At 36.4% G+C, this 72,089-nt stretch overlaps 2 protein-coding genes across 10 annotated transcripts; one reads left to right on the top strand and one right to left on the bottom strand.

The window, feature by feature from the left end:
- The first annotated feature begins 15,452 nt into the window (after positions 1-15,452).
- CCC1 (cation-chloride co-transporter 1) lies at positions 15,453-48,927 on the top strand. 8 transcript variants are annotated; one of them, XR_016048844.1, is made up of 14 exons: positions 15,453-15,722; positions 19,081-19,230; positions 19,363-19,433; positions 20,510-20,601; positions 21,474-21,588; positions 28,632-28,732; positions 29,455-29,516; positions 32,182-32,421; positions 32,563-32,677; positions 43,172-43,366; positions 44,762-45,158; positions 45,937-46,098; positions 46,795-47,390; positions 48,101-48,927. XR_016048844.1 is itself a non-coding variant. In XM_088857398.1 (14 exons), the coding sequence occupies exons 2-14, from the start codon at positions 19,119-19,121 to the stop codon at positions 48,566-48,568; spliced, it is 2,730 nt and encodes a 909-aa protein (XP_088713524.1). In that variant the 5' UTR covers positions 15,453-15,722; positions 19,081-19,118; the 3' UTR covers positions 48,569-48,927. The 8 variants fall into 8 exon arrangements, 6 of the variants coding, with proteins under 6 accessions (XP_088713524.1, XP_006836309.1, XP_020518622.1 ...); XR_016048843.1 differs by having other exon boundaries at positions 19,355-19,433; XM_088857398.1 differs by having other exon boundaries at positions 44,762-45,162.
- Positions 48,928-50,443: 1,516 nt separating this feature from the next.
- On the bottom strand, positions 50,444-65,874 carry LOC18427193 (ALG6, ALG8 glycosyltransferase family). Of its 2 annotated transcripts, none has more exons than XM_088857403.1 (4): positions 65,122-65,874; positions 52,907-53,126; positions 52,517-52,754; positions 50,444-51,130 (listed from the first exon to the last, which is right to left on the bottom strand). In XM_088857403.1, the coding sequence occupies exons 1-4, from the start codon at positions 65,127-65,129 to the stop codon at positions 50,757-50,759; spliced, it is 840 nt and encodes a 279-aa protein (XP_088713529.1). In that variant the 5' UTR covers positions 65,130-65,874; the 3' UTR covers positions 50,444-50,756. The 2 variants fall into 2 exon arrangements, with proteins under 2 accessions (XP_088713529.1, XP_006836310.1); XM_006836247.4 differs by having other exon boundaries at positions 52,907-53,113.
- Between the last annotated feature and the right edge of the window lie 6,215 nt (positions 65,875-72,089).

Here is a 72,089-nt window from a genome sequence, read left to right as displayed (position 1 = left end):
GGTGAATTGTCAATTTGGATAAGTGAATAAAGATTTGGATCCGCGATACGAAGTAAACATAATCGATAAAGACAATGGATGGTAGGTCAATACTGGTGTTACCATTCATGTATCTAACAATCGAGACATTTTTAAAACTTTCGAATCAGCAGGTGACAGCAACTCAGTTCAACTTGGAACCCAAGCTATAGCAAATATGCTTGGAAAGGGCACGGTGGATCTAAAGGTGAGTTTGGGCAAGGTACTCACCTTATAAAATGTATACTACGTACCTGACATGAGAAGCAACCTTGTTTCACGATATATCTTGAACAAGAAGGGCCTTAAATGGTCATTGGGTCTAACAAACTCATCTTGATTAAAAATGGTATATTTGTTGGTAAGGGATACTCATGTGATGGGGAAAAACAAGAACAATCTCAATTACGTGGAAACCATCACGCTTGTATTATGTTGTGAATGCGTGATTGAGGTACCACCAAAGTTCCTCATAAATTATGCAGATTCCAATACGATGAGTTCAAGGTAATCTCTTAACAATAAGAGTTTAGAGTTCTTTGGTTCATTCTTTCTTAATTCGTAAATTTTTTATTAGATTAGACTATTTAGTATCCCGTTGCATGTTTGGAATTTGATATTTTTCAAAAGCTTGAGAATTTATGTGGGGAGCTTGTCAATCAAAGAACTCTTAGCGCAAAAGAGTAGCCACTGCTATGCCTATGCTATTTGATTTCCTATAGAGCTTGGGCCCACACGCACGCTCCTGTCGCAAAGCTAGTAGCCTTTTGCTTTCTATAGCTTCAAAGCCGCCTCCCTACCCTTTTGGTAACGAAGAGGAAGTAATAGCAACGGGTACTACAACTTATAGAGCTTTTTTTAGCCCTATGCTAAAAAATCCCTATCCCTATCCTGGCTATGCCTATGTCTCAAGTAAATAAGTTAATAGCAACTGCGCGTTGTAGCAGCCTATAATTGAAAGGTAGCTGTAACTGCTTTTGATTGAAAGGTAGATGTAGCTTCAAAGCCAAAGAGGAATGAAGATGGGAAGGTTTCCGCTGTAACAGCCAAAGAAGAAGACCCGTATTAGCCTCTTTTTTAGCTATTGAATTAGCCATTCATTTGTAGGCTACTGACGATCGCAAGCCTTTGGTATATTAGTGAAGAACAATTGCACTATTCTTACTTCGGCTACCTTAACCTTAGCCCATAAATTATGCAACCACCTCTTTGGTTTGAAGGAATTTGTTTGGTACATTATTAAAAAACAGCCGGTATTCCATTGAAGATTGGAAGAGGGGTTGTTCGCCCTTGGTACTTCAGTAGGGTTTCGTTTCAGTTGTAGCAGCAAAGAAGAAGGCAATTTCTACTGCTAAGCTAAAAAAAAAAAGGTAAAAAAAAGCTACAGCTATAGAAGTGCTTCACCATAGAAGGCTATAGAATAGAAGTGTTACTCTCAATAGGGGATTGGGATTCAAGCTAGAAGGGGAACCTTCGGTTTACTCTATTATATTGACTAGACGGGTCTGAACAATGGGGATATGGATTATGTTTGGATAAGAATTATGAGGAATACATTTTCTCCTAATATCAAAGCCATTACATGATATGTTCAAGGAGATGAATTTTTAATTCGAGTTTAGATTGAAGGTCTTAGAAATGGTATCAAATAGGATGAGAAAGTGAAACTGAGAGTGATTGATAATGACTCTAGGGATGATATGGTACCAGAGTGGAAAACTATACGTAGGAGAGGTCAGAAAGAGGGAGAAGGTAAGGCCTTTGGGAAACAGGGTTCTGGAGGTGTTGCAGAGAACAATGGCAACCAAGCTGCAAAGGTGGAATAGCTATACACATGGTGGATGGAATAACGGTAATTTGAAAAGGAATGTGGCATATGATGCGGCGCCCAAGTCTTAACAGATTTGGGTTCCAAAAAACATGCTGGTCAAAGTGGGTGATGGTTATGTAAATTCAAAAAAAGATGACCAAGTAGCCCGTCAAAGACATGTTGTGGATCCATTAGCCAAAAAAGAGGTGCTGGAAGTGCTAACTAAGGCGATATAGACATTCAAGAGACAATTAAGGGGGATATGGGGAAAGTAAATCCTATTCCTAAGGGTGGAGGGGTGATCACCTTTGGGGACATAGTTGTCCCTATCAACCAAGTATCATGTGGGGTTAACATTTATACATTTCTTGAATTGTGGGGCTTGGTTTGCATTGGTAGTTTAACTTCTAGTGTGAGGGAGGTCTCTCGGTGTATCAAAGGAAAGGAACCTGCTATTGGAAAACATGCCTTTGGAGGTAGAAAGAAAGAGAGGACATTCTCTCTAAAGGAAGTAGTGGTTGTTTTGTTCTTTCTACTCAAACTCCACAAGATTATTGCCACATTGCTTGCGGCTGCCTGGTGGAGGAGCATAGAAAGGTTATTGCCTTTTAGAAGGGTTGGTTGAAGGAGGCTGATACGAGGTCCGAGGGTTACAACCGAAGACCAAGGCATGCCGATTGTGGTCATCGAAGAAGGGGTGGGGGATGATATTGTACCAATCCAAATGCTTTCGGCCGTTGAGTCCTTTACCTTCTCTTCAAGGGTGGAGGACGGTGACTCAGAAGGCGAGGTTGAGCTTTCGCCGCCTCCAATGCCTTTGGGGCAGAGCAATCACAAGCTTTTGCCTCCATTGCTGTGGGGGGCAGTTGTAGAGAACGATCAAGAAGATGAACGTATGCTTCCTATTGTGGATGGCGATCGGGCAAGCGGCGAAGTTGTTGGTGAGAGAGTTGTTGGTGATGATTTGATAGAGGTGCAACCACTGTTAGTTGACGAGGTAGATGAAGATAGGCAAGATGGGGAGATCGTAGAGGGTGGAAACTTAGAGGGTGCAATTGACGTTGAAGTAGTTAATGGGTAGGGTGTTCCAATTGGGGTACTTGATGATAATTTGGAAGAAATATCTGCAATGTGGGATGATATTGGACTGGGGTCCAATGTCCCAATTGCCCAGTGGTCGGTGCCTGAGTCGGATTGGATTGGACCCCCTCTCTAACAACCGCGTGACCTTGTACGTGTCACTTGCGTGGCTCGAGCGTCACTCTTGCAAATAGGTATGTCCAACTATGAGAGGATTTTAAAAGTGCCGAAGAGATGAACTGAAGCACCTACCTTGCTGCGGTTTGAGTTCGTGAGATAAGCTCGGGCTAATGCCCTCTTAGATCAACGCACGAAAGCCATCCGGCTATCCAGCAGCTCAGTTTGGACATGGCCCCCTCTCGAAAACTCAACACTTCACCTAGGGATTTCACTTCAAGAAACTGCCAATGGAGTTCATATAGAGTGGGCTGTTCTTTAATGCACATTTTTTATGAATGAGTGGCTCAACTTTGTGTGTTAAAGGGGTTTAGATAAAAGAGTGAAAGAAAAGAGAGAATGAAGCACTTCACAACCCTAGCACTGTGCGACATGGTGATTATAGTTGCGAGAGGGTCAAGATTCTAAGAAAGCTGGCCTAGGACGACCCCAACCTGAGTAACTGGGTGCAAGAGGAGCAATGCCTCTTATGACCCGAGGTCATTGTACGAGAATGTGCTTAGAGTAGCAGCCCCTAAGACATTACCTCATGACAACCCCGAGTCGAGTGTTTAGGCAATGAGGGAAGCAACCAATGAAGAAAACGGGATAAGAAGATGACAAAATAAAAGTGAAATGAAATAAATGGATGATTAAAAGAATATGTTTAGAGAAGAGAGAATAGAAATTGTACGTGCAAGTGTAGGGACTAAAGGGGTAGTTAGAGGTGACGAGAGATGAAGGGTGGATAGAGGTTAACATGGGCTAGGGATGTGCGCGGAATTAGTTTGGATGAGGGGTGGATGAAGCCAGGATGAGTAGAGCATGGGCAAGAGCTGAGATGTACTAAAGGCATGCACAAATTGATGTGCATGAGTGTGGGAGCGAGTGAATGATAAGTGCGGGCAAGAGTGTAGCGATATGAGAACGTAAGGGTGTGAGGGAGGTGCGCTGAGTGATGGTGCAGATGGTGAGTGTTGGATGATAACATGAGCAGGGGTGTAGGTATGATAGCATGGGCAGGGATGTGATTGTGATAGTGCGGGTAGAGATGAGTTAATGGGCGCGGGTAGGAGTGCAAGTGAATAGGCGCGCGCAGGGAGAGGTGAGCGAATTGGCATGGGTAGAGGTGAGTTAATGGGCGCCGGTAGGTGTGCAAGTGAATAGGCGCGGGCAAGGAGATGTGAGTGGATAGGCATCGACAGGTATGAGAGTAGATAGGCGCGGGCAGGGAGGTGCAAGTGGATAAGCGCGGGTAGGTGTGAGAATGGATAGGCGCAGGTGGAGGATTGCGGAGTTAGGTGTGGGTGAAAGGGAGTGAAGGTGTAGAGGAGTGATGGGCGCGGGCACAAGAGGAAATGAAAAACCAGGAGGTGAATGAAGATGAAGATCGAGAGGATTAAGGTATGGAAGTCGGGCCCGCCCTAAGCACAGGTCCATGACTTCAAACAAAAAATAGCAAGGGAAGGAGAAGAGGAGGAAAGAGAAGAGAAGGGAGGGGCTCAGGCCAGCCCCGAGCTCGAGCAAGGAAGACAGAGAATAATAGAAGGGAAAGAAGAGAGAGAAATAATAGTAGAAAAGAAGAAAAAGGAGAGAGAAAGAAGGGAGGTAGAGGAGAGAGAGTAGACTTAGGATGGGCTTGAGCCTAGGTACACATCCATGGACCTTCTTTGCATGCACATTAGAGAGAGGTTTGGGCTTTGTGGGTTACGGTTAGGGTCTAGGTGCGGTTCATGGAACTCTAACGTGTATGTTGTGCAATGAGGTGTATGGAATGGGCTGTGTATGGGGTCTAGGGGTGGTGTAGGGTAAGGTGTATGGTGGTCTAGGGGCATTTTCTCTCTACCAAAAATGTTTCTCTCCCCTCTCCTTTTGGTCTTGAATTTGAAAACAAAGCACAAGCACAAGCAAGAATTTGATAACAAATGACGTAACTTTCAAGAAACATCCAGATACCTTATTACAAGTGACTTGGATTTCCTTATATAGAAAAACCACTAAACAAGGGTGGAATATTCAAAAAAATCCAAAATTGTCAAAAAAAACACATTTAATGAATTAAAATAATCATCATATATTTTGACCAAATGACCATAATACTCCTATGCACTTTTCAACAAATGATAAAACCATCGCTCCACGAGGGGCCACTTGCCATTGCTAGTCTTCGAGAGCTTTTTAAGACATCTATGATGATAATTCGAGCAATCAATCATCGTAAAATCGATGCTTGAACTTTTGTAGACGTTTTGATGCCCTTTGATCGTCTTAAAACATATTTTTTAGGAAGAACCCAAAATCTGGCCAAGTCCATAAATTTTGCAATTCTTCAACCATTAATGTAGCATAATTTATGATGTCCCAAGTATTCATTTTCATCACAAATCAAAGACGACACTGTCACAATCATTTTTTACTAAATTTCATCTGTTTTGGTATCTGTTTAAGCATATTCCAAATTTGGGAAGTCGTCGAAAAATAGGATTTCGACAATTGGAAAAATGTGTCATTTTTTACCTCATAATTCATGTCATCCGGCCTCCGATCATACGTAAAACTGTACCAAACTCTTCAAAGCACGGTCACAACAAATGCGTACTTGCGACGATCCAAAACCGGGATCTTGAGCTATGACCTCTTCAAGAATCAGATGTTCTATTGTATAATATCTGAATTTTCATGTTTCTGAGCCCATCTTTTTTCTTGAAATTCTCTTGTTTTGGATCATGCCACAGTGTGTGCTTTATGTAAAAATGATCGGGTCGTCAAGATCTAGCTCGTGTCAAATTTGAGCTCAATTGGACTTAAAACTAGCATGTTATGATCCTAAAATATGATATCACAGCTTCCATAAATGGAAATTGGTTCACTAAGGCTGCACTGCAATAGTGTAAAACCCACCCTTTATGGTAAGTTAGGCCCAGAATGGTCTTGGAAGGTCTGATTGAGCCCAAATTTGGTCATTAGGGTTCTTTAACGTCTCGAATCTGATGGCGGTGGTCTGGTATTGTTTTGAAACCTATAAAATAGGGTTGTAGTTGTAGGGTCCATTTTTAGTACGAGAGGAACTGGTTTTGAAAACTAAGTTTCGTCCTGATCATATCAAAACTTATCAGACCATGACGAAATTTATAGGCATCCTTAGGGTATCCTATAATACCCTCTCTTGCTATTTGAGGCTATTCTGACACTTTTTTTAGAGGTCACCCAATTTTAGGCTTATTGTTGTAGTGTTCCTGTGGTCTAGCGATGTCTTGGATATCAGCGGTATCAGGTTACTACTAGCTCTCTCTTTATTTGCCTTAGGGATACAAGTATGTCAAAAATGACGTATAATACCCAGATTTTATAAGTGATTAAAGAGAGGGTTAAAAAGGCTAAGGAGAGTCGTAATCAGAAAGCTGAGATGGGTGTGGGCTAATGTGGGGGAAGTCTCATCTGGTGGTGGATGGACTGTTACAACTTCAACTAGGTTCTCGCTTCGGTTGGTGGCTAGGCGTGAGCCTTAACCAAAGAAGCTTGCTATTGCTGATAATGAGAGAGGCAAAGATGCAAATGGGTGGTTGAGTCCAGCTCTTCTTCAACTAGCTCTCGTGGTGGTCTTGATCTGGTCAGGATAGGTTCCTCATCACGTTTTAATGAAGATTTGTAGTTTGAATATTAGAGGTCTTGGTAGTGTGAGGAGAAATGTGAAATCCTGCTTTTGGTCAGGTCCTTAAAGCCTGACGTTTTGTTATTGCAGGAAACTAAATTGCCAATACCGATAATTATTAAATTTAGGGAGATATGGGGTGTAGGTCCTGTGGCCTTTGTAGGGTTTGAGTCTGGGGGTTTATGGTTCATGTGGGACCCCACTTGCTTGAAATCTGTTGATTCCCTCTTGACTGAAAGGTTTGTTATGATGATTTTGGAAGGGATAGTGAATGAGTTTGTCTGGATGTATTGCAATGTTTATAGACCAAATGCGAATGAATTAAAAGAAGATTTTTTATATATCTTATCAAATCTGATTGTTGATGTGAATTTTCCATTTTGTATTGGTGGTAATTTTAACATGATTAGATGGCCAACTGAAATTTCGTTTTCTACTTCTCTTAATCTATGTATGAGGCTATTTAATTAGTTCATATTGCGGCATTTGCTTATTGACTTACCTATTAATGGGGCATATTATACTTCGTCGAATAATAACATCGACAATCTTTTTCAAAGTAAGATTGATCACTTTCTTATCTCTAATGAATGGAAGCAACATTTTTCGTTGGCTCGTGTTGTAGCTTTCCCAAGCTGTCTTCGAATTATATCCCATTATATTTTCATACTGAAAACTATCATTTTGATCCTAAGCCATTTAGGTTAGACCTTGTTTGGTTTTATGAAAAGGAGGTTGTTGAAATTATTAAGCATACGTGGCAAAATTCTATTATTCTGAGGTGGTATGGTTTTTCGTGCATAAGAAGTTAATTAATATCAAGCATAAGTTAATTCAATTGAAGAAAGAGACGAAGTTCTTAATTAAAGAAATGATTCAGAATATCATGTTAGATTTGGAGGGGATAGAAGCTCAGATCCAAAATGAGTGTAATTTAACAATTAGTCTTCGAGAGGAGAAGGAAGGTCTCCTAAGTTCTCTTCATGAGACGCTGAGATCAGAAGAAATATATTGGTGGCAAAGATCTAGGGTGAAATGGTTGAGAGAAGATGATTGGAACACACAATATTTTCATGCAATTGCGAACTCCAAGAGAAGACAAAATAATATTTCGGGAGTTTGATTTGAAGGAGTTGTTGATGGGGATAGAGACACATGGGAGATGAAATTTGTCAGCCATTTTCAGCATTTATTTACCAAGGATATGGCTTTTACTCCTATATTGCATGGGTTAAATTTTCAAAGGTTGTCCTTGGAGGAGGCTACATCGTTGGAAGGATGTGCATTTGAGAAGGAGGTGAAACGAGTTATTTTTGCTTTGCCGGGAGATAAGGCTCCAGGACCTGATGGTTCCCTCTTAGGTTTTTCAAATGTTCTGGGATGTTATGAAAATGGACTTGATGATGATGGTAAATGAATTTTTAGAAAGGGGTTTTCTCAATAAAGCAATAAATTGAACATATATAGCGCTCATTCCAAAAAGTGGCTCTATCTCAGGGATATCAAATATTTGCCCTATCAACATGTTAACAAGCATGTATAAAATTATTGCTAAGGTAGGCTGAAAGATTGAAGAAGGTGTTGAATAGAGTTGTGGTTGGTCCACAATCAACGTTCATTCAAATGAGAGTTATTACTGATAGGGTTCTCATTAGGAATGTATTCGATCAAGGAATTTGTTGGGAGAACCTTGTGTTTTGTTAAAGTTGGATTTGAAGAAAACATATGATAGGGTCGACTGGTATGTGTTTTCAGAAGTAATGAGATGCATAGGTTTTGGGGAAAAGTGGTGTAGATGGATAAAGGGTTGTTTAATGAACACCCATTTTTCGATTCTGGTGGAAGGAAACCCGAAATGCTTTTTTAAAGCCCTGAGGGGGTTGAGACAAGGTAACCTATTGTCCCCTTTTTTTTTTTTACTATAATGGGGGAGGCTTTTAGCCGTAGCATTGGAAATGTGGTAAATAGGGGCTGGTTTAAGGGGTTCAAGGTCACAGCTAATAGTCGACAGATTTTGCACCTTCAATATGCTGATGATATGCTTATCTTTTGTGATGCATCTATGAAACAAATTATGAACATTAGAAGAATGTTTTTGTGATGTTAAGTGGGGTTAAGCCTCAATGTGAATTTTGAGAAGTCTTCTATTATTGGTGTGGTATGCGAGAATGAGATCGCGAACCAATTAGCTAATATTTTGGTGTATAAGGTGGAGGCATTTTCTATTAGGTACTTGGGGTTGCCAATCTCAAACTGTCAGTTACCAAGGTTGGTTTGGGATCCCATAATTGAAAGGATGCATGCCAAATTGGATTTCTCTCTCTTGGTGGCATGATGATTATTATTAAGGCTTCACTTTCTAATTTATGTTTCAGATGTCTTTGCTAATGATGCCAACTTCTGTCTCAAAGGTCATTGAAAGACTAATGAGAAATTTCATTTGGGGATCAAGTGAGTTTGAGAAGAAGTACCACTTGGTAAGTTGGGATAGAGTGTATACACCATTCTTTGAAGGCGGCCTTGGAGTTAGGAGAGTAAAGTATGCTAATTATGCTTTGTTAGTAAGGTGGAGGTTGACATCTACGGATGGTGAGGAGGCTCTATAGAAAGTGATTATTAAGGATAGGTATGAAGAGGATAGAGATAACTTGTGGTTGGGGAATAATAGGAGTTCGAGGTTGCAGTCAAGGGTTTGGAAAAGTGTTATGCAAAATAGAAGGTTGTGATGAGTTGTTCGACATGGGAGGTGGAGGGTGATCTTAGGACTCCATTCGAGCACGGGAATTGGAATGGGGAGACTCTGTTAAGGTATTATTTTTCTCTGATCTATAATGCATCATCTAACCCTAGGGGTAAAGTATGTGAGGTATACTGCAGTGAGAGGGGAATCTGGGATATAAAGTGTGCGTATAATAGGGTTAGTGATGAATTTATTTTGTAGATGGAATAGTAACTTAGACTGCTGGAAAATATGAAGTTACATCAAGACTTTCCTTATGACTTGGTATGTGAGGATGAAAGTGATGGGGTCTTTTATATGAAATTAGCATATAATCTTCTATTCCATGATAGGATAAGGTGGAATAGGGACTTATTGCGCAAAATATAGTCTTGGAGGATTCCATAAAAAGTGCATGTGTTTCTTTGGGTGCTATTTCAAGGGAAGTGCTTAGACAGTTGATAAGTTTATGAAGAGAGGGAGGATAATGACAAATATTTATATGCTATACAAAGAGTGTGATGAAAGTGGTGATCACTTATTCTTACAGTGCCCTTTTACTTATGATATATAGTGCTGGTTTCTTTACATGATGGGAATTACAGGACCATTGCCCCAAAGCCACATCAATATTATTGAATATACATATTTTGATAGACTGCCAAAGGTTGGAAATTGGATCTTCATGATTGGAAGGGCAACAGTCCTTAGGGAGATCTAGTAGGAAAGGAATAGAATGGTGTTTGAGGGGTTGATAATGGAAAGGGACTTGCTAAAGAAGAGAATTCAACATACAATTTGGAACTGGTTCTCTATTGTGAATGAATGTTTTGGGGTCTCGAAGGTAGGCATGGAAGTGAATGTGAGGAATTCAATGATGTAAAATGTGATGAAGGTGAGGCACAAGGGAAGATGGATTGCTCATGGATTAGGAAGTATAAAACTGAATTGTGATGGGAGCTCCTTAGGGAATTCGAGGCCAGCAGGCTTTTGAGGTGTGGTAAGGAATCACCTTAGACAATGTATTTTCTGCTTTGCAGGTCCGTGTATAAAAAACAACCAATGAAGCATAACTGATTTGTGATGCTAAAGGGGCTCAAACTTTTTTAAAATAGAGGCATACATGAAGGATGTATGATAGAATGTGATTCTCTAAATGTGGTTAATTTGTATGATTGTGTCTCTAAACCTCCTTGGAAGATGAGCTTGGAATGGATGGAAGTAATTGAGTTGAGCTGCGAATCGAGCCGGTCGTGAGGGTTAGATGATGCATTATAGAAAAACTTAAATATTTTTCAACACAAAAACAATATTTTTTAACACAAAAAACAATATTTTTATAAAAAAAAAAAAAAAAACTTAGATTAAGTATACAATATCATATTACATACATTTATCTTATAAAAATGTTTGAAACAACTTTTTATATAATTTAATATTTGAATATTATGGAGATATGCAAGACAATTTATAATTTCACATAAATTCAATTGATGAAATTACAAAGTCCAACTAACAATGGATGATGAAACAATATATGCTTCTATATTGTTTTAATGTCGATGTTGAAAAAAGTTGTTTTAATATTGAAAAACCCTTTAATGCGGTTTAGAATTGGGTTTGAGAGCGTATTTTTTGTAGCATGATGTTCCCAGTTTTTTTGAAGGGTTGTAAGTCAAGGTAGTAAGAGAGAGCACAACATTTACTCGGTAACTTGGTTATCAAATGAAGGGTGTGGGTCAATGTGTTAAGTGCCACTTCCAATGGCCAAATCACGTATTTTAAAAAAATATAGCCAGGTCGATTGTCAAATGTCCAAATTGATTTTGAAATGGCTAAACCTCATTTACTCAGCAACCTTTTGTGTTCGGTTTTAACATGAAAAAAAAGAAAAGAATATATATATATATATATATATATATATATATATATATATATATATATATATATACGATGGCAACTTTAAAATGTAGAATCAAGATGCATATTTTTTAAAAAAAAAAAACAAGTTAATTTTTTATCCATTTCAGCATGTGGAAACATGAGAGATGAGTAAAACACTTTTTAGTTTCTACCTCTTTTTTTTTCATAAAGGCTAATAAATAGATTTAAGGAGTATGAAGTTGCAACAAATGATAGATAGCTTGTAACAAATAAAAAAACAAATTAGAAGAAAATGTCACAACTAAACAAGAAGTTGTGAACATGACAATAATAACATACACCAAAAATAACCTTAAAAACAAATAATTCTTTTCTTCTCATATTCAACACAAAAACAATATTTTTATAAAAAAAATATATCACATAAAAGACAATCCAACAAGCTCACCACAAATATATAACATTAAAAAGAAATAAATATTTGCTTTTCTCATATTCATCACAAAAAAACATGTTTTTGTAAAAAAAAATATATATAACATAAAAAATAATCCAACAAGTTTCCAAAAATATATAAAATTTTTAAAAAAATCTTTTTTTATCATATTCATCACAAATAACATATTTTTAAAAAACAAAACGTAATTTACTAAAAAAACAATTTCTTTTTAAGAACCCTAAAATCGAGCCAAAGAACACATAAATTTTAGAGTCAAAATCAACCCCAAATCTTTCATTTTTTGAACAAATTGACATGGGGATATGATAGATACTTCAATTAAAATTCAAATGCCCCAAATTTCATGAAGATTAGTTGACTAGTGAGATCTTTATTAAAAAAATTACGGATTTTTCACTTTAAGAAAATTTCAGGAAAAAAGTGCGGCAACAAAAAATTGTTATAAAAAGCATTTAATCAATAGTAAATCAAAGTAACTATTTTATTTGATAGATGATGCCTTTATGATCAAACTTCAGTGATCAATTTGATAAAACCGTTCAATTTATCGATCAAAAATCAATTTGTTTGGATAAAAACAGTTCTTCGAGCCGCAGTACTTGGGGCCCAAAAAAACCCCAAATCTTCATTTGTTTGGAAAATTTTAAATTTGTAAACATTGAATCATTCAACAATCCCCAAATTGAAATGGAGGAAATTTCTAATTTTCAAAAATCCCCATTTCAATCCGCCAAGAACTCTTTGTTTTTCGATTTTTTATTCAATAATCTATGATTTATAGAAAATTTTAGGTGTATAACATCAATATTTGACTGAAAAACAAAAAAAACTGGAAAATGGAATAAAAATTAAGCTGCAAAATATTGTTAAGTGAAAAATAACGGGCTTGTGTCAAATAACGGTCGTTATTTGATGTGTTGAAAAGACGTTATATTAGTGTTAAAACGGTAAATCGGACCGGTTAAAAAAACCGGCCAGTTTGACCTAAATACCACCGGTTCGACCTCGAAACGGCCGGTTTTGGCCCTGATTTTTTTGGGATAGTTCTGTCATATATGGTGTGTCATAAAACCGGCCCTAACTGGACTCGTCATCCCATCGGTAGAGATCTGACCGGCCGGTTCCGGTTCTAACCAGCTGGTTTTGCGAACACCGACTAGGATATGACTGTGACTGTGAGCTTCCAACATGTTTATAGAGATGGAAATGAAATCGATGATACTTTAGCCAAGAGAGGAGTTTCAATGCAAGATTTGGTTGTTTCAGATGTTTTGATTACTTGATTGCATTGTAATCTCTTTTGATTAATAAAATTATGGAATATTATATAAAAAAACAAAGATACTCATGTGATGAAATGTTCAAATTTGACCTTGTTAATTAAATGAATATGTCTTCTGCGTACATTGTTACTCCTTGTAATGTATGACATGGTAGGTTAGGAAATGTTAATTATGCATTTGGTTAAATTAGGATTAATTTCTTATTATGATGAATTAATTAAAATAATGTGAAGTATGTGTACAAGCTAAAATTACTAAAAAAATCATTGCCTTCAATTGAAATAAATAGTTAATTGCTAGAACTTATACATAATGATGTATGTGTTTTAAATAATGTTCTTACTAGAAGTGGTAAAAGCTTTAGATATAAAGATGAGGATTTTGAAAAATTTAAAGATTTCGAAGCAGAAGTTGAAAATCAACTTTGTAAGAAAATCAAAATTGTTAAAAGTGATAGAGGAGGAGAATATTTATCAAATGACTTTAATGAATTTTGTGAAAATAATGACATTATTCATCAAGTGATTACTCTGTATACCCCTCAACAAAATGGACCAGTGGAAAGGAAAAATAGAACATTAGTAGATATGGTGAATGCAATGCTTAATTTTTCTTCTTTACCATTCAATTTGTAGGGTGAAGCTTTATTATCTGCATGCTTTTTTTAATACAATTTCATATAAAAGTGTGATAAGACCCCTTATGAGTTTGGTTTGATAAAAAACCTTCTTTGAATTTTTTCAAATTATAGGGTTGTCTTGCATATGTTAGATTTCCAAATCATAAAAGCAATAAATTGGGTCCTAGAACATCTAAATGTGTTCTTGTGAGACATTCTCATAAGGAAATTGTTTCATGCGGGCTAGACCGCATTTTAACATATGCGGTCCAAAAAGTGTAAAGCATCCATCTTAAAGATGGATTGCAAGTACGTGTTCCATCTAGAAACAATAGAAACTAATTGTTCAAATATTTTCTTACTAGAATTATTATTTTTAGTTCTTTAAAATTTATTTATTTTTCATATTCTTGATCTCCATGTTAGAGATTACATGTCCTTAAAAATTAAGTCTTAGAATCCATCTAAAAAATAGAGTTACTAAGAGACCCGCATTTCTACATATGTAGGCTTGGATGCATAGAAAGTGGGTCCTTTTCATAATAGTAAAGCTTATAAATATTTGGATCTAATTTCTAACACAATTTTAAACTATAGAGATGCTGAATTTTTTGAAAATCTCGCATGTAAAAGTGAAGTGAATAAATCTATTAACATGCAAAACGAAAGTGATCATATTGTTGATGAAGAACACATAGAAAATAAATGATGATGAAATAATAGAAGCAAGAAGAAGTAAAAGAATCAGAGGCAATCCATCTTGCAACTTTGGATTAAATTTTTATATTTATCTTATTAAGGCTAATCAAAATAAAAATTTGAATTCATTGCCTATAGTCTCAAATGTAGAGGAAACCCTTCATCTCTAAATGAAGCTTTGGCATCTTAAGATGCCAAATTTTTTGAAAAAAGCTGTTAATAATGAAATTGATTCTATTATCGCTAATAAAACTTGAAATTAGTAGATCTTCCACCAAGTTCTAAACCCATTGATTGTAAATAGTTTTTTAAAAGAACAATGAATTATAATGGTTCTATTGATAAATATAAAGCAAGATTAGTAGCAAAAGTTTTAAACAAAAAGAAAGCATCGATTATTTTGACACATCCCGAAAGCCTATTCAACAACAGAAACCTCTATGATGGCTCTAAACTCAATTTCCAACACCGACAATAAAATTTGAAAGTAAAAAAATGGTGCAAATATTGTGGATCTATGAACGCTTAATTTTAGAGTAAAATGAGCGGTCTAGATAATTTATTATAATATACACTATTTTTAAAACTTGATATCCTAATTTATTTAGACGACTATAATGTTTAAGTAAGGATGATCTGAAAAGTTTTCTTATACTTGAATTGCTAATTTTTGGATGAGTTATGAGACGAGGCTTTATTTTGATAGGGCTGCAGCCCTATGAAACTATTCTCCCGCTAGGACATTTCCGTAATAAAGTTTACAAAACCGTGGTCGTACCTCGTTTATAATTTTCGCTCTCCCTATCTATACGCGCGCACTCTTTCCTTCTCTTTATTTTTTTAACGTTGCTCTCTCACTTTCTCTCTCTTATTTTATTTTATTTTATGGATCTGAGTGTTGCAGTTTCGGAGAAAGCAACCCCCGTGCCGTAAATTGAATTGCCGCCTCCACTTGAAAACCTACGTTTCTCCGAAACCCCTGCATATTCTCAGGATTCACACGCACCACAACCTTTTGTTTCTCTCTCTTTCTCCACCTTCTTATTCTCTCCTCGAACCACAGTGGTGATGCGATCTGTTGTTGTGCCCCTTCCAGATCTGATCGTGAATCCTTTTCTCTCCCTCTGCATTTTCTCTCACTTGATCTAGAACGAGAGAGGGAGAAATACAGAGAGAGAAAGACAATGGAGAATGGGGAAATTGAGAGCTCGGATGAGGGCTCGGCTTCCCAGACTAGGCGCCAGTACAGGCCCGTTGTTTCCCATGATAGTGCGGTTATCGAAATGTCATCGATACCTCCTGGTTTTTCACCTGCTCCGCCTAATGATGAGGTTTCATTGAAGTAAGCTCTCTCTCCCTCTTCTTTATTGAAATGTTTTTCTTTCTCTCTATCTATATGTCTTTATCTCTCTGTTTATTGAAGAATTTGTGTTCTGGTCTCTGAAATTTCCAATTAGTGCTATCTTTCTATCTGTTTTTGGACTTCTGTTTGATGGTTCAACAGTTGGTGTAACTCATAGTTCTAGAGATTTCTCTATTGAAATTTCCATTTCAGGTTCTCTTTCTCCCTCTCTCTGTTAATTTGGTAAGTTTAAAGTGTTGGTTTATCTCATAGTATGGGATTTTATCACCTCAAATGTCGAAATCTGGTTATCTTTTATTTCTCTTTTTGTTTTACTTTGATAAGTCTCTGGGTTTCTCTATTTGTTTACTGACTTTTTTCTTTCTTGTTAACAAATTGTTGTAACTCATAGTTATTGAAATTTTGAATTCTGTTTCTCTATTTCTCCCCGTATTGAAATTTTATTTCAGTTAAAGAATGAATTTGACTCATAGTTCTTGGATTCCGCTCTACTGAAATATTGAATGGAATTGAAAGTTACATGGAGTTTTCTCTTGCTTTGAATATCCATTTCTGGCTGAGTTGGCGTTATTCATTGTTCTCAGGGTTCTATCTTCTTGAAGTTTCCACTTACAGCTTAAATTGGATTGATTCATGTTGGTGGTTTCAGAATTTCCATTTATGATTAAAATGCGTGTTTACCGGCTTTGGTAATTTCTATACTGTGTAAGTTTGTTTCCGGTTAAAGAAATGGCATGTTTCAGGGTTTCAATTTTTTGAAAATTCCATTTTGGTCATAGCGTTATTGCTGTTTCGAAATTTTTTGTGGAGCGATTTAGTGGTCCTAGGGTTTTGTCTGTTTTTATTGTCCTGTAAAAGAATGTGTTGATATATATATATATATATATATATATATAGGGTGAGCCCACTAGCTCACAGGAAAAAAATGAGCCCTACGGCCCAGATTGAATTTGAACCGATCTGACGATCACGAATATCCGGTGGTGTTTAAATTTTAATTTTTTTTCTACAAATCCAAATAATTTGAAATTTGGAGCGTGTATACATAAAAATAGGTGAATCTTTGAAAAATATATAAAAAATATTTTACATGAAATAAATTAACCAAAATACCCCCGAAAAGTTTTAGGGTATTTTGGTCAATTTATTTTTCGCGAATTATTATTATTTTTAGGTGCGGCTTGATGAGAAAAACACACGCTTAAAATTTCAAGTGATTTGGATTTGTAGAAAAAAAAAATTAAAATTCAAACACTACCAGACATTCGTGTTCGTCAGATTAGTCCAGATTCAATCTGGGCTGTTAGACTTATACTATTCTATGAGCTAGTGGGCTCACCCAAGCTTTTTCCATATATATATATATATATATATATATATATATATATGGGAAAAGATCCTGTCAGCCCACGGGCTGATAGTTACAGTGTCAGCCAATAGCCCAGATTGAATCTAGGCTAATTGGACGGTCACAATCTCATTTCGTGTTTGAATTTTCATTTTTTTTCTACAAATCCAAATCACTTGAAATTTTGAGTGTCTATTCTTAAAAAATATAAGAATATAATAAAAATATAAAAATATTAATTCGTAAAATACAAATTGATCAAAATACCCCTGAAACATTTTGAGGGTATTTTGGTCAATTTATATTTTACGAATTCTTTTTTTTTTTTAATTAGGTGCGCCTTGATGAAAAGAATGAACGCCTAAAATTTCAAAGTGATTTGTATTTGTTGGAAAAAAAAAATATAAATTCAAATATGAAATGAGATTGTAACTGTCAGATTAGCCCAGATTGAATCTGGGCCATTGACTGATACTGTAGCAGCCAGCCCGTGGGTTGATAGAATCCACTCCCTATATGTATATATATATTCTAGACCATCAATTTTCAAGATTTTCATGTGTTCATAGATTTGTTCAATCTACACTATTTTTTAATCTTTAAATTTTATACTTAGAGATAAAAATAAATATTTTAGGCCATCACAAAGATTTTTGATATTGAAACAACATGTTTTGGCACTATTTAGAGGTGCGCCTTGTTTTGATTGGTTAGGGCCTCAGCCTTATACAAACCACACCCATATATATATATATATATATATAAATGGAAATTCAAAGATATATATATATATATATATATATATATATATATATATAAGTTTGAGTATTTGAATTTCCACTTGTGGATGAATTTCATGTTTTGGAGGCTTTTTTTTTATTTTTTTATATTTTCAGATATGAGTATTTTATTGACTTGTTGGATCAAATTTGGAAGATTGTCTAACAATTGCGTGGTTCATGGTTTAATGAGCTTCCTCAAAAATCTGGTTGTCTGTCTCCCTCCCACAAGTGCCATTAGAGTTGTGAGAAGCATAGGATTATGTATGTCACCTTATCACAGGTGAATGAAATTTAAGCACACCATAGAAACTAAACATAAGCTAATTATGATATTATGTATTTTCATCCTCCTGATATAAGACACGCATTGGATGACCCTTATACTGGAGAGTTTAAACAGTGGTCTTTTCCTTATTTCCAATTATAAGAATATAGAGACCCTAAAAAGGAGCCTTTTTTACCCAACCCACTACAATGGAAAGTTTCATTTGCCATTTTCCTCACAGATTTCTGTGTACGTTTTGGCCAATAATTACTCCAGTGCCTCTAAATCCGATGCGATTCTCTCCTTTCTTATTCTCTACATAAACTTAGTAAGTGATACTACAAGGTTCCATTCTTCTTGCTTCTTGCATTTATCCTCCACAGAGGTTCCTTTGAAGGTCTAAGATCCAACTTATATTCTGCGTCCCTTCGAACTAGTATTCTCTTGCTTTACATTCTGAATTTAATGATTCTTAATGGCTACTTTAGAAGTTCATGATTTCTTGTTGTCATTAGTTTGGTGTCTCATAATTCATTAGTTGCTCAAAGAGCAATTGAAATTACTTTTGACATTAGTCATGGAACACTACAGATGGCATGGGAAACTCGATCGTGCCATTCATAACTTGAAACTTCACAGAATAGTGTTCCCTATAAAAATTGGACTGCGTTGTGGTATTTTTGGTCGAACTCTGTTGTTATGAAATCTAATGGGATCTCTTCGTTTCAAGTTCTAAATTGTCTGATTTTTGACTGATGGAAATCTTCGGTTCTTGAGTAGACGTGAAAATGAACTTCATCATCATCATCATGATCCAAGCCTTATTCTGAATGCTTTGTTTATCGTGACAGGAAAATTGAAGTGAATATAGTTCTGATTGGCTTCTTTTCTTTATCTTCTGTTTTCATCATTTAACTCCAAATGCTTTTTTTATCGTGACAGGAAAATTAAAGTGAATACGCCGACAAGTGCAGGGTCAAATGCTAGAGATGGAACTTCTTCTCCTGGCCATTCCATGTTTAGCAGATCCCGGGATTCAAAACTGGAATTGTTCGGTTTTGACTCTCTTGTCAATATACTGGGCCTACGGAGGTAACTGAGATTATATTGAAATATTTCCCAATTTCTGCCTTTTCTTGCATGCAAGAAGTACAATTGCTTCTGTTTGTTGTGTTAAAATAGCATGATTGGTGTTTTGATTGAACATATGCATCAGTATGGCAGGGGAACAAATTCCAGCACCCTCTAGTCCCAGGGATGGCGAGGATGTTGCTATCACTCTTGGACGTCCCAAGGTATGTTAGCTTTTAATGTGATGCTTATCATTCCTGCCAAAGGGACGCTCTGCTTTTGCTCCTTGGAGTTTATTGTTTGGGTCCTTAGCAATGAACTTTGTGATAACTGTTCCGAACTTGTAAATGGAATATTTTTTTGCTTTCGCATAAATATTCTGTATCAACATATATGCATGTATAAGTTCTAAACCTTTCACAATGACTTTTGGACCTTTCTGGATACCATCATGTTGACGTACTAGTCCCATAACCTAATGCCCACCATCTATTAAAATCATTTTGTTGACATGACGGATTTGTATGATGATGTTTTTTGTACAACATGTGGTTATGAGGCAAAGTATTGGAACTGATTATCATCTATGGATTAAAGAAAAAAAATCATTGCTTTTCCTTTCGCCATCCTTTGTAGGTAATTTTGCATGGAGCTCCAGATCTTTATCAATACACAAATTAGATGAATGGTATAAAATAACTGGTGAACCTTAACCAAAATAATGAAAGCGTTGACTTATCATGAAAAACTAAAAAAAAAACAGTAAACAATGATCTTACAGAAGTTGGGGTATTCCTATGAGAGAAGAGTTGGAGCAAAATACACTATTATCTTGCAGTCCCTAAATTGTATTTGAACTTGGGGATCCCAAGCTTCTCAATGTTACGAATTTGGTTGATACAATGTGGGGCTAAAGTTGTCAAAATACTCATAGCATTAACATATCCAACTTTTAGACATTTGGTTTGCTCCATTAATATTTCTTTTTAAGCACCAAACTGACTAAACATAAAAGTTAATGGTATTGAAACCTGCACATCATTTTTTTTGTGGATTAACAGAATCTTCATGTCTTCTGAACATTTGTTCACATCGAAGAGATGAGCGAAATACCTTCTAAGGAGAAACCCAATGATTGGCCAGCTCTTCTTGAATAGAATGTGATGCACAAGTTATGAAAGATTCGGCATGCATATTATGCTAAATGAAATCTAGTATTCTTGCTTTAGAGAGTGATTTAACTTGTGTTGTTTGTTTGATTGAAGTTAATATATTTAAGTGGATTTGATATGCCTTGCAGACAACAGATATTAAACTTGGGACGTTAATGGGCGTGTTTGTCCCATGTTTGCAAAACATATTGGGAATCATCTACTATATTCGTTTCTCATGGTAACTCACTCCCCTAGTAGTTGAATTTTCTAAATTTTCATATGCTTATTTGCGCTATTGATTACTTTGTATCTGTAGTATGTTATCTGATCTCCACAAAGAAATAGATGATGTCTAACTTATGAAGTATACTTATGCTTTTCCTCTTCATGGACATCTAGGTTTGGTACAACATTTTTGCAATAGGGATAAATATTAGGGGGTTAGGGGAGAAGAAAATGGTTAAATTTCTCAAGACAATCTTGCATGATTTACTGGATATTAAAATTTGCTTGGGGCTTAAACAAAATATGGAATTAGATTTGTAGGTGGATGCTATAACAAATGAGCATCAGGTTGCAAATTTTGCTTTGTAAAATTGTTTCTAGGTCTCCAGCTGCATTAAGCATTTACACACACATGAAAACATGCAAGAAACTGGTTCCACGAATATGAGGCTTTATCTGAAATAATCCCAAGGATGCCTAGAGTTTCCTTTGGAAAAGAATAAATATGCAAAAGGAGCAAGAGGACTTCTGATCAATGATTTTTTACTTAAAAAAAGTGAAGAATTAATAATTGTTTACTTTATTACTAATGCTGGATGAGTTGTTTTGCAGTCAATGCGTATGCAACTTTTTTTATTCAGATTTTTGTTATTGTTATAAGAAAAAAGGGATTGATAAGGGCGGCATCAAATTATTTCTTCTGATGCAACATTGTTTGACATTATTTCCTTGTCCCAAATTATTTCTTCTGGTGCAACATTGTTTGACATTATTTCCTTGTCCCATCTTTGTCTCTTCTGTTCTTTTACCTCCTTTTGCTATCTTCTGATGCATTATTGTTCAGTTTTACACAAGTTGGACATGTGATGGATCATGTTTTTGCAGGATTGTTGGCATGGCAGGCATAAGCGAGTCCCTTGTGTTGGTTGCAATGTGTGGCTTGTGTACGTTTTTGACCAGCATTTCACTAAGTGCCATTGCAACTAATGGTGCCATGAAGGTTTGCCTGGAAACATATAGATCATGAGTAGTTAAGATAATAATGTATCTTTGTGCTCTTACCAGTATTTTCTTTTTAAACAACTTACAGGATCATGAGTAACTCTTGCATCTCTATCAATGTACCACATTTCTTCTTAAGTGGCAATTTATCCCCCTAATATTTAATGGATCAGAGGATTGATTCCATTACAACTTGCAGCTATAAGAATTTGGAATTGTTTTCAGACATTTAGAACCACTAGAGAGAAGCGGACATGCATGTCGGCATGTGTCTGCTCTGGCTCGCTAACATCCTTCCAAATATTTTTCGTGGTAAACTGGTAATAATGTGACCAAAGTCATCCATCACAAAAAGTAAAATTTTGAATGAAGTCAGGGGCAAGCCTCAGGCTATGTGCAGTTTTTTATTGGCATAGTACACACTTTTAGGCTGCTTCTTTGGGGAAGTCTCATCCTCAACATATCCTTAGGTACTTGGGTAGGCACGTAGGGGTCGTCATTAGGTGTGACGGTAAAAGGCTAGGGTACTCAGCACATGAGTACGGGTTCAAGTCCTGAGAGCAGCCACTTTGTGCATAACTGTGTATCAAAAAGCGCTAAGCGGGTCCTATGCGGCCTGGGGGGTCCAGGCCGCCCAGCGCTTAGGCGGGCGCCTAGGAGGGCACCGAGAACCTTGGCAGTTGCCAGTTGAAATTTGAAAAAAAGTAAAAACTATACCAAATTATTTCCAATATAATACCATATTCCAAGTTGAAAAAAAAAGAAGATAGACGTTGAGAAGAGAATTTGATAATCCATATTGTTGTAACAGTAAATTGTAAAACTATACAAGTGTAGGTAGGATATAAAAGTCAACACTCAACACAACATAAATTTAGAAAATATACAGGATAACAAAAGTCAACACTCATGACTCAAAACAACAGTCAATAGACTCAACACTCAGCACCAAGAGGCAAGAGTCTTCAGTCATCATCATCATCATCAAAAGGAATATCAATAGGGCAAACCTCATCATATGCATCAGAGTGGAGGCCATCATCATCAGAGTTCTCTCCCTCTTCAATATAACGCTCGTCCTCATCTGTTTCTTCTGAATCTGCCTCTTCCTCCTCCTCTTCTTCTACCTTCCTCTTACTAGTCTGTGCAGATGAGGCCCTAAGAGTCTTGACCGCTCTACCCTTTTCTTTGTGCTTCTCTGGACTCAAATATTGTATAATTTCCTCCTTAGTAGCCTCATGAACATTTTTACAAAGGGCAACATGCCCCTTAATACCGATAAGGTGTTTTTTAAATCGGTAATGCCCCCATTAGTATCCTTTCCACAATAATTACATTTAATATTATTTTTATCACTTGGAATCGGGTTATAACCATACTTCCAACCCGGATCACCACTCCGTCTAGAACCTGGATAAGATACTTTCATAGAACAAGGTTTATTTTCATCATTTTTTGGTTCTCCAAAATTCAGAAGATGTCGGATCTGATCCCGAACTGCTTCAGGAACCTTTGTACAAGAAGCAACATTACCTCTAACACCAGCAAGGTGTTTTTTGAATCGGCTAATACCCCCATTGGTATCTTTTTTACAAAAATTACACCTTATACAATTTTTATCATTTGGATTTGGGGTTGTACCCATACTTCCAACACGGATCGCTTTCTCTAGGAGTAGCAGAAATAGATCTATGACAAGGATTTTATTCTTGTTTTTGTTTTACATAACTTATAAATTGCTTAATCTCCTCTCTGATAGCTTCAGGAACATTTTTACAACGGACAACATCCTTTTTAATACCGGTAAGTTGTTTCTTAAACCGGTTTATACCTCCTTTTGTATCTTTTTCACAAAAATTACATCTGACGCAATTTTTGTCATTTGGATTCGGGTTGTATCCATATTTCCAACCCGGATCTCCACTTCGACTAACTCCTGAAGAAGACATCTCAAAATAAGACAAGCAATCTAAAAGTTACACTTACTTTGGTTGCTCGAACTCCAAACTTCGAGAAACACTTCAATGATTCGATCCAATGAAATGTAGTTTTTTGGAGGTTTCTTTCTCTCTAAAAGAGTTTCTTGGGGGTTTAGGTTTCAAATGAACCTAAAACCCGTATTTCTAAACTTTTATATCTTGAAAAAAACGAAAAAAAAAAAAAAAAAATTTTCGGCCTCTAGGCAGGGCGCAAGCCCGGGGCGGCCGCCTAGGCGGTACGGTAGCGCCTAGGCAGCCGCCGGAGGACCACCGCCCAGTTTGGCCGCCTAGGCCTGGGCGATGCGCCCAAGCCTTTTGGACCGCTTAGGCGCTAGGTGGTCCGCTTTTTTGAACAATTATGGGTTCAAGTCCTGCGAGCGGCCACTTTGTGCATAAGCCAAATGTTAGGACTGTTTCAAGCCCAACACTCCCGGGACCCTGCTTAGGCGGGACCAGCACCGGGTTACGGCCCTACTTGGGTAGGCACGTATGACGGCGACCTTACATCTAGATGCTTTTCTCTTGCCTGAGACAAGTGCCTGTGTCGCGTTGAATCAATTTCTCATGTCATGGGGGTTCAACAATATTGCTTTTATTTATTTGCTGCCTGCCCTTTTTTGTCCTCCAAAAACCTCGTCTAGGGTTGACATGATACTCTAAAAGGTTCCATGAGGGAGAGCTGGAGTGGGAGATGAAGAAGTTCAACTTGTTTCTTTTTCCTGAGATGGAGATCCAACGTATTTCCTTGAATAAGATCTGAATTCACCATTTTGTTTACTCGTTGATTGATTTATGACATTGTATATCCCATGATGCGATATTCATTGTGATTTACTTTGTTGCAAAGAGGTAGATGGTGTAGCAGTGGTACTGTAACTTGGCCTGTATGACAGAAAGGAGATCCATGTCACTATTTTCATGATGGGGAAAATGTGAAAGCTCCCAAGCTTGTAAGATAGTTATTATGACCATTCATATTCTGCAGTTGGACGTTTGTTTAATGCCTGCTCTGGAATTAAAATTCACTATTTAGTTTCACTATGTGACTTTTGGAGGCATTGGATTAGAGTAAGAACCATTATTTCTAACACTTCCATCATCGAACTTATAGGCCAAACTTAACATATTCAGAGTAAGAACCATTCTTTCTAACACTTGCATCCTAGGACTTATAGGCCAAACTTAACACATGCACTGACCAAGGGATTTTAGGCGGTCCTTACTTGATCCCCTTTGGCCTCAAAGCTGAGAGCATTATCTGTTCCCTTTTCATTAACTCTGGGTTTTGGGGCTCCTATCCAAGGATGCATTGACTCTCTTAGCTTCTAGCAACCCATGACCTATGTCCAGTGAATTAAATGCTGCAACCACAGAGCATAGCTGTTGATGTGTGTAAAATATGTTCATTATGGGAATCTGGAAGATGGTAAAGCAGTTTCAACCAACTGAATTACAGAACTAGCCAACAAGTATGAAACAAGGAGTTGAAGTAGTCTGAAATGCAATATTCTTGGCTGAAACAGATTGTGGTTACCATTGGTTTTCTTGCGAGGGACAACTGGAGATGGGACTTGGAGGTCTCTATGTTTTATCGTTTATTAGTAATATTCGCTATGTTATTTGGAGGACATTTATGGGTTTGCTTGAACCAAGATACGATTTCATCTTCTCTTGGTTTTTGGGATTCAACCTGCAACTTAGACGATGATTATATATAAAGTGATGATTGAACTCTAGGCTTGGTGATTAGGGCCCTGAGTGCCACTGAAGAATGTCCAAGTCCCAAATCGTAGCTGACCTATCCTTACCTACATCTGCTAAAAAGTTTAAGGATAAACTGTACCACCAGACAGCCCGGAAAAAGCCACTATATCTAGTTTAGATTAGATGTATATCCAAAGCTTAACTTGTGTCCTGTTTGTGATTCACATCCTGTAGGAGATGACTTATGTTCAAAGTATGCAAATGCTCTGTCTGATGCTTTGTAGTTGTTAAAGGTTCCACAGTATATGTGGTCTTCTGTCTGATGCATTGTAGTTGTTAAAGGTTCCACAGTGTATGTGGTCTTCTGTTTGTGGTTGAAGAGCTAAACTCGTTGGAAGATGATGTTGGTGGAAAAACTTAATCTTCTGCAAGGATACCTTCAGGAAACTTATCATTGAATTAAATCACCATTCTGACACTGCAGACCCCTCTATTGCTCCTCAATCTATTCAAAATCTTCGCATGTTTCTCCTCAAACTCTGGGTTTGTGATACCATGCCCTATAAACCACAGCAACTCTTTCTTTAGCATCTTTTTATAGTTGCATGATAATCATTTGGACTGGCAGAACCCTTGGATGAAACACAAGTCAGGCCATGATAAGTATGTGGCTATGTTAGTTTTTAAGTGCCTAATGCATTGCTGTAAGGATCATTGTGCTTTCCATCCCTGTTACTAGGCTTGTGGACTTCCTTTTGGTATGCTAATTACTTTTTGGGAATATTACACCACCCTATCTTGAGACCTTCTGCCACAAGAGTACCATACCTATAGACCCACATATCATAGGCCTCTCGCTCCATGCTCTCTCTGCCCGTGAAACTTACAAAACCTATCTCTCTCTCTATCTCTAGTTCTTGGAATTGATGTCCTGGACACCTCTCTCTTTCTCTTACTTTGAATTAATGTATAGAACGATAGATTGTCATCCCTTTCAATTTCTTTCATGTTTCATGATCCCATCATCACTGCTCATATCCTTTCTTATACGAAGCATGCACGCCTTTATTTAATTTTTGTCCTGTTGATTTTTCTATTTTTTGTTTCAATTTTTTGTTTATTATCACCATCAAGGATTTATACAGATTTCAGTGTTGTTATGGTAATTTTTTTTCTTTTCCTGAGAATTTTCTATGGGCAATATTTATTATTGCGTATGGATATGCTCTGTTTGCTCTGCCTTTTTTTCTTTAGAAACTCTGTTTACCCTTTTGTATATTTTTATACAGCACTGAGTTATTTGGCTTATATCTTGACTCAATGCCTATTCTTATACTGTTTTTTCCTCTATTAATTACTTTTTATTTTTTGATATTCAAAATTGCGCTCTTTCTTGGGGAAATCTATACTTACTGATTTCAAATTTGGAATCCCTTGGAAATTTCACGAATAGCTGCAGGGAATTCGGATCCTGTGATATCTTCAAAAGGTTATTGGCAGGAGGCAAAAAAAAAAAAAAGAAGGTTATTTAGCACCTACTAGGAACAAGCTTTATCTCATAAATTTTACTAACAAAGTTCCTCCTAAATGTTGCTGCTCATTCCGGGAAACCACAAGCTATCTCTTTAACGACAGTTTGGACCTTGTTTTGTTTGATAGAGTGAGGAAAGGGGAAGGAAAGTAGTAGTAGAGAAGGGGCATTTTTGTCTATAATATAATGACTTACTCACATGGGGCGGTGGGGGGTTGTATGAGAAAAGAATTAGCACTTGGTTTTTCGTTGATACCGTGCAATGAGTCGGGGATTTGATGTGGAAAAACATTATTATGGGGGGATAATGTCATTTTCCCTTTCTTTTAACTAAAAAATGTGTCATGTTATCTTATGTTGAAAGTTTTCATTTGCAAATTTTGTATTGTTGTCTGCATTTATCCTGATGTAAGTCCTTCTAAATCTGCATGAATTGCACGTTATATAGAGATTTATTAACTGCTTTTGAAAGTATGTATATCTGGTAATAGTGATTGGAATCATCCTTTTAATATTTTAGAGCTTCACATCATTCAGGGTGGGGAGTTGTATGAGAAAAGAATTAGCACTTGGTTTTTCGTTGATATCGTGCAATGAGTCGGGGATTTGATGTGGAAAAACATTATTATGGGGGGATAATGTCATTTTCCCTTTCTTTTAACTAAAAAATGTGTCATGTTATCTTATGTTGAAAGTTTTCATTTGCAAATTTTTTATTGTTGTCTGCATTTATCCTGATGAAAGTCCTTCTAAATCTGCATGAATTGCATGTTATATAGTGATTTATTAACTGCTTTTGAAAGTATGTATATCTGGTAATAGTGATTGGAATCATCCTTTTAATATTTAGAGCTTCACATCATTCAGGGTGGGGGGTTGTATGAGAAAAGAATTAGCACTTGGTTTTTTGTTGATACCGTGCAATGAGTCGGGGATTTGATGTGGAAAAACATTATTATGGGGGGATAATGTCATTTTCCCTTTCTTTTAACTAAAAAATGTGTCATGTTATCTTATGTTGAAAGTTTTCATTTGCAAATTTTTTATTGTTGTCTGCATTTATCCTGATGAAAGTCCTTCTAAATCTGCATGAATTGCATGTTATATAGTGATTTATTAACTGCTTTTGAAAGTATGTATATCTGGTAATAGTGATTGGAGTCATCCTTTTAATATTTTAGAGCTTCACATCATTCAGGGTGGGGGGTTGTATGAGAAAAGAATTAGCACTTGGTTTTTTGTTGATACCGTGCAATGAGTCGGGGATTTGATGTGCAAAAACATTATTATGGGGGGATAATGTCATTTTCCCTTTCTTTTAACTAAAAAATGTGTCATGTTATCTTATGTTGAAAGTTTTCATTTGCAAATTTTTTATTGTTGTCTGCATGAATTGCATGTTATATAGTGATTTATTAACTGCTTTTGAAAGTATGTATATCTGGTACTAGTGATTGGAATCATCCTTTTAATATTTTAGAGCTTCACATCATTCAGGGTGGGGGGTTGTATGAGAAAAGAATTAGCACTTGGTTTTTCGTTGATACCGTGCAATGAGTCGGGGATTTGATGTGGAAAAACATTATTATGGGGGGATAATGTCATTTTCCCTTTCTTTTAACTAAAAATGTGTCATGTTATCTTATGTTGAAAGTTTTCATTTGCAAATTTTTTATTGTTGTCTGCATTTATCCTGATGAAAGTTCTTCTAAATCTGCATGAATTGCATGTTATATACTGATTTATTAACTGCTTTTGAAAGTATGTATATCTGGTAATAGTGATTGGAATCATCCTTTTAATATTTTAGAGCTGCACATCATTCAGGGTGGTGGACCATACTATCTCATTGGCCGTGCCCTAGGTCCTGAAGTTGGTGTTAGCATTGGCTTGTGCTTCTTCCTTGGCAATGCAGTTGCTGGTTCTATGTAAGGATTTGGTACCCTGCAATGCTGGATCTGAATAGTTCCTATTGTAGATTATCTATTTGAATTTAATTTACTTTTATTTGTGGGATGAAGTTTATGATATCTTATATTTGGACTTACAATGTGCTGTAATTCTTGCTATGCATGACTTTACTTTGCTCTTTGGTTTTGCACACGTGGTTAATGATGACGATTTAAATGATTGCTGCGAGATTGTCATTAATGAGAATAAGTAGTTTTGCTCTTTGGTTTTGCACACTTGGTTAATGATGACAATTTCAATGATTTCTGCGAGATTTGTCATTAATGAGAATAAGTAGTTTTGCCATGTCTCTAAATCTGTTGACAAGCTCATGTTTTGGTTGAATACTTTACAGCCTGGTTAGTTTCTAAACGTCAAATTGGTCATGCATTCTATCCTAAATTTTTTTTTCCCTCTCTTTGTGAATCTATTGGAGTCGCACCTTCCAATATCTAGATTGATTAGTCTATCAGAAACAAAAGGAAAAAAATGAAGAAAAAAAGTTGACATCTAAATTTGATTGTATAGTTTATTGTTTTGTGTGGCACAATCTATTGCTATGTCTAGTTAATTGAAATAAAAATTAAACTTATCAGAAGTATTATACTTTCATCTGAGCTCTTTAAGATTTATTGCGAAATTGTTTTGCTTCAAAGTTTCTTCCATGTTTCTGTCTTTCATTTTTATTTTTTCTTTCTAGGTATGTTTTGGGAGCTGTGGAGACTTTTCTAGATGCTGTGCCAGGTGCTGGAATTTTTAAAGGTAAGTATGAAAGCCGCATCAGTTGCACTTCTTGTGCCTTTATCTGTATGCATATGTTTGTTTAATTTGCTCAAAGGTGTAGAGTCCAATGCAGAAGCCCATTCTTGGATGTGTTCAAATGAGGCACAGGCGAGAGCCCTCGTCTTAGGTCTCAAGTTTCCAGAGTCGAAATGGAAAAACCTTATTGTTGAGGTGGACTATGCTAATGTGATTTTGGGGGAGTTGAAAGAAAGATAGTTCATGGAGGCTGCACCATGTGTTTGCACAAATATTTTGAACTAACCAGTAACTTAGAGGTCTCCTTTCTCCAGTCATGGAGGGAGGCAAATGAGGTACCTGATGCTCTTGCCAAAGAGGGAGTACAAAGACTTCCTCTGGAATGAGTTATCTAGATACTCAGCAAGATATACACAACGTGAGTTCTTATATTGTATTCAATTTTGTACAGGGTGTATACTTGTAAATCTATTTTGATCAATAAGGTTATTCATATAAAGAAAAGGTGTAGTGTCTAGTGTCTAAGTGTTGTGAGTTCCCTTATGTTTTCTTATTTGTTGTTGCTTCTTTATTTGGTCAGTAGTTGCTAGACTAGAACCTTGCACTTACTAGCTGTCCATCCCCAAAACTCATGGTCCTTGGTAGAGGTTCCCAGATGAATTGTCTTGAAAAAATCGCTTTCCATTCTCATAGATGTTCCCTAGGATAATCTGGTACAAATGTCAGTCTGTAGTATGAATATTTCAGAAATGAGTTTGTTAGTAGATCTAGATTTTGTAGCTGCCTTTTTATAGCTTAATTTTGATGGTTGCTCCCTTGGCAACCCAGGACCTTCAGGAATAGGGAGTCTTTTTCGATTGAGTGATGGATTTATGTTGATATCATACTCGAATCCTATTGGAGAAGCAGATTCCACTCTTGCTAAGGCCCTTGCCCTCTTGGAGGGCCTTCGCAAGTTTGACCACAACTGGAGTCACGACCTGGTGGTCAAAGAGACGCCAAGAATATCATCGTTTGAGCGTCTATTCGCTCATCATGGCCTTGGCGTCTTGACAACATTTTTGATGAGCTCTGACATTTAATCCATAGCTACATAATTTCTTGGTGCCACATCTATAGAGAAGCCAACTTAGATGCGGATCGATTGGCTAAGGAGGAGGCCTGTTCCAACTCCCCTTTGGGGGGCTTTTGTGTCCATACTTATCTTTCCCGTTTCCCAGAGTTGCTTTTCTCATTGTATTACCTTTTGGACCCTATCGGGCTTGTCTAGAGGGACCCTTTTGGGTCACCTTACTTTTTGTACAATCTACTATTCAATAATGCAATTATAGTGAATTTCTCTCAAAAAAAAAAATCTGTGAAATATTATGGATAGTTGAAAGCATAGTTATTTGTTATTGATCACTTAATCACTACCTTGTTCGAGTGGATCTTGGATATTGCGGTTGCAAACGTTGATTGGATTGATGCTTGGACCACACATTGGATTGGATTGGCCTTTTGGAATATTTTACCTGAACCATATCAATTCAGATAATCTAAAGCTGATGAGTTATTATTTAGATAAATTCAATTGGAATTGTTGAATTGGCTAATTTTCCAGTACAGATTGGAAAGGACATAAACTGTCTCTTGTTGATGTGATGCCTGCAATACTAGCAATAACTTCATTTCTGCTATAAAGCAGGTATAAGTAACCCATGTCATGATCCATATATTTCTCACAAAGAATTAGGTGCTTGAAGATGAAGTTCCATTTGGATCAAGGGATTGCTACATTCATCTTCAAGCTTCCTACACAGAACCTTTAGATATTAGAATGTCTGTTCTTTTTAAGTGTTTGATTTTGAATATACTGATGCCTTTGGTTTTCTTTAAAGAATGAGTTGTTTCTTTGAAGGATGGTTAAGTTAATTAAGAATGCAATAAACTGAGATTTCAAGGTTTCTTCTTTCCCCTTTGTGAGTTATTTCCCATCACTTATTCCTATTCAAATTCTGTTGCTCAATATTTGTATTTTACTTTTATTTTGCCATTTCCACTCGTGGATTTCTAAACAATAAAAATGAACTCAATTAGATTTTCTTGAATTTTTATTTCCATGAGATTTATATATATATATATATATATATATATATATATATATATATATATATATATATATATATTTATTGAAATATGAATCAGCCGTATGTGCATGGTCTGGCAAAGCCAATTCATGTGGTCAGATTCAAGTCGCCTTTATTTTATTCATTGCCATTGTCATGATTGTAATTACTAGTTTCAGACTCTTTTTTCTGTTCTTTATTCTCAGTTAAAGATAATTTATTAAGGGAAAATGACAAACTTCCCCATGAAAAGCTTCAGATAAATATTTCCTTGAAATTCTATTACATTCAATAGTAATTTGTTCTTTATTAAATCAGATCAAAATGTAAGTTACTAGTACTTTTGAATATGTCCTGTTGGCTCTATACTTAAACAGGTCTTCAGTCCAACATAAGAAATGATTAATGCTATAAGCATTAAAAAAAGAAGGAATTTCACGTCCGGTTTTCACTTCTGAATACTTGTTATTGGTGACTATTGCCCATTAGAAACTGATTATAAGTCTTTTCAAGTAGTTATTCATTGCCCTCTTAACCTCTTTCTTCTACTCTTAATGCAGAAAGTGCAACGAGTATTAATGCCACTTCACCAGCAGGGAGAATTGAAGAAACTATACTCAGTCCCAGTTTGCATGATCTGCAAGTATATGGTGTTGTAGTGACCATTCTTTTGTGTTTTATTGTATTTGGTGGTGTGAAAATCATCAATAGGGTTGCACCTGCTTTTCTTATCCCTGTTCTATTTTCACTATTCTGCATCTTTATTGGAATCTTTGCTGCTCCAAGGCATGGTGCTACACGTGAGTGATTTGTTTTTGTTCATCTTGTCATTTTCTTGTTTAATTGTTTTCCTCTTTTATTTTGTGTTTTTTAATCATTAATTGCATGCATTCTCGGGGTTTGGTTTTCTAAGTATTTGTAGGTTGTGTGCCTTACTGCAGCTGATATCACAGGGTTAAGTTTCAGTACATTTAAGGATAACTGGAGTCCTGGCTACAATCGCACTAATGCAGCGGGTATACCTGATCCAAATGGGAAAAATGATTGGAACTTTAAGTAAGTTAGTTGTATTGGAATTTTTTAGTCATTGTTCAAGAGCTCAGATATTACTTATATATCTAGTCTTCTTTTGATAATTTATTTGCTTTATTACTTATTCTTCTTTCTATAGAAATGAAGTTTTATAATTGTGATATTTATTTTGATGAAAAATGCAGCTTTCATTATCTAGTGGCTATAAATTTGACAGAATTCTTATTGTATGGATGAAAAAAGCAATTAATTATAGATACATTCGTAGGATTATGATATTGGAAGTGAAAGAAGTTTTGAAGAAGATGAAGATAGGAAATACTTTAAGACTAGTATCCCAATAGAGGTTTGGAAGTGCATGGGGGAGATTAGCATTGACTGACTGACCAAGTTGTTCAACAAGTTGTTGAAAACAAAAAAAATGGCAGACGAATGGAGGAAAAGTGCTGTAGTACCTATTTACAAGAACAAAGGAGATACAAAATTGTGTGAACTATTGAGGGATTAAACTTATGGGCTACACTATGAAGTTGTGGGAGAGAGTGATTGAGCAACAACTAAGGCATGAAATAAGTATCAGAAAACCATTTATGTTTTATGCCAAGGTGGTCAACAATTGAGGCTATTTGCCTACTTAGGCAACTGATTAAGAGGTTTAGGGCAAAGTGAAGAGACCTCCACATGGTCTTTATTGATTTAGAGAAAAGTCATGATAGAGTACCTCGAGATTTAATTTGATGTGTGTTGGAAAAGAAAGGAGCCTCCAGATGCCATATCGACTTGGTAAGAGATATGTATGAGAGAGTGCTAACTGGTGTACAAACAACTACGAGTGAGTTTTCAATGACAATAGGTTTATATCAGGGGTTGGCGTTGAGCCCATACCTCTTTGTCTTAATTATGGACAACTTAACTAGGCACTTATAAGATGAGGTACCGTGGTATATGTTATTTGCCGACGACATAGTTTTGATCGATGAGACCCAAAGCAACTTCAACACAAAGTGAGAACTTTTGGGGGATGCTTTAGAATATAAAGGTTTTAAAATTAGCTGGACTAAGGTAGAGTATATGGAATGCAAGTTTAGTAATAATAGGAGTAGAGATGAGGAAGTAGTTAAGATTGACGGTCAAGAAATACCAATAAGAGTGCACTTTCGATATCTTGGGTCAATAATCCAAGAAAATAGAGAGATTGAGGACGATGTCACATATAGAATTAGAGCTAGGTGGGCAAAGTGGAGATGTGCAACCAGAGTTTTATGTGATTGTTGCATATCAATGAAGCTGAAGGGGAAGTTCTATAGGACAATTGTGAGACCGGCTTTGCTTTATGGGGCGGAATGTTGGGCATTCAAGAAACAACATACCCATAGGATGAGTGCAGCTGATATGAGGATGCTGAGATGGATGGGTGACTAGACAAGGAGGGATAGAATTTGAAATAAATACATTCGGAAGAATTTAGGTGTGGCTCCAATAGGCGATAAGATGAGATAAAGTAGACTTAAGTGGGCTAGCCATGTGTAGTGCAGACCTAATACAACACTTGTTGGGAGGTGCGAGTTGGTTAAAGTCAAAGGCTTAAAAAGGGCAAGGGGTAGGCCCAATAGGATATGGTTGGAAGTAGTGAGAATATATGGAGATTTATGGCCTCAGTGATGGCATGGCCCTTTACTAGAGCAAAATGGTGGACCAATGATGATGCTGATGTATGACTTGTGAATTAAGAACCTATGATGGTAGCGTAGTGCCAAAAGGCTTGAAATGCTACTTAATAATGTATGGTCAACCTTCGGAATACAATAGTCTGCAAGGGGTAATGAGGCATCTGTAAAGGAGAGGTGTTGAATGGAAGTTGGGTAGGTTTTATTCACAAAACTCCAATTAAACATAGGAGAAGCTTAAGGAATGAATTTGAGTTTCTAGTTTTGCAAGGTAGAACTTTTAGGGCAACATTTTCACTGTTAAGACAAAATCAGGTTCTAGATGCCGTGGGAATTTTTTTTAACCTTGTTTGGAGGGTTATGGAACTCAAACAAGAACACAAGCAATGTTTTTCTATGCCATGTCTTTTGGTCCTGACATCCTGTCGGTGAATGAAACCAAGTCCAAGCCCTCAGTTCATCTTTAGTATGTGGAGCTGTAGGTCCTGTCATTGTGAGGCCCTTCCAGTTCAAGGGGACTGGCATGGCATCGAGTCATGTGTGGCCCTAGAGCCCTTAATAAAACAGGTCTCAGCTTAGGGGCCTACTCAGTAACAGTCTAACTTAGACAGATCATTGACAATAATTCACTGCTATTTACGGTCCTAATCACCCAAATTTCAGGGAAAATTTGTGCGCTGAATTTGGTTTGGCCTCGGAGCTTGGAGCCATTCCCCTGGTGTGTTGGTGGTGACTTCAATGTCACTGAATGGACCCACTAGAAGAACACAAATGGCAGCATCACGGCAAGTATACAAGGTTTTTCACTTTTTGTTTGTTGGCATTGTGTCCTTGTAGGGGCCTCTGTCACTTGGTCTAACCAAGCCCAGAACCCCACCTTTCTCTCCAGATTGGGAAGAGAGTTGCTACGGCGTGCACTCCAAAACCCTTTCCAAGTCCACTTAAGATCGTGTGGCCTATACTTCTGGCCCCTGAGACAACTGGGGGTCCGATACCCTTCATGTTTGAACTATCTTGGCTAGATGAATCATACCATTGGTGGTTTACTTTCTTGGTCTATGAGTCGGCTGGATACAAAATTTCAAAGAAACTTCAGAATGCTTATGGAATGTCTTAAACAATGGTGTACCACCTGTTCCGTAACATCCACTCTGAAGAAGGAACAACTCTATTTGAGAAATTGATACTCTATCTCAGGAGGAAAGAAGTCTGAGAGTGGAGGCCAACTGTAAGTTCCATAAAGTATTGAAACAGGAAGAGCTTTATGGGTTCCAAAGATCCAGATTGAAGTAGTTCACCCAAATAATTCATGAACGTTGCAAAGTATAGGAGCGAACAGAAGTACAGAGAGTGATTGTCCTCTCCTTCCAGAACCTCTTCTCCACCAAACCTAGACTGAAGTCACCATCGACACACCAGGGGATGGCTGCTGTCCAAAAGTCTTCCATGAGATTTGGGTGATTAGGACCATGAACAGCAGTGGATTTCCACTATGTACAATCAATGATCCATCTCAGACAGCACTTTCATCTATGAACAACAGTGGATTTCCACTATGTACAATCAATGATCCATCCAAGACAGCACTTCCATCTATGACATCTAAGATAGATTGTTAACAATATCCAGTTCTATTCCATCTTGGAAGAACCTGCCTCTTGACTAGAAAGGCCTTATACCATCTTCAAAGAACTTGCCTCTTGGCTAGAAAGGGCTTTTCTAGTCTCAGAAATTCAAAAGGCAGTATCCTCAAGAGTGGATGGTGTCGATGTGGCTCTTTTCAAACAAATTTTGGACACACTAGCCCCCCAGATATACTAGCTTTTTTCTTCGAATTTTTCTAGGGGGGGTGATCCATAATGGGATGATTTCCATTTTTATAGCCTTTTTGCTTTAAGATTGAAGGGGCTGCGGACTTAAAGGACTTCAGACCAGTAAATTAAAAATCGGTGAGTCGCAACGGACTCGCCCGAGTCGGCACGGGAATCAGTATCCCTGTGCCGATTACTTTGCAAAATCGGGAACCGCCCGGTTCTAGATCAGAACGTTCTGAACAATAAATCGTCTAAACGATGTCATAAACCGGGGAGAACTAGTCACATGACGTCACATTTTACCAGTTCTCAGTCACACATGGCAAGCCTTCAACCCTTCTCAGTCACACGTGGCAAGCTTTCAATCCCACAACATCGCAGCCCCGCGTTTTCACGCGTGCGTTTAATGAGGTACAACGAAACTATTTATATCACTAATTTTGATACTCATTCTTGGATGTGGGATAATTCCCACAAGGTGCATTAAATTAAAATAGACGTTGAATAAATATCATTACTATGGAAAGTTAATACACTTGCCACGGTGTGGCTTTATGGTTATCACTTCCTCTTAGTTGAAGGACATCTCAGGTTCGAACCCCAGCTCGGACGCGCTACATTATTTTATTTTTGTTGTAAAAAAAATAAAAAATAAGCAGAAAATAATGTTGTTAAAAAAAAAATTTATTCCATTTGAAATTCTCTCCTTCTATTAACAATCTTTTTTACTAAATTTATTCTAGAATCTAAAAAATTAAATTTTTGAAAAATTAAAGTGTTGTTTCCAAAATTGGTATGCATTCAAATAATTTTTATATTGATAACCAAATTTTTATTTTATTGATTAATTTTTGCATTATAAATCATGTAATATGCTATCGTTGTTGTGGAAAAAATTAAAAATAAGCCGAAAATAATGTTGTTAAAAAAATTTTTATTCCATTTGAAATTCTATCTTTCTATTAACAATCTTTTTTACTAAATTATTCTAGAATCTAAAAAATTAAAATTTTGAAAAATTGAAGTGTCATTTCGAAAATTGATACGCATTCAAATAATTTCTATATTGATAACCAAATTTTTATTTTATTTATTAATTTTTGTATTATAAATCATGTAATGTACTATTTTTCTTACAGTTGTCAATAATACATTTTAAATTAGATGATATTATAAAATATTGTGGATTTGTTATTGTTTGTATAATAAAATAATTATAAAATGTTAACCAACAATTTTAATTTTAGTATATAATATTATAGTTAGTTAGGTTATAATAATTTTGGATTATAGTTAGGTTGTAATAATTTGGGTTTTTTTAGCGGATTAGGGTTTTCCGTCAATTCGAGATTTTAGTGGCCATTTTTTCATCGATTTAGTCTACTCTTTATTGTAGTCTATGTATGATTGATATACTTTATCCATAATAATTTTATGATTTTCTTTTGTGTGATGTAAATTTAATGGTTAACATAAGTTTATACAAGAAAAGAACGTCTCAATATTCACAAATTGATGAAAAAAATGAAAGTTAACAATGTAGTACCTTCGTTTCTTATTGGATTCCTAAAAGACAACATTTATAATGAATTTTAATAATTTTTTTGGATTTTTTTAAAGCTTAATCTGATCGAGTCGGACGATTCCCGATCCGGACGCCGATTCACCGATTCGGATGGGTTTTTGCAATGCCCGATCCGGGGCACCGATCCATTTTTTAAACCATTGCTTCAGACCCATTAGCATGCTTAACAGTGTGTACAAACTATTGTTGAATGTTCTAGCTACTAAACTAAAGGAAGTCCTTATTGGTGTTATCTCCCTATGTATGCATGTGTATATGTTCAGGTTGAGTTTGGGTTGTTCGATTTGGATCCGAACTTGCTTCGATATGACTCAAGTCCAAGGTTTTGGATGTAGACCTGCCCACTGAGTCCAAAACTTGGACGCAGGTCCAAACCTGGATCGGGTTGACCCATCGGGTCATCAGCTTGACCCGACTTGACTTGATTGCCACCTTACTCACTTGGGAGAGGATCACCAGGATTCTATGTTGCATGCATTCGAGTATGCATGTCGGTGTCTGATGTGTACTGGATGTCAGATTTATCGAACCACAAAAAGTAGGATTCAGAATAAATATATATATATATATATATAGGAAAAAGCTGGGATTAGCCCACTAGCTCATATGAACATATGAGCCCAATGGCCCAGATTGAATTTGGGCCGATCTGACGATCACGAATGTCCGGTAGTGTTTGGATTCTAATTTTTTTTCTACAAATCCAAATCACTTGAAATTTTACGAGTGTAGTCATAAAAAATAGTTGAATCTTTGAAAAATATCAAAAAAATATTTTACATGAAATAAATTGACCAAAATACCCCCAAAACTTTTCAGGGGTATTTTTATCAATTTGTTTTTTCACGAATAATTTTATTTTTATTTTTATTAGGTGTGCCTTGATGAGAAGAACACACGCTTAAAATTTCAAGTGATTTGGATTTGTAGAAAAAAAATTAAATTTCAAACACGAAATGAGGTCGTGACCGTTAGATCGGCTCAGATTCAATTTAGGTCATTGGGCTCATATGCTCATATGAGCTAGTGGGCTAATCTTAGCTTTTTCCATATATATATATATATATAGGAAAACTCTTCCCAATGCCTATAGGCAAAAATGAACAGTGATTTCGCTTACCCTCATCACCATCCAAGCTTCATCACACGGTCACAGTTGTCCGGTAGTGTTTCAAGTTTCTTTTGTTTTCTACAAATCCAAATTACTTGAAATTTGGAGCGTGTGTACATCTTAGTGAGGCACACCTAATAAAAATAAGAAAAAAATAATTAGCAAAATATAAATTGACCAAACTACCTCCAAAATTTTATAGGGGTACTTTGGTCGATTTATTTTTTACGAATTATTTTTTTTCATATTTTTATTAGGTGCGCCTCACTAAGATGCACACACGCTCCAAATTTCAAGTAATTTGGATTTGTAGAAAACAAAAGAAACTTGAAACACTACCGGACAACTGTGACCGTGTGATGAAGCTTGGATGGTGATGAGGGTAAGCGAAATCACTGTTCATTTTTGCCTATAGGCATTGGGAAGAGTTTTCCTATATATATATATATATATGGAAAAAGCTAAGATTAGCCCACTAGCTCATATGAGACCATTCCGATTAGTAAAAAAAAATGAAAAATGAAACACTAACGAACAACTGTGACCATGCGATGAAGTTTGGATGGTGATGAGGGTGGGCAAAATCACTGTTCATTTTCGCCTATAGGCGTTTTATAGTATCTTATATATATATATATATATATATATATATATATATATATATATATATATATATATATATATATATAATGTTATTCTAAAATACACCATACTAATGGTGAACTTAAAATTTAGTACTAAAAATGTTTTGACATAAAATAATGCTCTTACAAATATAAAAAAGTATATTAACAATGACTTGAAAATTTTGAGAAGGGCTTGTTTGTAATTTGAACTTACTTTTAAAATCTAATCATCATTCAAAAAGTCAAATGAATCTTTGTAAATTTGAAATTAGGTTTGGAGGGATTTTGAAAAGACCAATATACCCTACTTAAAGTACATGAAATATTTATGGTAAAAAGTCATTTTGACCATGTAAGGGTATTTTATGGTAAAATGTTTTTGGAATACTCTATTCTAAGTTGACCATTAGTATGGTATATTGTAGAATAATCTATAAATATGTATACACACACACACACACACACACACACAAAATTCATAATTTTCCATTCTTGATATTGTAAAAGATAAGAAGTGTCGGTACAAAACATGATGCACCGCGATTTTAAGAGTTAAAAAGAGAAAGAAAAGAAGAAGAAAAAAAAAAGAGAAAAAGAAATTGCACATAACATACGGTAGATCATAGATGCTTTGGATTCAACACTAAAATTGGAACTCCTATGGATTTGGAAATTCTACATAATCAAATTGTGCACAATAGAATTTTTGATATATGAATCTTCTTCAGTGCTCTCCTCAAATACAAGGGGATCCAAATCTGGGTCATCTAATGTCATGGAGACTGTTTGCAAACAAGTAGGTGCATACGCGGGTAACTTTTATACTCTTCTTGAAGGCCAACTTTTATATTCTTCTTTTCTTGAAAATGTGTGAAGGTTAGAATGCACATAAACCGAATCCTCGCTCTTGCAGAAGTCATCATGTTGGGTTTAATAAAGTCAATACGAGAAAAAGTACTCCAATTCCTTTTGCAACAAGATAATGAACAAGGTTGAGTGAGAAGTTGAAATGTTAGTGCTTGCAGCCTAGGGGTACTACTACCATTTTTTACCCACCATGCCATTGGGTTTTATTTGTGTGATAGTCTGCCATAACCTCCCATTTTCCAAAATCAACCAATCAAGCTGTAAATCCAGAAGAATCCATACCAGTACTCGTGTCCATACGTGTCCGACATTGGTACGCGACCCTTTTCGAAGAATCCATGTAACATAGCCACGATTAAAGCAACAATCTCAAATATTCCGGTCTCTCAAATGTCACTTTTTAGGATTCCCATGTCTATCATGAACGTAATTGAGCACTTAATGAGGGATTCCTATGGTTGGAGCTAGAGGAGATAAAAAAACTACAGTTAAAAATGTCTGTAAACAGAAGAGAGATGGAGGGCTTGGTATAGAACTAGTCATGGACATGAATGTAGCATTCCTTGGCAATTGGTGGTGGCGCTTTTGCCACACAAGACGACAATGACACACTGTAGGAACAGATATTCAACAATAATATGGTCTTGATGAATCTGGTTGGCTGCCCAAAGGCAGGTCCAGTGGAAAGGAATCAGGCACTCAAAGTTTATCACGTCAATATACATGCCTTTCTCAGCCCATATACACTTTCAGCAATAACGGGAGATTGTATTCGATTTTGGAGAATATCCTTCCAAGTGACGGATATTCTCCTTTGGTGATCCTCTGTTATGTCTGTGGTTTGGACCATTTGGAAGGAGTGTAAAAGGAGAATCTTTGATGGCCTTGTAAGGACAAACTCGTGATCACTGTGATTTGATGGGCTAGACTGAGGAAGGACTTCACTCCCTACACCACTTCTGGTTTTTTACTAAACTGGCAGCACATCTCAAGGTTCATCCCATGATTACCTTTAGATCTAATTTGGGGTCGCTCCAAGGCAAATTCAAACTTAACTTTGATGGGTGTTCCAATGGTTGATCCAGGAAGGGCCGGAAGAGGTGGTGTAGTCAGGAATAGTGAAGCATTCATCCTCTTGTCTTATTTAGGACCAATGAGAAACATGACAGATGGCTGTTGCTGAGATGCATGCACTACTTGGGGGGCTAAGCACTTGTAGATGAGGATGGTGGAATGTAATTCCATGAATATCATCAATTGGGCAAAAAAGATATCTCCCTGTTCCTCGTCTTTAGAGCATGTGTTTGGAGAAATCAACGAACTTGATGAGCATTTTATTCCAACTTATTTGGAGGCACTCAAAACGCCATAGTGGATACCCTCACAACGGCTGGTGCTGATTGTGCAGAGTCCAGACTCGGCCATTCTACAATATTTACCCTGAAACAGCTGAGTCTTAATTTTGGGTGTTGTAATACTAGTAGCCTCCTGCCTACAAGGAGCTACTAGCTCTCTTCTCGCTCTTCCCTCCATTCTACTCCCCTCTCCCCCCCTAATTTTTCTCCTCTCACTTCTTCCCCGTTCTTCTCAACATAGGTCTGAATTGTAAAATTTTTGTGGCTACCATAACTTGTGAGTACCACACAGTTTTTCTAATACAATCAACTTTTCTCAATAGGAAAAAAAAAAGAAGAAAAATAAAAAGAGAGGGCATGGAATGGTAGAATGAGAATGAAGAATTTCATGATACTCTGGCAGAAGAAATTCGGAAATCAAAATTTATTGTTAATCATGCATGATAGTTTACTGTTAACCATCTTAAAAATTAATATCTTATCATGCGCATGTTCAATTTGTTGGTCCTGCTGTCCAAAGGAATTATGTTAATGGCTATTTATACATGTGGAGACTTGTTTCCTTTCATGAGGCTGATGATTCTTATCCGGCAGAGGTTTCTTGTATCTCTTCTCTCCCTTATTCTAACCCAATCTACCTCACTCAACATGGTATCAGATCCAAAGATAAAATAAGTCAATAGGCATTTTAGCGATTACTTGATTTTGTACTTCAAATTTTCCGGGGAGGGAGGGAGATATGAAGGGGGTTCTACTCTCACATCATGATAAAACTCTGGAAAGTATGCGAATAGCCTGTTCTAATGGACTACCTCCATGGTATTACAAGTTAGGAGTAGGCAAATTATCCATATATTTCTCTTGACAACATGAAATTCTCCGTGTATTAGGGACGATTACAACTTGTCCACTGCTGAGTTTTAGTCCCCGATACACTAGAATTTGGATGTGTCTTGTGTCTGACACTCATTTCAATCAGAAGTTAATTTTGGACATTACATGTAGGTCTGTGTCCATGTATCATAGCTTGACATTGATCATAATGTGGTAATCAAAGTCAGGGGCAGCGTTTAAGATCAACTTGCTGAGTCTTCATTTTACGGCTGGCACTGTAGTGGAATATCTTTATATGTTATGGTGAAATGTCGAATTTCCATTACTTGGATTCTTTGCAAGTTTCTTACCATCATGCTCATTTTAATCTCATTTGTCAACTTATGGGTGACCTGTTGAAATTTCACCATATTCCTGAGGTTCTGGCTAGCTGACATTATTCATCTCTGATTATTGCTCTTGTTATAATGGTTTTTCCTGCTGCATCATAGCTGAGGCTGGAATTTAGAAGTTCTTTCTTGCATTGTCAAGTTATTCAATAGCATTAGGCATTCAACTCTAGACCTTGAGTTCGTTGGACTTCTTTATTTATTCATTTTTTTATTTTTGTTTTCTGTCCTTTTGTGTCTGTGCTTACTCTTGGGATCATTCTTCCTCAGTGCATTGGTGGGCTTGTTCTTTCCTGCTGTGACTGGTATTATGGCTGGGTCAAATCGTTCTGCATCACTTAAAGACACTCAGCGTTCAATACCTGTTGGAACACTAGCCGCGACCCTTACAACCACTGCTCTATATCTTGTATCCGTATTACTATTTGGAGCTCTGGCTAAGCGAACTGAGCTATTGACAAATAGGTAGCAAGCCCTTCTTCTTATATACCTCTCGCCATCGTTCCGATTTTCTTTTTTACTTTTGTTTTCCTTTCAACAGATTATCCTTGAAGACTTTTTATTTTGTGGATGTTAGATATCCATTTCTATGCTGACTGTTTCTTACAGTATGAAAAGTTAATTGATGGATTTTCCATTGTCTATGTTTTTTTTTTATTGGGTAAGTTCATTATCTATATAGTAGTTTGCTTTTCTTTAGCAATGGAAAAATGCTCCTTTTATTTTAGAAGTCAAGGTATCCTGCAGTTCATTGATACGTTCTTCACTTACTCTATTATGAATGTTGTTGAATCCATCTATCTTGCCCTCTACTCTTCACTGATGACCTTTTTTCTCTAGATCACCAAATACCAACTTTTTTTTTTTGGATTTAGCATGATATTCTCCTCCATTGATCTCTTTGAAATGGCTGTAACAGCCTACTTGGCTAATCAAACCAAAAAAATTCTGGTTATTTTCAGAAAGATACTGAAAAATGCTCTTGTACTATGTCCTCCAAACTTGCAACAATTTTCTGTTTCTGATTTTGGCCCCTCAATTGGGAATTTGACCACGGCCAATCCAATAGAGTTAAATCAAATTAGACTGGCACACAGGTTGGCTGATTTGCAACTATTTTGGCTGATATAACAATAAAAACTGATCTTGTCAGCCTAATTATTAACACCTTCCCCCCTCCCCCCCCCCCCCCCCCAAATAAATAAAAAAGAAGGAAAAGAGAAAAACTGAGATTTCAGCTAGTCTGCCAAATTGCTCTGCAAATTGCTTATCTGATCAAACTGATTCTTATAACACTATTTCAGACTTGAGAGCCACTATGCTGTGGCCTTGATACACATTTTCTTTCTTCTTTATGATAATGGGAAAGTATACTATAATTTAATGGACTAGGGCACTCTCCTGGCTCATTGGATATCACCAACCAATGAAATGATGGATATTGATGGAGAGAGTGGGACCCACCACAGCAGGACAGGACTCCAAATGGTAAATCCCACTCTATCCATCCTCGCCCTTTTTTTTATTCAACAATGATGATGCCAAGGACCAGAGTTTCCCATGTCAATTGGATATTATCATTTTAGTGTAATTCCCATTTAATAATTTTAGCCATGTACTGGCATAATAGTGTATGGGGCCTGTTTGGTCACCCATGTTTCTATGACTCCACCCCGTCAGTAGAAAACAGCAGGTGGCCAGTCAAATGCTGAATGTGGCTAGTATTGCCACCCATGTCCTGGTTGTTTGAATAGGAAACATTGGGTGAGAACGTGGGTGGCAAACTATCCCCTGTTGGTGAGAATTATACATCAATGCTAACTAATATCTCACAAGACTGCTTCTCTATCTATCGTGCAGGTTACTAACTGCCACAGTGGCTTGGCCTGTGCCTGCAATAATCTATGTTGGGATAATTCTTTCAACACTTGGGGCTGCGCTTCAAAGCATGACGGGAGCCCCACGCCTTCTTGCTGCTATTGCAAATGATGATATCCTCCCTGTTCTCAAATACTTCAGAGCAGCAGATGGAAATGAACCTCACCTGGCTACCCTCTTCACTGCGTTCATATGCATTAGTTGTGTAGTTATTGGTAACTTGGACCTTATAACTCCTACCATCACTATGTTCTTTCTGCTGTGCTATGCTGGGGTGAACCTTTCTTGCTTCTTGCTGGACCTTCTCGATGCCCCGAGCTGGCGCCCACGATGGAAGTTCCACCATTGGAGTTTATCTCTACTTGGTGCTTCACTCTGTGTCCGTATGCTTCTGCCCCCTTTCTCTTTTTCTTCTATTTTTTTATGGAAAAAATATAATTTGGGTCGGGCTTGGAAGGTTATGATCAACCAGAGTCATGTTCATCTGATTAAAAGGTAATCTAGAGAGAGTATTTCCAACCAAAACAGGAAAATGACCCCACCTCAATCATGGGTTTCTCCCACCTACATCACTACCCATCATTTCCCTTGATGATGATGGTTCCAATGGACTGTGATTTTCTATTCTCCGTTGTATTTTTTTAATAACTTTTCCTTTTTCTATTAGATGTGATATTTTTTTTTTTTTTACTGTCATGGTGATGGATGCCTGAAAATTGAACACAACAGTTATTTCGATGAGTTGTTTTAGAATCTTCTCTGTTTTCTACCTTTGTCGTTTCCTATTCATGAAAGTGCACATTTTTCATTTTAACTTAAAAAAAAAAACCAAAAACAATCTTTTCTTTTTTCTATTGCAAATCCTCCATTGGTGATATTTGTTAAAAAAAAGCCTTAGTGATGTAAGAAATAGTATCAACATATATAAAGTTACAAACTGCCAATTATACTTATCTTCCCTTTTTTTTTACAGTGAAACAGACATAACAAACAGGATAACTTATCTAGATTTGGGAATGGGGCTGAGGTTGTGGTGGTAGCGCACCCCATACCTCAGTTACACGTTGTGGCTTCTATACCCACCGACGGCTTAAAAAAAGAAAGAAAAAAGCTAGATTTCAATAGATTTCAACAACTTATCTTTTTCTTGTTTGCAGTGATCATGTTTTTGATCTCATGGTCATTCACTGTGGTGTCTCTAGCACTTGCTAGCCTGATATATTATTATGTGAGCATCCAAGGGAAGGCTGGGGACTGGGGAGATGGGTTCAAGAGTGCTTATTTTCAGCTGGCCCTTCGAAGTCTTCGGTCAATGGGAGGTATTAGACAACTTACCTATATTAATTCATCACTCCAATGTTACGTAGATGCTTCTGTTTAGGTGCCATTCCTGTGTGAGACACGTAGGACTGAAATTCTTCTTGATTCCTCTTCTTTCTTAAATTCTTGCTAATTATTGATTTCATCACTTATAAACTTTTATCTTTTTTTTTTAAATAGACCCATATGAATTGTGAAAAATTTTATGGAACTTCCAAAAATATATATTGATTCAGCCAAGGCATAATTGATTTTTTATTGCTACTCATCTTGAAATGGAATATAGTAAAAATTGTTGGATTTAGTTGCGTCTCCATAAAATAGCCTTGTTGCCAAAATTCTCTTTTTGATGGCATGAGGAATTTGATGCCATGTGCCTATGTCTAACACTGACATGTACCTGTGTCCATTTGACAAAGCCCCTCTCTAGATTTGTTAGCACTGCTCACTTGACGAATAGAAAAATGTGGTTTTCTTCATATTATTGAAGAACAAATTTGAAAAAAGAACGGCTTTTTATGGTTATTATACAGCCAGGTATTTTTCACTATCATTGGTTTTTGTTTCTAGCACCAAATAGAGAGAGAGAGAGAGAGAGAGAGAGAGAGAGACTCCAACACTAATCCATACATGTTATCACCATATGAGAGAGACAGTTCTGATCTATTCTTATCATCAACTTCTGCTCTGTGCAGCAAACCAGGTGCACCCAAAGAACTGGTACCCAATCCCCCTCATCTTCTGCCGCCCCTGGGGCAAGCTCCCCGAGAATGTGCCCTGCCACCCCAAGCTAGCCGACTTTGCCAATTGCATGAAGAAGAAAGGTCGAGGAATGTCCATCTTTGTTTCCATACTTGATGGCGATTATTGTGACAAAGCTGAGGAAGCAAAGGTAGCTTGTCGCCAATTATCAGCTTATATTGATTACAAGAAATGTGAGGGAGTTGCTGAAATTATTGTGGCTCGGAGCATGACGGAGGGTTTTCGGGGAATTGTCCAAACAATGGGACTTGGAAACTTGAAACCCAATATTGTGGTTATGAGATACCCTGAGATTTGGAGGGAGGAGAATTTGAGGGAGATTCCCGAGACATTTGTGAGCATTATAAATGACTGTATTGTTGCGAATAAGGCAGTGGTGATAGTGAAAGGGTTGGATGAATGGCCTGGAGAATATCAGAAGCAATATGGGACGATTGATTTGTATTGGATTGTGAGGGATGGGGGGCTCATGCTCTTGTTGTCACAGCTGTTGCTCACCAAGGAGAGCTTTGAGAGCTGCAAGATCCAGGTATATCTGTCTCTCTCTCTCATGTATTTTCTTTTTCTTTGAAAATCCAGTTTTCTTGTGAACTATATCTAATCATTAGAAAGCATGCCATACATTTCCTGTGGAATGTAAATGGGGTATTAACCGCCAGTCCTTAATGACATATGGTGCGGTCGAACTGTGGTTTTTATAACCTGACGTTTACCCAGTTCATCTCCATTGTCTTGAGAGTGTAAGGTGTTTATGGTGTACAAAACCTAGATATTTTAGGGATTGGTTAGTGTGGTGTAGTATGACAGAAATCTAAATTTTTTTTTTTTGAAACTGTTGACATTAAGAATTCTCAAATTTTAATATGGTAGCCTCTATTATGCTTAGATATTAAAGTTAGTATTTTACAGGAGACCTACAAGCATAATTTGTAGATAACCTGTATTATATTACATAAATGTTATACTATATGCTCTCATAATTTTTATTACTTTTTCCTATTTTTTTCATTTCCTCCTTTCCTAGATTTATCTGAGGATCCCATTGGAAAAATCAAGAATCTGAATATCTCATGACAAATCACATCACCTAAGGATAATCTCCAATAATTAAAAAAAACAAAGCCCAAAACTAAGAATTATAAGAAAAAAATGGAAGTCCAGTCTTCTGCATGATAAGCTTCACAAAGGAAAAACAATAATAAAAAACACAACAAATTTACATTATGCTTTTAAGAGCAGGTCTTTTGCATAGCTGAGGAGGATGTTGAAGCTGAGGAGCTAAAAGCAGACGTAAAAAAGTTCCTATACGACCTCCGTATGCAAGCAGAGGTGATCGTGGTCACCATGAATGTCGAGGGGGGCCCACAAGATGATTCCTTGGAGGCGTTTAGTGGGGCCCAAAGGAGGATAGCAGCTCGCATAGCCGAGATGAAGGCTAAGAAAGAGCATGATTCTTCTTCCTCTTCTTCAACACCATTGGTTAATGAGCAGCAAGTGAACAAGTTTCTGTACACAACGCTCAAACTCAACTCTGTAATCCTCCGGTACTCTAGAATGGCGTCCGTGGTCCTCATAAGTTTGCCTCCGCCTCCTTTGAATCACCCCTCATACTTTTACATGGAGTATATGGACTTGCTCGTCGAGAATGTGCCGAGGCTTCTCATGGTTAGAGGTTATAGGAGAGATGTTGTCACTCTCTTCACATAGCCCCCTTTCTCTTTCTTTATTCATCATCTTCACCATCATCAATTCATCTTGTTCTGTTGTTTTTCTTCTTCTCCCTTTTTCTACCATCACTTGGGGGAAGCGGTTTTGTTCATAATTGATTTTACTTGTTTATCTTTTTTGGTTTACCTGAGGCTGAGGTCCATTTATTTATTCTTGATCGAGAAGCGTAAATTTGAATTTTCGAGTTTTGTATTCCTAGGTTTTTCCTTTTCTTCTTTTTCCTTTTTCTCTTTTGTGGGATTTGCATCTTGAAAGTATAGTGGTGTAATCCTAATACACCCTAACCAAAAGGGCAATGTGTTTGTAGGATTTCTATGAGAACCTTTCTTGATGTGTCATTTTCTTACTTCACGTTGTTTTCTTGCATGGATGGAGGTTGAGCTAAGGTTGAATCTTCCGAAAGCAAAAGTAAAGGAGGGATAGTGACTCTCTCTCTCTTTGTGGGTTTTCTATAGCCTATAGGTTTTGTTAAGGTGGGGTCTTCCAAAAGCAAAAGAATGGTAGGGTTAATGAATCTTTCTCTCTGACTCTCTCATAATGGTAATTAGTCTTATTGTACATAATCGCTTTAATTTTTAATCCTCCCTCGTAGTTATATATATAAGAGAATAAGTAGGAAAATGACTTCTAGTCAGATTAGCGTTTCTCTCACATTTTCTTCAAATATATTTGTGAACTCTTTTTGGACAGGCGTTTTTTTAAAAGGTGCGGCTCGTAGGAGGTGGCGACCCTAAATATTTTAATAGGATTTTTAACTAAAAAGGAATCTAGCTATAATAAGATTTTCAACTAAAATAACAGGATTGTATAAAATGAGAATTTATTTTTAATACAAAAAAAGTCACATTCACTTTTAGCCATTAGATGTGAAATCTAAGACAAAAATATGTCACAATATTGCAGAATTTTTTTCTTGGACTTTGTGTTCAAACAATGAGGCATCTCAACCACTCGATTTTAAACAATGAGGCATCTCAACCACTCGATTTTAAATCTAACAGTTGGTGATTAATTGTAACCTTGTATCAAAAGCAAATAGTCTTCACTATATATTTATATATGAAAAAAATTTATAGAAGGTTGCAACCTTTAAATGTAAAATTAAAATGCACTTCAATCTATCACATAACATAAGGTTGTTTTGATGTTGAAAAAACGTATAAGTGATCATCTCGATATCATAATGTATGAATATGAATAAAAAAAAATTCAATTCTAAAAATAGTATATCTTGCAACTAATTATCTAGACTATCCATTTTCAAGTGTTCATAAATCTACTTGATTAGAACTATTTTTAGAGTTTAAGATCTTATATTTAGAGATGGAAATAGATTCTCAAACCGTCATAAGAATTTTTAACACCAAAAATTATATCTATGATAAAATTTGAAGGTGTGCCTTAACTTGATTGTTTAACGTTTCAACCTTTTACAAATTTTCATTTCCATCTCCACATATCGGGAACTCAAAGTAAAGTGACTATATTGGGAAAAAAAATTCAGAATTTTAAACTATTAGAAATACTCTAATAATTCTAAACAAAATAACAAGATATGTTTTGCTCTATTAAATAGATATCTATGTTCAGAAAGAAACAGAAGATGAATGGAATTTTAAGAATTAAAATTACTCCCAAAATAGAGTTAATACAAACGAACTTAAATATTTATAAATATGTTAATATTTATACCAATTTAAAATTTACTTTATATCCAGTGTCTAAGCTGAAGCATCATGCAGTGCACATTGCATATGCTAGTTTCTTTTAATTGGAGGTATTAAATACCAGCTAACACTGAATCGCTCTTTAACATGTGGGAAAATATACACTTGATATTGTAAATATCCTGTATTTTCTCTTTTAAAGAAATAATCGTTTTCATTCAAATGTCACTAATTCACCACTGATCAGCACAAGAAGTGTTTAAAACTTTGACATTTGATGAATTCACTAATATCCATCCAATAATTTATTCACTTTTTTTCTGGAAAATTGATATTTGGACCAAATTTCGAAACCACTACTGAGGCCTCCAAATAAAAATAAAACCTTACGGAGAAAAAAAAAGAACTCAGAAAAACACGAAGAATATATTTCCATGAATGCTATCTCTTTGCCATTGGAACTGCCAACTGGAACTCTTTGGTGATGCATTGGACCTGGTTCAGGTACATCTGAGTATCATTTTCAGCTGAAAACCCCAACTGTACACCATTCCAAAGGAACAGTAAACTGATACTAACATAAGAGGTACGAAGGGCAACTTATCCCCCAACAGGTAAGTGTGCAAGAACTGACCCCATACTTCAATGACCAGCAAACCCAACAAATAGATTCTACCCATCTTCCCAATAAGCCTGATCCTCTCACCACAACCCTGTTCTGATTTTGCATCGTTAGCCTTCTTCCCCGATGCATATTTCCCGAATTGCAAGGAAAAACTTGACCACATTAGAAATGAGTGCAGCAATAGCAGTACCACTTTTACTGGGTATTCCTTGGTTTCGAATAGGAGAGGAAACTGGGAATAGCAGGAAACTGCACAACAAAAAAAAAGGAAGACTTGAGAGAGAGAGAGACTTTCAGAGAAGAGGGGAAGGGAAGCCATTGCCTGTCATGAATGCAGCATTTAACCATTTTTACGTACATCTACATGTTTTCTTTCTCTCTTTTTTTAAAAAATAATAATATGCTAGGTCAGTTATAGTGTTTCCTCGACAAGTTTCAAAGTTCAAACACTTGACCTACCTCACCTGTACTGATGTGTCTTCCACTGGGCCATATGCCTAAGGACACCTGTTTTAGATGGAAACTACCACATGGTCTTCATATTTTAGATGAAACTACAAAAACTTTCAACTACCACCACCTCAGGACCTCTAACTAGTTAGAGCTAATTGACTATTTTGATTGTTGCAAATGATGTGAATAACTAAAAAGATGAGAAAATGTCGGATCTCCCTTCCTTTTTTAATTATGATGAGAAAGGCGCATTAGGAACCACAACCTAGGATGTAAGCTAGGGGGGGCTACCTTGGAAACACAGTTCTTTATTTCATGAAGACGATTGATTATATAATCTCTTGCATAAACACAAAAAACCTAATTGTTATCACAAATGTCGCTAAAGCTTCCAATAAAGGAAAAGCAAGGACAGGCTGCAATTTAACAAATTAATTATAGCGGTCTAACTTGTGTCATATCTAAAGTGATCTCTTTGAAGTACCCAGCAACAGAGCAGCTAGTGGTCTTTTGAGGTATATTAGAGAAAAACCAAATTACCATATTGCACAGTATATGAACATCCAACTATCAATCAACATTAATAAGGATGAGAGATCCTGGTCAAAATAATGAAGGACGGAATTTTCTCAGGGGTAACTTCCCCCTGGAAGACATTTCCTGAGAAAATTTGTTATACAATTATAATTCAGACATAATGGTCATCCATTCTCAAGAAACACAATGATAAATATGAATATTTAGTAGTTACCAATATCGTCGGATAAATTAACACCACACTGCAGTTTGTACCTTTGATAAAACTAAAAATCGGTCATTGTGGAAGTCCTAATGTCTGCAACAATATAACACAAATTATGATATTGTTTCTCCAACATTTAGATCCATATTATTACCAGTACTCTACCCAAAAAGTGGCCAAGTCTCCAAATTTCAACAGTTCTCCAGTTTGTTGTACAAGACAAATGTCTAATAAATCTCCTCCCTTAACCAGAATTCAAATTTTTATCAAATTTCAGCACAGATTCATACATTTGGATTCAAACCGTACTGATTCAAAACCAAACCATGTTTTACCATCCAGATCTTGGCTCATTGTAATGAACTTTTTATTCCAATATCTCAATCAATATTTCCATTTCAAAGCAAAACCAAGGGCACAAGAGGTTCAGAGATGCATACCTACTGACAGCAAGTTGTAGTGTGCAGCATCTTCTAAGCTACTTACTGCAACAAAACCAAGTGGAATCACAAAGTGCATGGATGCTTTCTCATGAACATGCCAACCAAATAGAAATCCGCAGGTGTAGGCATATGAGACCCATCGTATTATGTGGTCTGGCTTAGGCTGCTTCCATGCTTTAACAAGACATGGAGACAGGGAAAGCAGGACCAACAAGAAGGTTGCCAAAGGAGTGACCTGCAGTTATCATAAAATGCCAGCTGGGTAGATATTACATAATGGACCAAGACAAGTTCCCTAATCCCAAAAGGTAGACGTTACATAATAGACCAAAATCCCACTCTCCCTCATTCCCCCCCTCTTGCAAGCAAGCTCAAAAGACCCCATACCTTAGGGAGAATAGCAAATGGTGGTGAGGCCCCCACCAAACCACCAGTGAATGAAGCTGTGGGAGCTGGCACGTTCAACCCAAGCCTTCTAAGAATGAAACCAATACCTTTATCTGCAATTATGTATAATGTCCAAAAATTGGGAGCCCAATACGCATGGCATAAACCCCTGTCAAATGGAAATAATTGTTGGATGACTTGTTTCATCTGCAAGAAAAACCTACATCAGAAGCAGAGTGTGAGAATAGAACCGATTTGTCCAACATTATGCTTGGACCTCCAAGCCCATGATGTCCCAAAAGCGCTGCACCAAACAAGTAACTTTCACACATGCAGTACAACAATTAACCTTTTCAAAAAAACAAAAACACCATTGGAACTGATGAATTGAAACTCCTATATCAACCTTCTGCCCCTTCTCTTCCACTTATCCAAAGAAACTATGACCCACATGCCCTCCATGGGGGACTAACGGATATCCCACAGAACAATCACCACCTTCTCTCTCAACCTGTGGACCAATAACATAAGCTCAAGTGGACCAATGTTAAGAAAGTTAACTTAAGTGGACCCATGTTTTTAATGACCTCAAGGTTTCTCCTCCATCCAAACCACTAGGTTCCCAATTATTTTTCCAGTGATTAAATACCCCAATAGGAAACTTTTTGAGATTATTTTTCTCATGGAAATTTGTTGATTTCCAGCAAAACCATCCCTTGTATATTGTTAATGGGTTTGATACCTAGTGAACATCAGTCTCAACCTGATGAGATTAACTCGCATCAGAGGTTTCTATCATTTGGAGTTCCTATTGGAGAGATCTATCGGACTGTGATGTTTTTGCTGTTTTATTAACACTGCTTCATCAGCCAAGCCTTTAACAGTGAGAAAATTAAGTCTGCTGTTTGAATCTCTCCTGCAAACCAAACTGGTCTGACCATTAAAATATCCTGCATATGGTCATGGCTCTAATGGGATACACTTTCATTTTTGTGCCTGGTTTCAGTACATACATTTCATTTGAATTGATAGATGAACAGTGCATATTCATCAACTTATGAATTGGACACTCTGCTCGTGAGAACATGTTCAACCCAAATCCTAGACAAGAAACTAGGTCCGTCCTACTTGTCTCAATTGAAACAATTATCTTCAATGATTTCAATTGGTTGATCACCTCAGGAAGAAAAAGGAAGCGCTGTATTGCAAATGACAATTCCAACAAAAATTGTTCCATGAGCTCAAATAAGGCACACAATGAAAGTAGTCTTGGATAAACAATCCATCGGAGTATAAATTAGTTGATGTATTATTTTCTATGTCAATTACTGAGTGAGTTTGGGATCATGCAAATATGACTTTTTACCCGAAGTAGCACCACAAGAATATACAAATGAAAACAAGACAATTCAAAATTACAAATCTAAAACTGAAGAGTTAGAACCTTTAAGGGTAGAATGTTTTGCTAGAATAAGGAAAGAAGACCTCCTAAGAATTCCTTTCATTACAGCTTACCTTCCTATCCCCACAAAAAGCATACATACACACACAGAGACATACACATACACACATACATACATACATACATATTACACACACATACACAGACACACAAAAATAAATACATAAACACACACACACACACACACACACACACACACACACACACATACATACATACATACATACATACATACATACACCCACACATATATACCTACACACACACAGACATACATATCTTGAAATGCATGCCATACATATCTACACACAATACACAGACATAAATACTTACCTACACATACAGACATACATACATACCTCCACACACACAGAGACATACATACACACACAGAGACACACATGCATACACAGAGAGAGAGAGAGAGAGAGAGAGAGAGAGAGAGAGAGAGACATACAGACATACATAGACACACACAGTCATACATTACACAAACACACAGAAAGAGACATACATACATATCTACATACATAGTTACATACACACACACACAGAGACATACATACGTGCACACACAGTCATAGAGACCATATATAAATAGACATACACACACATACATATCAATGTTTACGAACTCGGCTCAGGCCACGAACTTGGCCACTATCCCGATCCGAGTTACTTAGACGAGTCTGAGTGGACTCCCCCGAGTCATGTATGGGGCCCAAAAATCCCTAAAAAATATTAAAAACCCAAAAAAATTGTCAAATAATAAATTAAAAATAGTAAAAGTTAAACAAAACAAAAAATAACAAAAAAGTCCAAATATGCTGAAAAAAATAAAACATGGATTTAGAAAAATTTGATTTACAGCTGGAGACATTATAAAATCCAAAAACAAAGGAAAATATAAAAACTATGGCATATGAATAGAAAACGCAAATCATTGTCAAAAATCCAAGTTGCATATAAAATATTTATACATTGATTTCACTATTTAATACAATTTTTTATATTTTTATTATTTATATACCCCAAATTTTACCTGGGTACTCGGCTCAGCATGAGGCCAACACCGAGTGGAATCCGAGTCCTTGAATAATGATACATATAAATATATATATATATATATATATATATATATATATATATATATATATATATATATATATATATATATATATATATATATGTGTGTGTGTGTGTGTGTGTGTGTGTGTGTGTGTGTATGAATGAATGCATGGGCGTATATATGTGTATGTATGTGTTATATATCTATGTATATGTATGTGTTTATGTGTGTGTGTATATATATATATATATATATATATATATATATATATGTGTGTGTGTGTGTGTGTGTGTGTGTGTGTGCATATGCATGTATGTATGTCATCATCATTATCATCATCATCAAGCCTCATCCCAACTATTTATAGTCCACCATTCAAATCCTATTCCGTCATTCTGCTCTATAAAAGGTCATACCATTAGTCAGACTATATGTCACTATATCTCTTCTAACTACTTCCATCCATGTCCTTTTGGGCCTTCGCCTTGCCATTTTCAAAGCTTTCACCTAAGCCAAACCTCCCCTCCTATCCAGCGTTGTTCAAGGTCGACACGAAACATGGCCAAACCATTTAAGTCTACTTTCCCTCATCTTATAGTTTATTAAAGCCACCCTAAGTTACCCTTGGATGTATTCATTCCGAATTGTAGCTTTTCTTGTCTTGCCACTCATCTATCTCATAACCATCATCTCAACTACACTCATTCTATGAAAATGTTGTTTCTTGACTGCCCAATATTCCATTCCATAAAGAATGACTGGTCTGACAGCCGTCCTATGTATGTAAGCATATATGTAGGTATACATGTATATATGTATGTATGTCTACACACACACAGATATATACATGTCCTCATCAAGAGAGTCCAGCTTTTATCAATCCTTTTCTACATGCTCATGGGGAGCTGTGAGAAGAAAGATGTATTTGTAAACTTCTCGAGAAGGTCCTTTTCATTTCTTTTCTTTTTTTAACTCTCACTAAAAGGTCTGTTGCTATAGTTAAACAGTAAGTAAAAACTCCCTATGCTTGCTTAGTAGAAAAAGCATTGACCATATCATTGAATGAAGAGACTGCACAAAAGGGAAGATCCATGTCTTTCATTTTAGGCTAGGACTAATCAATGCTTTGCCAGAGAGAGCGACAAAGCCCTGTCATTTAGTAATTATTTGACTCGGGACAAAGCCCTGTCATTTAGTAATTACGTATGTAAGCATATATGTAAGTATGTCTACATACACACAGATATATACATGTCCTCATCAAGAAAGTCCAGCTTTTATCAATCCTTTTCTACATGCTCATGGGGAGCTCTGAGAAGAAAGATGTATTTGTAAACTTCTCGGGAAGGTCCTCTTCATTTCTTTTCTTTTTTAACTCTCTCCAAAAGGTCTGTTGCTATAGTTTAAACAGTAAGTAAAAACTCCCTATGCTTGCTTAGCAGAAAAGGCATTGGCCATATCATTGAATGAAGAGACTGCACAAAAGGGAAGATCCATGTCTTTCATTTTAGGCTAGGACTAATCAATGCTTTGCCAGATAGAGCGACAAAGCCCTGTCATTTAGTAATTATTTAACTCGGGGAAGGCAAGATGGTCTTTATCATCCAGTATGAAGACAATGTACTAAGGCATACCCTCAAAAAGTGTTAGAAGATGCACAAAGCAGGTCATCCGTCCTATGCGGTGGCAGCAACATATTTGCTATAAATGTCGACCAAGGGGAGGGCAAGAGTGCTCCTACATCTTAATTCACACAATAAGAAAAACAGTCTCCATAAGTAGTACTGTTCTTCCTTGGAGACTTCGGCATTTTTTTTACGAGATTTATGATCGATGCAGGGGTATGCAGGTCTCCTGGACTCATATCTGGAGGGAGGCAAACCAGGTCGCGGATGGTCTAGCCAAACAAGGAGCTGCTTCTGGTCTTATCTCGGGTTAATTGGGCTTTGGTTTAACTGCCCACCGTTTTCGGGCACTTCTTTTACCCCTACAGCGTTAGGTGGTTCTGTTTTACTTTATTGCATCCTCCATCTTATGCTTTTTTGCAGTTTGGTCACGTGCCTTGGTGACATTTTGTACTCTGATCCTCTGGGTCTTTTTTGTATTTCTCTTATCCTTCAATACAACGTTAACATTATAAAAAAAGTAGTATTGTTTTTCCTAATGACTCTGTAAATGCCTCGAATAATCTCTGCCTCTATATTAATAGAGTTGTTTTGGCCTTGGATTATGGAACTTGGAGGCACTAATTAAAAGAGAGGATTGTCATCTGCATTTGTCTTACATTTCATTTACTAATAATTCTTGTGTATATAACTTAATCTCACTGATGATTTCTTATTCCTACAATCTGGATTTTAAGTGTTAGGCCCCACATCTTCTCTTTAGTATGTTAACCATAGAATAATTGTACAAGAACAACCAATGTAGACCCTAGTCTCAACTAGAAGAGATCAAGCCTCTCCATTTTACACATCATCATCCCCTGGGATCCAAGAAAGCCTTAAAATTTATCCCCTTGTTAACTTGAAACAGTCCCCCAGTCTGACTAGATCACGGTTGCCAACTGGGCAACCATAAATTTTCACTATCCCTGTATGAGACAAGGTACATGTTAGGATTACGGTAGGCAGTCTCCTTGTCAGTGACCAAACCAATGGTTGATAAAGTCAACGGTCTTTATGCCCCCAAATTTGAACTTGCTACTGCCTAGCATTAATATCATCCTAATTTGGTCTTCAAAAGCCAAGCAGCTAAACAAGGCACCCTTGCGAATCCAAACTATGTGTTCCCTAAAATAAAAGAAAGGAAAATTTATCAAAATGCACCATACATTTGAACTATTTCACATTTTACTCTTTTTCTACTATTTCAACACAAAATCATATGTTTTTTAATGGGAATTTTGAAATTCAATAAAAATATATATGGGTAAAATGTTAAAAGGAAAAAATTTATATAGAGCCGAGGCTCTAAACAATCAAATTAGAGCCCACCTCAAAAATTCACTAGAAGAGGTTGTTTTAATGCCAAAATATCTTCAAATTGATTATCTCGACATCAAGATGCATGGACATGAGAAAAATTTGGATTTCAAATTTAGGAAATAGTGCATCTTGTAACGCATTTTTGGACCGTCATTTTTCACGATTTTTAAATTTTCATAGATTTGCTTGATCTGCAATATTTTTGAAGCTTTAAATTTTATAATTAAAGATGAAAATATATTTTAAGGCTATCATAAAGACTTCCAATATTGAAACTATATTTCTCGATACTATTTGAAGGTGCGCTTTACTTTGATTGTTCAGAGCCTCGGCTCTATACGAACCGCACCCAATGTTAAATAGTGAGATCTTAGGTGTATTTTGACAGATTTCCCATAGAAAAATACAGCATTCATCCCAAAAGGATAAAGGATGCACCTGTTAAAACTAGCATTGCTAAGGTAGGTGGGATAAGCTTGGGGATTGGAATGAGTTGGTTCTCAAATCAGATAGGAATCTGTGTCAGATAAATATTGAGTAAGATGAAGGTTAAGTCCAATGGGATAAGGTATAGTTCAGTTTTAGATGAGGATGAAAGTCTACCTAAGATAAGGTGATAAACGTAAAATATTCTCATATATTAAGTTGGTTGATGTGATAAGATATTAATAAAGTTAAACCATGTAGCTGATAAGTTAGTCTCATGGTTATCTTTTGTAATAGGTCTCTATATAGGAGGATGGGGGTAGACAGGTAAATGAGAGATCATGTAGAGAGAGAGGGGACATGAGGCTTTGGGTATACGAGAGAAAAGAAAGAGAAGGCCACCAAGCCTAGAGAAAGCTTAGAGAGAAAAAATTATAGTGTCTAAAGCCCACCAAGGCCAAAGTTTATTGAATAAAAAGTTTTATTGAACAAAAAGTTTGTGTTGCTCTCTCTTCTTTTCTTGTTTAGGTGCATGATAGATCAGGCCCATCTAAAGGCAAAGCATCTGCATATTTTCAACATGGTATTACAGCCATGCAATTGAGTTTGGAGGTTCGATTCATGAGTAAAGATCATGTCCATGCGAATTTGCACATCCACCACAAATTCCTCTAATTTCCAGGTTCCATTTTATGAGTGAAGGTCGCCTCTGTATGATATTTCTACAAAGGGTGAGACTTCCTCCAATATCTAGGTATTTCAATTTTGAATGCGAAATTGATCCAGCTAGAAAACACCTTCAGTTTAAAACAGTGTGAATACTTTTTTTACCTCAGTTTGACAAAGACTTGGTTCCCTATCTCTCTCTCCCAAAGACAAAGTTACTTTCACTATAAGGGATATTTCCACAGTGATAGAAACTCTGCCATGTCAATGTCAAGGGTCATAGTTCCAAAAGTTCTCACATAAAAGAACTATGGAAATGTGAAGTTGTGGCTCAAAAGCTATTTGATAGGGCAAGGTTTATAGGATGCAGCCAATGGGACTGAACCTACAATAACTGCCCAACAGGTTCGTGGCATGGAAAAAGAAAAACGACAAGGTTTTACACGCAATCCAAATCCCATATGGACTAGATATGTTCTCTCATGTGAGGAATGTACCGATGGCAAAGAAAGTAGCCTGGAATCGGTTGGCAGCTGTGTACAAACTGGTGAACGATACTGGAGAGGCAATCTTGGAAGCAAAGCTGCAAGCACATAAGCAAGAGCTCCATCACTAACTTTTCATGAAGAGTGAAAGATCTCTGTGATCCATTAAAGTGACACCCCAGTTTTCATCTGGAACAACCTAGACTGCATTTGATAACATGAGGGTGTTGATTAAAAAAATATTCAAGCAACCCATGGAGCAAGCTATAAACCTATTGCTTCAAGAGACAGTACTTGAAAGAAGAAAATTAAAGTCAAACAAAGAAAGTGGATGATCGTAATGGGGCCTTGTTTATTAACTCTTGTGGTAGGTCTCTTAGTAGAGGAAGATATTGTGGCTCAGGAATGTCACATAACAATAAAGAATCCCAACTACAACCTCACTATAATGTGAAATGTGGGTCTCCATAAAGCCATTATATCAAATAGAGGGGAGCTCCTATATTTGTTGGCAAGTTTGAAATTATGCCAAAGATTGTTGGCATAATCAAGGATATTATGCTGCTAGGGGAAAACAGAAAGAGGAAAAATTGTTTATGAGGAAAAAACTAAAGAGGCAATTCGTGTCAATGATGTGTATGAAGTTAAAGACCAATGATATGTATATTCAGCATGTTCGAACCATATAATACCAAGAGGTGATCTCTTCATCACCAAATGAGCCTTGTTTGACAAATTCACGAGTCCTGACAGGGGACGACACCACTCTTGAAGTGGAAGGCTGAGAACATAATACGTAGAAGGGCTCAATGAAAATGTTGAGCATCATTTCGATGTCCTGTATTTTCCAGAACTCAGTAAAATCTCATGGCTTTCATGTTATTTTTAGTGAAAGAGGCTATAAGATCCTGTCAAAGGAAGATGTGAGGATTGCTGCCGGTAGAAACAAAGTTGTTTTTTTGCTATGAGCATGGATTTTCCCTCTATTAAGAAGAGTTTCGCCAATGATATTAAAGACTTATGACTCAAGAGAATGGGGCATTGCAATCTTCTTAGGCTAAAAGATATGGCAAAGGAGAAGCTAGTTATTAGGATGTCCATAATTCAATTTGATGGGAATCATATTTGTGAAGTATATTCATTTGTAAATGCCACAATGCATCTCTTTGTCCAATCTTCTACCGCAAAATTTACCAATTGGAGATCATCCATAGTGATGTGTAGGATCCGAGTCTAGTGGAATCTCATATGTGCATGAGGTACCATGTCACTTTCATTGATGAGAGATGGAAAGGTGTCATATGAGGTTGTCTATAAGATGAAACCTGCACAAATCTTCATGTTTTCGACAGCATCGCCTTTGTAAAGCATGATGATGAGGTTCATAACAAACTAGATAACAGAGCTATAAAGTGCATCTTCCTCAGGCATTCACCACAAAGAAAAGCACAACATTGCATTGATCCACTAGCTCGTCACAGCCATGAAAGCAGAGAAGTGAAATTTGACAAGTAGGCACAACGACATCAAGTTTTCTAGAAAGTTGAAGAAGGAGATGAGTCTTCAACACAGAATGAGGATCCAAAGTCCCCCTTGAAGTCATCCCTTCCCACACCGTCAAAAGAATAAGATATTACTCCCTTAAGCACTAGACTTGGGAACAAATCAAGCATTATCCAAAAAGGTAGAGCTGCCTAGTGAAAAGGCTCAGTAATTATTCCAACATAATAAGCATTATGCATATATGATGCATGTCATAGATGAGCTTAAGCTGAGAAGTCTTGCACAAGCAGCAGGAAATCCAAGGTGGCAACATGCCATGGGGGAAGAGATGGATGCACTTTCTAAGAACCAAACATGGGATTCCCTTTCTCTCTTAAATGGGAAGAAGGAAATTAATTAGAAATAGATTTACAAAAATAAAATGAAACCGATGGCTAAATTTAGCATTAATTGATTTTTCTGAGAGGTCATAGGTTGACCAGAACGTATGAATGACGAATAAGCATATATTAAAAGAGTAAATATTCGCTAGTGAAAGCCTTGTTGGATTATAAATGTTGGCCAATTCGGATTTAATAGGATTTTTTACTTTTATTTGTAAGGAGCAGTTGGTGGCCAAAGGTTTTTTTGCAAATTTACAAGGAGACATTGAGTCAAGTCGTAAAGATTACAAGTGTTCTCGTCTCATCCAATGAAAGGTATGGAGCTTCATCAAATGGACGTACAAAATACCTTTTTGAATGGAGAGATTGACAAATACGTGTAAATGCATCACTCCAAGGGATATGAAAACCTCGTGAAGCCTCGATATGTGAGCAAGTTAAAAAAGGCTCTATTTGGCTCACCTACAACATGGTTTGACAAGGTAATATAATTTTTTCACTCCCAAGGTTGTGTTGTCTGCGACAAATTTTTCTGCATACAAATCATTCTACCAGAGGAAAATAATCTGGGTGGTTTATGTTGATGACCTGATCGTCATGGGCAGCAACCCCAATGAAGTTGAAAGAATCAAAGATTCTGTCTCAAAGATTTGAAATGGAGGATTTGGAAAAAATTCAATATTTTTTTGGAACTAAAGTTATGTGATGAATGCAACATATTGATTATGCAGAAGAAGTTTGCATTGGATCTACTAGCAAAGTCCGGTTTGATGGGTTCACAAACAATTGCAACACCACTTGATGTGAATCAAAGTTTGTCAAAGAATGGTGGACATCTCATGGAAGATGCCAGAGCATATAGAGAGATGGTAGGAAGTCTAACCATCATGCAATGGAATTTATAAGTCAATTAATGCAAGAGACAAGGGAACCACACATGGATGAAGTGGATATTGAGGTATGTGAAGACAAACATCAATGAGGGTGTGGTCTGTAAGTACATAATTCCTATCAAGCTAACCGGTTTTTGTGATGCTGATTTGGGCAAGAGACCCAATCACTCATTGTTTGATATCCAAAAATAGTTTCAGTTTGGAACTCGGGAGTATATCATGGGCAAGCAAGAAGGAGCCTACAGCATTGTCACCCACAGAAGTTGAACATAAATCAACCATGATGGTCACACGTGAAAGTGTTGTTGACCTAGTTATATCAACAAGTTTGGAGAATCCATGGACTAAATGGCCCAATTCATAGCAAGAACATTGGTTCAATCATGTTGGCATCGAATCTAATCTTTCATGCAAGTCCAAACTATCGAGGTGCACTATCATTTCGTTCGTGATAAGGTGTTGAGCAAGGAGGCTGACTTTATATATATATGTATGTATTTATTTATCTATTTATTTATTTATTTATTTATTTATTTATTTATTTTTTATTTATTTCTCACCAAAGCACTCAATCAAGAGAAGACAAAGCTTTTTTGGCTTGAAAGTTGTAGGAACGACATGGCAATAAAGGGGGGGTGTTAAAATTAACACAGCTAAGATTGGTGGGAAAATTTTAAGGATTCGATCGAGTTGGTTGTCAAATTAGATAGGAATCTGCATTAAATAAATATTGAGTGAGATGAGGTTTAAGTCTAGTTTGATGGGGTATAGTTCAGTTTAGATGAGGATGAGAGTCCACCTAAGATAAATCTAAAAAGTTCTCAATTATTAAGTTGGTTTATTTGATGGATGCAGTTTCTATGCGACCAGCCCGCATATTGGACTTGGCAATAAATATATATTCTTAATTATAATTTGATCCTAAATTTTTAGAGAATATATAATCTTTAACATGGAGATCATGAATATGAAAAAAAATTAATTGAAAACTAGAAATAATAATTATATTAAAAAAACATTTGGACTGTTAGTTACAATTGTTTTCAAATGCGGTCCAGCCCACATGTTACAATTTACCTCTGGACCACATATTGTAGAAATGCGGTCCAGCCCACATATTACAATTTTCCTTATTTGATAGGACACTGATAAAGTACATACCTATATATAGGAGGATGGAGGTGAGACATACATCAATGAGAGATACAGTAGACAAAGGTGACATGAGGATTTGGGTACTAGGCAAAGAGAAAATAAAGGAGAAGGCCACCAAGCCTAGAGATACATTTTTGAGAGAAAAATTGTAGACTATGGGTAAAGTCCACCAAGGCAAAAGTTTATTGAATAAAAAGTTTGTGTTTCTCTCTCCTATTTCCTTGTGTATGTGCATGACAGATCAAGCCCAACAACAGCCAGTGTATTTCAACAAGAAGCTAAAGTTATCATGTCCCAGCTCAAAAATCGTCATGAACTGTCAAATGGTAGTTTGTGTTTTGTTTCCACATGGTAGTGCTTCGACCACTATAAAGTCTGTCAGCCAATAAGCAATTGGAAGAGGGATCAATCCAATTATGCTCAGGAAAGAATGCACAACTTACAGCCTACAGAATAAGGTGACAATAGCATTTCAATTCTGCCCTAATCCTGGTGCACTGAACTATCAACTGGGTTATTGGACATGGAGTTACATCTCATGTTAGTGTTCATCATACTCATTTAACCATGCGAGACAAGCATGTGGTTTCGCTTTCTTTTGATGATTGCCAAGTAAGTGGTATGTTACTTGGTGAAGATTCTAACCAGATATATCATCGCCTTTCCGGACTAGTTGGGGTCAGCTGCATTCTAACCAAATAGATGCTTGCAAAAATTCAAGGACAAGGGTATGTTTTCTCACGGTTCCTTGTTTTGAGAGGTTACAAAAAACTGTATTGAGATAGATTCTAGCAAGAAGAGTTGGATGTGTTTTCTCTCTATTTCTAAGTATGTTTAATTGTGTAAATGCCTAATAGATTGCTTTTCTAATCAGAAAAACATGCAGTGGTATACTGATAATAGATTGCTTTTCTAATCAGAAAAACATGCTGTTAATATGATCAACAGCATCGTGATCATAAATATAAAAAAAGAGAATATTATCATGCCATACCAAGGCAATCCACATAGATTACAAGAAATGCAAGACCAAGGAAATTCACATAGATTACACAGATTAGGTACAAATTCACCATTCGCAGGTTATCTCACCAAAAAGAAACACAGAAAAATAAGAATAAGAAAATAAGAATGAAGAAGAAATTAAGAAACAAAGAAGAAGGGGAAGCAAGAGAAAAAAGTGCACCTGACCATAGTAAATGAATGGCCCAAATGCCACTGACAACACTGAAACCAACATCAAACCCAACATCAAAAATCTCCATATCCAATACTTTCCCCAACAATAATGCCTCAGCAAATACACAAAATAGACAGGCGCTGCAACTGCAAACAAATGCTTGAAGCATAACAAAACAGCGAAAAAGAGACCCCCAATAAAATCCCTCCCCTCTCTTAAGAACGACAGAGAAAGCATCAAAATCCCCAACAAAAACCCATTATACTGAAAATGCACATGGTCCACAATAAAGAGAGAGGGAGACCATAGGATGGCAATGCACACAAGACCACGCAGAGAAGAAGGGAGGTCCTTTGTGAGCCTGTAAATGGCAAAAACTAGCATAAAATCAGAGAGAATTACAGAGAAGCGTTGAAAGAGGACTACGGAATCAGCTGAGTAATTCAGACCTTGAGTAAGGTTAACAATGGTGGGATCAATGAGGCTAGCGGGAAGAGAAAGAAAGTATTCGAAGAAAGCAAATAAAGGGGGGTAATCGAGAGTCCAAGGACTGGTTCGATCTGAGTACCAGTTAGAGAGAGGAAGAGAGTGGGTGAGAGCGAGCCAGTGGCGATGGACCTCGAAGTCAGTGCTTCGATAAGAGGGGATTAAGAGGATTTTGATGCAGGTGGCTACGCCGGCAAACCAGGCGACTTCGTCCATGGCTAGACAGAGAAACACAAAAGAAAGGGTCTTCTACAGAAATTCCTCTGAGACCTGATTCTCCACCATCACTGAAACTGGAGAGAGAGAGAGAGAGAGAGAAGAGGACACACTAAATTTGAAACTGGAGAGAGAGAGAGAGAGAGGAAGAAGTGGACACACTAAAAATGCGGGATGAGATGAGGGAGAACCCTAAAATTTCCAGGGAGTAAACGAGAGACTGAGCAGAAAATTCAAAACAAAATGCAATCTGATTATTTGTTAAAAACTAAGGAATTTTTGCAAGGATAATAACTGTACGTAATGAAATACGCCAAAATATTTCATGCTCCAGCGAGAGTATAATGTTAATTTGGTACCTTAGGTAAAACCCAATTTAGGAGGAACTTTTGGGTCCTGATTTTAGGATATAAGTCTTCAACCCATGGCTTAAATGAAATTATTTTCGAATTGTACTTTCTGTGCAATTGAAAAAAAATAGTGTCTCAAGATTGAATAGAGACTAATTTTTTTAGGGTGATATCTAATAGTTAGAAAGCTCAAAATTCAATATAAAATAATAATATGATGATTTTTAAGTGGTTTTCAATTTTTAGATTAAAAAAATCCTCTTAGTAGGTTTTTTTTTGACAAGAGAAAGCTTTCTATGTTCTCTTTACAATATAGAAGTTCTATCATCCCCTTTATCCATCCGTTGACTTTTGAATGGAGGACTAAGATTGCCCCAATCACATTATCATGTCTCTACATTGTTTTATTTTTAATTTTTTTTCTATAAACTGTTTTGATACCAAATTTTGGATGTCCATTCCTCTATTAAACTCGCACTAACAAAAAATATAAAGAAAATATTTTCAATGAAATAAAATGATCAAAATACCTCTAAAAATTTCAAAGGGTATTTTGATCATTATTTTTTTATCGAAAAAATATTGTGCATATTTTTTATAGGTGCGCCCCAATGAGAAAATGGCACGTACCAAATTTCATATTCAGAACTTTTGTATTAAAAAAACTAAAAATAAAATACTTTGAGATGTCTGATCTAAGATCAAAAAGTGAGTGACTCTCTTGATAAAAAACGGACGGCTGGATCGTAAGGGAAAGATCAAACTTCTATGTTGAAGGGAAAACATAGAAAGCTTTCCCTTTTCACAAAGGGAGTACAATAAGCTCCTAGTTTTCTGACAAAGGGAGCAGGTATACAATAAGCTCCTATATGAACATAATATACATGCTCAATGAGTGCAGTTTTTTTGGGTAAATCGTGGAGATAAATGCTCAAATGGTACTGCCACCACAGCCTTAATCAGTAATTCGAAAACAATTAAACATATATTCAAATGAGGTCCCTTCCAAAAATCCAAAATCCAATACTAAATCACTCCAATGTACTTTTCCTTTGGATCCATGATTTTGCAGCTCCAGTGCGGATTTGATCATCTTTATGCTTCAAAATCTATTTTTCTTTAGCAGTCGAGATTATCAACTTGTGAAATTTAGGTTCGAAAAACTTGTGAAATTTTATGTCCAAAATAAATGTTCTTTACATTTTGATAAGTGCATCGGATATTGCACCAAAATCCCATCCTACTGATAACATATTTCAAATAAATTAGTTGTCTCTGCTAAAAAAAAATGAAAACTTTTGAAATAAATAATTTGGAGTTTATGCATGGATTCGATAAGGAGAAATTGGGTTGGAACAGCTATTCGGGTGCAAGGGAATGTAATGCAAAAGTGCAAAATTCAGAAAAACGAGAGAGAGTATGTGTGAAGGAAGAGACAGTAAAAGTGAGAGTAAGGATTTTGGATAAGATAATTTCTTATATATACTTTTCCCATTTCAGGTGAGGTGCGGTTTGTATAGAGCCAAGGCTCTAAGCAATCAAATTTGAGCCCACATTCAAATAGTATCGAGAAATATGGTTTGATATTGTAAATCTTTGATTAGCCTTAAAATATATGTTTATCTTTAATTAAAAATTTGAATAACTTAAAAATTGATGGTACAAAATGCCTTGCAAGATTTCCAAAATTTGAAATCAGTTTTTTTCCAAAGTCCATGCATCTTGATATCGAGATGATCAATTTGAACATATATTTGGGCATCAAAACATTCGCTTCTAGTGAAATTTTTGAGGTAGGCTCTAATTTGATTGTTTAGAGCGTAGGCTCTATATAAACTTTTCCCTCAAATCCATGCATCTTGATGTCGAGATGATCAATTTCAGAATATTTGAGCATCAAAACATTAGTAAAATTTTTGAGGTAGGCTCTAATTTGATTGTTTAGAGCCTAGGCTCTATATAAACTTTCCCATTCCTAAGGGATGAGATAAAAAAAAGGTAGAGAGGGATTCACATCCAATTTTTATAGTCAAAAGACAATATACTATGTGGAAGGATATAGTAAATTTACTCCCTCGTGAAAAAACCCAATGTAGGAGCAATTTTAGGACCTTAAAATTTGGAGATGTGACCTTTTCAAGCCATAGATTAACCTCAGTAAAAAAAAAATTATGAAATGAAGTCTCTATGTACTAAAATAACAATAATATCTCAAGATTGAATAAAGAGCGACCAATTTTCGACTGGTGAAATCCACCAGTCAAAAAACTTAAAATTCAAACTATTTTATTTTTAAAAATAATCATCTAGTATTTTTTTATGGTTCCCAAATTTTAAAATTAAAAAAAAAAAAGTCTCCCAATGTCTTTTGATATAGGGAGTAGATGCACATATTGTGCACATGCGAGAGCATTACTTTTGAAAGGTTGAAGGGGGTTAATTGGGCTTACAATAGACGCATGGGTCTATTTTCATCTAAGTTTCGCAGCAACAGGAGGCACCCTTGGAATGTGATGGGAGAATCCTTCTCTCTTTCTCTGGACCTCTTCCTAGATCCGTTTCCACTTTAGATACAGCTCAAAAAATAGTGTAGGTCTGATGATCCATAAATAATCAAAATAAACAATGATGAACAATCCCAAAAGAAAGTGTGAATCAGTCAACTTCCGGGGCTTAAAAATTTATCCTTTTTCATAATTATGATTGCGGTGGTCAAGATTATCATCTAGTGAATCCATAATGGATATTGCGAGGAGACTGAATTTGAATAGGTGCATCAACTCAAGCACCAAAACTCCAACCATATTTAAAATCTAATGATAACTAAAAGTTTTCATATCTATTATATTAGGAATGACATGTAAACTCCCACCGTAGTTGAGTTAATGTCTTGAATGATATAAAGCTCGACTAGTTGCTTATTGTAACACTCAGTCAGGAATTGACTTCATTGAAACGTTTAGCCCTGTTGTTAAACTAGTAACAATTTGCATTGTACTAACTCTTGCATTGTTTAAAGATTGGTCGATCAAGCAGTTAGATGTCTACAATGCCTTCTTGCATGGTCATTTTATAAAAACGGAAAACGTTTAGCCCTGTTGTTAAACTAGCAACAATTTGCATTGTACTAACTCTTGCATTTGTCTAAAGATTGGCCGATCAAGCAGTTAGATGTCTACAATGCCTTCTTGCATGGTCATTTTATAAAAACGAAAAACAATCCACGAAAACAAGAAAGAATAAACAAAAACAAAAGAAATAGACAACCAACAACAACGCAAAGATATACGTGGTTCGGAAACATGCCTACGTCCACGGGAGATAAGAGTTTTTTTACTGGCAATAAAGAATATGGTTACAATAGCACTTTTCCTCATGCATCTCTGTTCTTTCTGATTATAAAGAGATCTGTGTTTTTTCCTTTTAACCCTAAAAAAATCATCGCAACAATATATATCGAGTCTCAGATAGATGGTACAAATTACCGAAATACCCAATGTACAGATATATATTGAATCCCAAATATATTGAATCCCATGTACGAATATCCGAAATTTTTCTCGAGCCCTGCCGGGCTCAAACCCCTGCAGGGGCCAAGTCAACTGAGTCCACCTGGCTAGACACTCCTCCAGGCTTTTAATGACCTCCGAAGTCATCATTTTGACTCCATTTTGGCAGATCTATTTCTTCAGAATACAAGATATCAACCCTCAATACATTTATCCGAGGAAGTCTATTTGCGTCAACCTTGTGGTTTTGAGGATAAAGCTAGTCTTGGTTTTGTATATCGCTTGAATCACACTATTTATGGTTTGAAGGAGGCCCCAAGAGCTTGGTTTCATTGGTTCAATTACTTTTTTCTCTCCCATGGATTTCAAGTAAGCAAGCTTGACCCCATTATGTTTATCCACCGTAGTAGCAAAGGTACGATTGTCTCACTAGTGTATGTGAATGATATCTTCTTAAGAGGGGCTTCAGACACTTTGTTGCAATCTTTTATTAGTTGCCTTAACAAAGAATTTGTCATAAAAGATCTTGGTCCTCTTCATTAGTTTTTGGACAGTGCGAAGCTCAAATGGATTGATACTCACGTAAACAAAATATGTCCTTTTATCTCATTTCAAGCAAAACTAGAGCATTGTAAACCGACACCCACTCCACTGGCTAGTCATCATCGACTTAGACTTAGTCTTCACGACTCATCCCTTACATATGCCATGTCTTATCGGAGCCTTGTTGGTGGGTTACACTATACCCTAATGTTATACATGCTATTAACATTATATCACAATTCAGACAGCAACCAACTATCAAACATATGACTATTGTGAAACGCATTCTTCCATATGTGAATAGCTCCCTTGGTCAGGGGATTCTCCTTCTACCTCAAGCTCGGTCTTCCATCATTACCTTCTCTAATGCAGATTTGGCAGGTGATTCAAACACTTCTATGACAGATTTCTGCGTTTATCTAGGAAAATATCTCCGTTTGGGAGCTTGAGTTTCCTATGAGGCGCCCTACTAACTGTAGCGTGATAATATTAGTGTCAAACAAAAGACTGCTAATCCTATTTTTCATGCCCACACCAAGCATATTGAGATAGATTATCATTTTGTATGTAGAAAAATTGCTTCTAAAGAATTGGTTGTTCATTCAATTCCCGGAGATCATCAGGTAGCTAATATTTTCATGAAGACATTGCCTGTGTTGCAGCTTGTTTGGTTAAGTGACAAGCTCGGTTTCCCTACAATTCTGGGACACCTCCCTTTAGGGGGAGAATTAGGAATGAGGTGAATGGGAGGTTTACAGTAGAGGTGTAAATGTCATGTAATTGAAGGTGTATCATTAGAGATGGGTGTAATTTACAGGTCACTTTGTGTGTTAATATGACTATTGGTGTAATATTCAGTACCAAGGAAATCAATAGAATAAGATTTTCTTCATACCCCACGTAGAAATCCATATCATTTATCAAATGAGCAGATAAATTGAAAACGATATATTACAAAAAAAAATCAGAATGTTATTTAGAAAAAAATATTCTCCACAAGTTAAACAAAAAAAAATCCTCAAAATACATAAAAAATGGACTATTTAGCACCCATTTTTCTAATTAATGTAAAAAAGTCATTAAAATACAAATGATAATGAATTGGCTTAGTAGAAAATGGGTAAAATATTAAATTGACCATAAGTTAGGCTTGTTGTGATAAATTTCCCATAAAGAATTCCTTCTAAAATAAGAATCTCAATCACAACAACTAGATATCTTTTCCTCTATTGAGTACATGTTTTTGTTAAAAATATTGAAATGGTTGGAATATGATAAAAAAAATAAGAATGGAATAATTTGAAATTACATAATAATATTAAAATGAATTAAAATAATTAAATAGATCTAATCTTAAAATTTTGGATTTTATTTTTATCTAATTTCTATGTTAATATGTACATGCCATTAGCTAGTTTCTATTGATTGATGTGGATCTTGTGAGGAGAACTTTCGGATAGACTCCCATACTGACTTTGAGAGAGGGGTATAATCTCTCATATTTTATTTTTCTGATTTGTTATATTATTTCTTCTTCTTCCTTGCATCACCATTCCTAATGCATTATATATATTTGAATGAGAAATAATATAATTCTTTAATTAAAAAAAGTACATGATGTTTTCAATACCAAGTTTTTTCTTCTCAAAATAACCCAAAACTTTTTTTTTATCTCCTACAAAATAAGAAATAAAGTGCATCATTTTCTGGGTCGGGAGAAGCTTGACATCAAGCCCGATGTGTAAATCGCATCCTTTAAAGGTCACTTGAATAGTTTGTGATGGAGTCTAGCCATTCACCTAAGTATTTTGTCTTCTTCAATGAACCATTTAATCAAACACTTCATTGGCAACTTGTAGTAGAACTTTAG

Source organism: Amborella trichopoda, chromosome 2 (genome assembly GCF_054954075.1).
Source record: "Amborella trichopoda isolate Santa Cruz 75 chromosome 2, AtrichopodaSantaCruz75HAP2 v2.0, whole genome shotgun sequence".
Taxonomy (NCBI): domain Eukaryota; kingdom Viridiplantae; phylum Streptophyta; class Magnoliopsida; order Amborellales; family Amborellaceae; genus Amborella; species Amborella trichopoda.
This window is presented reverse-complemented; position numbering and strand designations above follow the sequence as displayed.

Bases quoted from the DNA above. Each gene is read 5' to 3' on its own strand.
- CCC1 (XM_006836246.4), top strand. From the start codon at position 15,565: ATGGAGAATGGGGAAATTGAGAGCTCGGATGAGGGCTCGGCTTCCCAG. The intron at 19,231-19,354 runs GTAACTGAGATT...CATATGCATCAG, and splicing joins AATATACTGGGCCTACGGAG to TATGGCAGGGGAACAAATTC. The intron at 20,602-21,473 runs GTAACTCACTCC...ATGTTTTTGCAG, and splicing joins TACTATATTCGTTTCTCATG to GATTGTTGGCATGGCAGGCA.
- LOC18427193 (XM_006836247.4), bottom strand. From the start codon at position 65,817: ATGGACGAAGTCGCCTGGTTTGCCGGCGTAGCCACCTGCATCAAAATC. The intron at 52,755-52,906 runs GTATGGGGTCTT...TGATAACTGCAG, and splicing joins CATTTGCTATTCTCCCTAAG to GTCACTCCTTTGGCAACCTT. The intron at 51,131-52,516 runs GTATGCATCTCT...TTTGTTGTGCAG, and splicing joins CTACAACTTGCTGTCAGTAG to TTTCCTGCTATTCCCAGTTT.